General features: G+C 37.5%; 2 protein-coding genes and 2 pseudogenes across 2 annotated transcripts; 2 read left to right on the top strand and 2 right to left on the bottom strand.

The window, feature by feature from the left end:
- The first annotated feature begins 4,407 nt into the window (after positions 1-4,407).
- Positions 4,408-5,321, top strand: LOC148215872 (olfactory receptor 14A16-like; annotated as a pseudogene).
- Positions 5,322-5,728: 407 nt separating this feature from the next.
- Positions 5,729-6,787, top strand: LOC112542827 (olfactory receptor 14A2-like; annotated as a pseudogene).
- Positions 6,788-15,814: 9,027 nt separating this feature from the next.
- On the bottom strand, positions 15,815-20,443 carry LOC148215871 (vomeronasal type-2 receptor 26-like). Its single transcript, XM_088141954.1, has 5 exons — positions 20,360-20,443; positions 18,967-19,797; positions 17,365-17,592; positions 16,906-17,032; positions 15,815-16,716 (listed from the first exon to the last, which is right to left on the bottom strand). Exons 1-5 carry the CDS (start codon positions 20,441-20,443, stop codon positions 15,815-15,817), a joined length of 2,172 nt encoding a protein of 723 aa, XP_087998080.1.
- Positions 20,444-27,349: 6,906 nt separating this feature from the next.
- LOC148215870 (vomeronasal type-2 receptor 26-like) lies at positions 27,350-43,708 on the bottom strand. The gene is made up of 8 exons (XM_088141953.1): positions 43,056-43,708; positions 42,774-42,916; positions 39,245-39,416; positions 38,140-38,431; positions 36,488-37,345; positions 34,982-35,209; positions 34,239-34,365; positions 27,350-28,251 (listed from the first exon to the last, which is right to left on the bottom strand). Exons 1-8 carry the CDS (start codon positions 43,706-43,708, stop codon positions 27,350-27,352), a joined length of 3,375 nt encoding a protein of 1,124 aa, XP_087998079.1.
- Between the last annotated feature and the right edge of the window lie 21,213 nt (positions 43,709-64,921).

The raw sequence follows: 64,921 nt of genomic DNA, 5'->3' as shown, positions 1-64,921 counted from the left end.
ATTGTGTAAATAAAGAGGACAGAAAGCCTTCCTTAAGTCCTAGGAAGGGAGATAGCATTAAGAAGACATTCAGGATGACTCCTTTCCCTGATTCACTGAGGGCACTTCCCAGGGAAAGAAGGAAGGAGAAGCACAGTCAGACTTGCAGACTTGCAGAGTTTTTGTTACTATAGCTTTTATCTCAATAAGAGGTATACTGTAAATCTGGTCTTCCTGTGGAGGGTCTTTGCTGATCTGGTCTACCTCAAGAAGGCTGACAGTGATGGAACCTCTTAAAAGAGTAGATATAAAATAGAACCCCAGGCGATGAGATCTGCCTTCCTAGCACATGCTTCATGCATATCTTCCTTCCACTTAATCCATATCCTGAACGTTGGATAGCTTAGAAGTTACTAATTGCTAATTATATTAACCAGATCATAGATGCATGATGTCGTTTTAATATTTTGTCTGATTTTGACTCTAAGGTCTTATGCTGTGTAATTAAGTCTTGAGAGGAAACAACAAAATGATTAATACGCTTGCTGAATATAAATTCAACCTTGCCCACTGATGATACATATGTACATTACCCAACAAGATTTGGATAGTATTTATCCAATACTGCACTTATACTTAAGAGTCTAAAGAGGATACATCAGAAGACACAAATTCAATGAAGAAAAGTAGTAAGTGATTTGTATATAGAACATTTAACAAAAAAGCTATATCTTTTGCTTTCTGGAAAGGCAAAATGGCATTTAGTTAAATATGCATGACTCAACAATTTGTTAGCGTCTACTATATAATTCTGACATTGGGATGAGGATGTAAAGTAATGAAAACAAAAACTAATGCTCTGCTATAATAGAACAAGTTATAGGGCAGGAGAAAACAAAGAGGGATTATTCTGAGAAATTTAGACACATATTAAAGATATTATGAATCGCTGGCATTATTTTTAGATCTGTTTGCACTTAAGGGGACAATGGATGGTGACATTTCTGAAATTGTTTTTTCATTACTGATAAATGTTTGAGTCATATTACTCAATGGGGATGCTGATCTTTTAAAATATCATTGGTTATGGCAGGGTAAAATGTCCATCTAACATTTAGTTAAAATTTACTGGGAAAAAAAACCCCTTCTTTTGGTCTTATTTGATAGGAAGATTTAATTTTTTTTTAATGAGAGAGAGAGAGAGTGAACTATATCATGCCTGGGAATAAATTCAGGGAAAGCATACATCTAGTAGTCTAACACTTATCAATCAATGGTCTGGCAAGAAGGGGAATAACACTTTTAAAGACACCATTAAGGCAGCACATTATTATGCTACAATAAAATAGTATAAATAATAACCTTTGAGAAAAGTGTGAGCGGTATAGAACTGAAGAAGCATGTCCAAGAATGGAGGTAGTGATTTAGATTATTGAATCCAATTCCCTGCTCATGGTGCAGATCCAAATTAAAGTCCTCTTTTACAGACAGCTTTAAAACTACCAGTGAGGGCCAATCACCTTCTCTTCCATAATTATTGCCAATCCAAATAAACACAATTATTTGGTCAGTAAGTTTTGTCTCATAGATCAAAGAAATGTAGTAGTTAAATAGAACCAATGTAATAAAAAGTGATAAATAGGTATTCTGCTCTTAGATTCTTCATTTGACTCTTGGAAAGCTAGGACACAGAGATGGGAGAAAGCCAGCTTCTACCTAGTTCTACATTCCCTTAAAACTAAAGTTGGTTGGGAGAGAAGATGTATTAATGTATCTTCCTTCTTCCTCACATCTCCTGTTAGAAATGTACTTTAATCCCAAAATGTCAGCCCTTCAGGGTGGACCAGAAAAAGAAACAGATACTGCATAGCCCAAAAATGATTTTCATTAGAATGGTTATGGTAACAAAATCTTGCTAGTCTGAATGTGCTTCCCCTCCTCCCTCTGTTATCTTCAGTGTGAATTAGGGGGTTGCCTGTCTGAGGCTTTTCATAAACTCTTACTTCATATGGACTTAAGACATGTTTATCTCTTTGTCCCTTGGAAATGGATCTTCCCTCCCTCGATCAAGGCCATGGTCTCTATACCGTCTACACATAATTTGAAATAGCACCGGGTGAATATGGAGATACCAGTTATACTGTATTACCAACTAAGGCCTGCCAAAGCAGCTCCTCTGTTAGAATTTTTGTATCACAGATTACCGAACAGGCTTATGCATTCCAGAAGTCCAAAAATGAAGGTATGTTTTTATTTGGTATAGCCTAAAACTTATAGTAGCTATTATTTGAAAGAAATGATATAAAGGTAATCAAATAATTAGCAGTTGACAATTTATGGGAATACAGCACAAATAATACTTCAATGCACATGCATAGCAGTAATAATTTGCCAGAATGTAATACATTATTTAATTGAGTGAGAAAAGGTTTCTAAAGAATAATATATTAAATCTGCTCAGATATAAAACATGGAGTTCAGGGGGAAGCAAGGGAAATGGGAACTTCAAAGAAGCAATTCACTAAGTATTCATCTATAGAAGGCAAAAAAGAGAAACAGAGTCTTGCTGAAACAAAGGCAGAATTTTGGAAATTTCCTGATATTGCAAAGATCAAGATCAATTCGTAAGATCTAGCTTTCAGATGCACAACTTCGCAGAAGGTACCCCTTCTCTTGAGAATGGAGAATTAAATAAGGATCAAGCTTCTGCACTGAAGAGATGATGGGAGAATCACTTTTCTTTGGAACCTGTGGACAGAATTCTAGTCTTTGAAGCATTAGAAGTATCTTCCAACATTTGGAAGGCAAGGAAGATCAGGGCTTCCTATCCAACAACTGCTTTGCCAGTGCTCTTTGATTGGGTTTGCTCAGTGTGCTTCTTGGTTTTCTGAAACCGTGGTACCCTTGGACTAAGGCCAGTTCAAAGACTAAGTATTGGTATGCCACTCTTTCATCTTATTCTAGATCCAGCTGCTCAGATAAAGCTAGGTGGCTCTTTCAGACAATAAAATTCAACTTGGTGGCCCAGGAAAGTTATGCTTCCAAAGTGTAGAAAGGAAAATACTGGAAGATTTTTGCACAATTTCTATAAGACACAACCACTTCTTTGGGTTGATACTGTAAATCAAACATAGAAGAGGACCCTGACAGGGTCACACCGGTTGGGCTGAAGTTCAGTTGAGAGAGGGCTCTGGCTTCAGGGAGAAGTTCAGGCTTCTCTCTGGGAAAAGCAAAAGCTGGAATGTGAGTGGAAAAAGTCACAGCTGGGTATTCCTCTTTACATTTCTTTGAACAGCTTCAGCAATGAATAAAACAGAAAAGAAGAGAGCACTAGAGCAACAGCAAGTGACCTAATGAGATGGGGCTTTCCTGCTCATTTCCTAAGAGATTTCTGTCCTGGAGCAGAAGGATCACTAGTACAATTAATTCTTTCGGGGGGGCAGGGGAATGAGGGAAAAGAAGCAAACAGAAGATGAGAACTATTTCAGACTCCTTTTGATTAAGAAAGACATTTCATGGAAGAGCAGATGAGGCCTTGACAGGATGATGCACATTGTTCTGACTAACAGAAGTAATGACCGGGAAAGGTTTATGGCTCTGACAACCTTCTTTTTGCAAATATCTTTTTGCCACATCTGCCATACTTTTACCCTCAAAAGGTCAAACTGGGGTGCTTTTTAATATTATTTTTATTCCCTGTTGTTGTTTAGTCGTTAAGTCGTGTCCGACTCTTCGTGACCCCATGAACCATATTGCGCCAGGCCTTCCTGTCCTTCACTGCCTCCCTGAGTTTGCTCAGTTTCATGCTCATTTTATTTTATTTTATTTTATTTTATTTTATTCCCTGTAGCTACTGAAATTATAGTACACAGGGTCCCACTGAAGGGACTAGTGAAGGCACCCCACTGTCTTCAAACTTGGATCCGTTTCCCAGTTAGGTTTTCCTGCCAGGTTCCTTTTAGATCAGAAGGTTGTCAGTTCTAACTAAAAAAGTCTGACTACTGGGAATATCTTTTTTAACTCTTTGTTTAAATTTAATGTTACATTGAAGCAGATGAGTTAAAGTGGGGGTACAGTTTCAAGGAGGAAGTGTAAATCATGGAACAGATGTCCTAAGTAAAGCTCTATCTTCTCAGAAAATTATTCTGCCTCTCTCTCTCTCTCTCTCTCTCTCTCACACACACACACTCACACACAGTCTCCCTTCACATATGTGTCATGAGTGCAGGTGCATCTTACACACATTTATGCAATTAGGGAGTCTCCACCATCAAGCATCACTATAACCCTTTTTAGTATGAGTTTACTTTCCAGCTTTGTATCATGCCTTTTCTGCAGATCAAGGCACCACACATAGCATACCTAGATAGTTTTTCTCTAATAATGTGTCTCACCTGTGCTTACTTGCAGGTATGTCCTCAGTTAAACATGGAGAATCAAACCACCATGTCTTACTTTCTGCTCCTGGAATTCTCAGAAAATCAGCATCTGCAGCTTCTACATTTCTTCTTCTTCTTGATATTATACTTGGCAACTGCAACAGCAAATCTTCTCATCATCTCTGTAGTAGCTTTTGACCATCAACTGCACAGCCCCATGTACTTCTTTCTAATGAATTTGGCAGTGCAGGACCTGGGCATTGTTTCAGTCATTCTCCCCAAATCCATGGTGAATTCCCTCATGGGCACCAGACACATCTTTTACTTCGGTTGTGTTGCTCAAGTCCTTCTCTTTATTTCTTTTGAAGCATCAGATATCTCCCTCCTGACAGTCATGGCCTATGATCGGTATGTTGCAATTTGCAATCCACTACACTATGAGATGGTGATGAATTGGAAAGCCTGCACCAAAATAATGATTCTGGTGTGGGTCACAAGTCTTCTCTATGGAATGTTGCATACCAGTGGTATCTTTTCCATCCCTTTCTGTTCTAATGTTATCAACCAGTTTTTCTGTGAAATTCCAGAGTTGCTAAAGCTATCCTGCTCTGGCTTCAGTCTGGTTGAAGTTGGAGTTCTTGTGGCCAGTGCCATTGCAGGACTAGGTTGTTTTACTTTTATTATTGTATCTTATGCCATGATCTTCAAGGCAGTGCTAAGAATCCCTTCTGAACAAGGAAGGCAAAAGCCTTATCAACCTGTATTCCCCACCTTATAGTAGTGTCTCTGGTTTTATTAACTGGATTCTTTGCCTACCTGAGACCTCCCTCTAACACCCCATCTTACTTAGATTTTGGGTTGACTGTTATGTATTCCATTCTTCCACCCCTTTTCAATCCAATCATCTATAGCATGAGAAATAAGAAGATCAAACTTTTCCTGTTTAAACTGTGGAGATTCTGACATTTTCTTTTAATGTTGTTTTCTTTCTGTTCACCACAATTTTGCATGTTCTTGTCTTTTCCTTTACTTCTCTGAATAAAGGAATAAGTTAGAAAGTGAGACACAGCTGGAATGGAGGCAAATCTTACCTCTCAAACCAGAAGAAGGGTAGAAGTCCAGAAGTTGCTGAACAAAAATCTTGCTCCCTAATTACTGCCAATGCACTTTACCAGATGCACTTTACTTCCATGGCTAAAAATGGTGTTGGCAGACACTTCCAAATGCTAGGCAAGTGTTTTAACAATTGTAACAAGGAAAAGGACTGGGATGGAAGAAGGAAAACAAAAAGATATTTGTGATTGGTACTTTAGTAAATGATGGATTGAAATATATGAGAAGTGCTTGGATTGGACATAGACATTCTTTCAATGGCTGGTCCTCTTCTAATTGATGTCATGTTTGTCTTATATTTTTCCTTTTTGTTTCCAGTATGTATCAAAATGTAGGTTCATTGTTTTATTGAATAGTATCTCTCACCTCTGATTCCCAGATGTGGCATTTATCTCAGTGGCCAGTCAGATGTGGATAATGAAACCACCGTGTCTTACTTTCTGCTTCTGGAATTCTCAGAAAATCAGCATCATCAACTTCTACATTTCTTCTTATTCTTCATACTATACCTGGCAACAGCAACAGCTAGTCTTCTCAACATCTCTGTAGTAACTTTTGACTATCGACTGCACAGCCCCATGTACTTCTTTCTAATGAATTTGGCAGTGCAGGACCTGGGCATTGTTTCAGTCATTGTCCCCAAATCGATAATAAATTCTCTCATGGATACTAGAAATACCTCTTACTTTGGTTGCTTTGCACAAGTCTTTATCTTTGTCTCCTTTGAAGGTTCTGATTTCTCCCTCCTGACAGTCATGGCCTATGATCGGTATCTTGCCATTTGCAATCCACTGCTCTAGGAGATGGTGATGAATTGGAAACCCTGGACTAAAATAGTGATTCTAGTGGGGGTTACAGGTCTTCTCTGTGGAACATTGCATACCACTGGCACTTTTTCCATCCCTTTCTGTTCTAATGTTGTTAACCAGTTTTTCTGTGAAATTCCACAATTGCTAAAGCTACCTTGCTGTGGCTTCAATCTCTTTAAATTTGGAGCTCTTGTGGCCAGTTTCACTAGAGGATTAGGTTCTTTTATTTTGATAATTGTTTCTTATGCCATGATCTTTAAGGCAGTGTTGAGAATCCCTTCTGTGAAAGGAAGGAAGAAGGCCTTTTCTACTTGTCTTCCCCACCTTATAATCTTTTGTATGTTCTTGGTAACTTCATGCTTGGTTTACGTGAGACCTCCCTCTAACACCCCAACTTACTTAGATGTAGCATTCACTGTCCTATATTCCTTACTTCCAGCCCTGGTCAATCCAATCATTTATAGTATGAAAAATAAGAATATCAAACTCGTCCTGTGGAGATTCTGACATTTTCTTTCAGCTATATTTTCTGTTTGATTCTCTTGGCATTGAGCTTTCTACATTTTTTGCCCTCAGTTTTCTCAGGAAGGGAAAGCAATTCCAAAGGGAAACACAGCTGAGATACAGATAGAGTCTTATCATGTCCTTCCAGATTGTACTTTACCACTTGAGAAGTTGGTAAGCTACAATCCCCTATCCTGAGCTATTCCCATTCCTATCAGGTGGATTTCAGGAGGAATGAGAAGAGCGAGAAAAATCCTACTTCACTCCAATTTTGGTTAGGCAACTCCAATGTTCCAATGATCAGAGGTGATAAAATATTAATTATGACTGTAATCATGTACAAGATAATTAAAGATAAGTCCTGTTTCTACTCATATTCATCTCCAAGGACATTTATCCATTGAAAGTTTCTCTAGATCCAGCTTGAACTCTGGATGCAAATGCAAATAATGCAAATAATCATTATAATACAGACATATATTTGACAAACTAAAAAATCTCTATCACCTGTTAAAGTTTGCTTTTTAAAATACAGAAACTAAAAAAAGTATAACATTTCAGAAAATAGACCTGGAAACTATTGGCATAATCTGAGGTCCTACCAGCATTTCTGATCGCTCTCTCTTAGGTCTACTTTCTCTAGAACCAAAGCAGCATATAACAGTTGCTTTCAGTCTAAGCCTTGACTCAGTTAGGTTCCTGAATTGCCAGCCCAGACTTGTGATGAAGTAGTCTGCATGGAGACCGCAGATTCCCCTTTGTGATGTCATGCTGATGCATGAGAGACATCTCTTGGGCCTTTGTTTTCATGTCAGTTGCCTAGAGACAAAACACAGCCATGGTAACCTCAGGTTGATTTTACATAGCTGAAGAAGTAAGGCTTTGCAGAATAGGGTCATAAACCTCACTCTCACCTTTAAACTCTAAACATTCTTAATTTTTTTAAAATTTATTCTTCTACTAAGCTTATAAGATTTTCATTATCTACATTTATGCTTTTATGGTTAAGGAAGCCCTGATCTGTGACTGATAATTATTGTTGTTGTTATTCCATTTACAGCTATTATTGTTAAACTTAACAGCCTTGTCAGTGCCAATTATTTCCTGAAACCCAGTTTTCCAAGATCTTGTTAAGCAGTATAAATGCTTAATGTGCAATATAAATGGGGCAAATGCCTCTCAAAAGGGGGGGGATCATTAGTTGAAAAAGTTAAAAGAAGATGTCATTTGCCTAAAAGAAACAAGTTAGGAAAAAAATATTTAAGTCACAAAAATCTGGGAGAGAAATTTATTTCAGTAGGATTAAAATAAATGCAGTTTTTTGTTTTTTGTTTTTTTGTCTATAAAACCCCAACTGTATCCAAACTTATATTGACAGATCATTATGGCAGATATCTTGGGTTAGAAGCCAACACACAGAGGGCTCAGACTTTGATATTGGGAATTTATGTCCCAAATGAAGATGAAACAGCATTTTGCAAAGGTCTTATGGATAAATTATTGGATTTTACATATGAAAAATGGTATCTCCTAGGGGATTAGAATGGAATGGTTTCCCCACAAAAACAATTTTTAAGAAAAATATTAAAATAACTCAGGGTAAATGACCAAAGTTTTTTAAATTATTTTTAATGAATAATTTGGAGCTTGTTGATGCATGGAGACATAAAAATGGAGATTCAAAAGAATATACTTATTTTTCTGAAAGACATAGGTCTTTTTCTAAGAATAGATATGATTCAGATTTCTTTGACTAATAATGTCTATAAAGTGGAGATATTACCAAAGATTTTTTCACATCACAATCCTGTGACTTTAATTTTTAAAAGGAAAAAGGGATCTTTTAGGTGGAGACTGAATGAGTTGTTATTACAAAAGAAATGGTGGTGAAGGATTGTAAAGAGACGTTAAAGGATTTTTTTTAGAATACTCTCAATAAAGCTACAGAAGTAAGGATTGTTTGGGATGCAAGTAAAGCTTTTATAAGAGGATGTTTTATATAATGCAATAGTGAATTTAAGATTTAAAAAAGGAAGAATTTAAAACATCTCCAGGGATAGTAACTATAACTCACCAAATCAAACTTTTACAAAGGCAACTATCTATATTAACAGTGAGAGATGGAAATAAAGATGCATTATGCAAAACAAAGAAATGTTGAACTTGGAAATAAACCACAGAGATGGATGGCATACAAGTTGCAAGAAGAAAAAGAAAAGAAAGTGATAATAAAGTTACATGAAGGGAATAATGTAAGAACAGATAATGTGAATATGGGGAAAATGCATAACCAGTATTATACTACAGTACTTTATCCAAAGCTCAAGAAATTTCCTCAGAAAAAGTGTATAAATTCTTGCATAAACAGAATTTACCAAAGATTACACATAATTAGAGACAAATTTTGAATGGACCTATAACAATAAGGGAGCTGCATGAAGATATCAAAAAGACTCAAACAGGAAAGGTACCTGGTCCAGAAGGGTTCTGACCTCTTATTATTAATGTCTGAAGATGACCTTAACTTAAACTTTAATACCTAAAAAGGGATAAGGTTTGACTTTTACAAGAAAGTATTGAACAATATCATTACTGAATAATGACTATAAGCTGTTTACCATGATTTTGGCTGAAAAGTTGAAGATAATTTTACAGAATTTTAATCATGATGATGAATGTGGATTTTTACCTAAAAGACAATTACAAGAATAACATTAGAAATGTTTTGGATATTTTGGGTACCTTGGAGCAACATAATGAAAAAAGAAGCTGCATTGCATGTATTCTTAGATGCAGAGAAGGCTTTTGACAATTTGAATTGGACTTTTTGTTTAGAGTTATGGAACATGTGGACCTTGGAGATAATTTCATTAAATAGGTAAGATTGATTTACACTTCTCAGAAAGCGCAAATAATTGTTAGTGGAGAACTAATAAAACCTTGTGAGATTCAAAAATAGACTAAACAAGGATGTTTACACTTTGGTTCATTTTAGTTCTTGAGGTCCTGAATAGAGACATAAGAGAAGATGAGAGAATTAGGGGAGTTAAGAATAAAAAAGAAAATATGACAAATATGAATTGCATGCTATTTCAAAATAATTATGTTAAGACATGGAATGAGAAGGACATGTCAAGATGGGAGAAATTAAAATTGTCATTGTTGGGGAGGATCTCTGTTTTGCCAAGAATGATTTTTTTGGTTTTTGTTTCAGACAATAGCTGTTTTGACAACTGATTCATTATTCAAACAGTGGTAGAAAGATATATATAAATTTATATGGCAAGAGAAATAACCACAAGTTAAATATAAAATGTTACAAGATGCAAAGGAAAGAGGAAGATTGGGTTTACTGTGTTTGAAATTGTATTTCACTGCTTGTTGTTTGGTCTGAGTGAAAGAATGGATATTGCTGAGAAACAAGAGACTTTCAGAGCTAGATGATAATGACCTGAGGTTTGGATGGCATGGATATGATAAAGGTCCACTCATACGATGAAGGTCCACTCACCCAGTTGGTATTAGTTTCTCTGTTGCATCAAAAATCTCTATTCATTGTAAATACTTTTTCTCAAAAAAATTACTGTAGAAAGTAGACTCAATGAGCCCAGTCTCTGTTAACAGTCTCTGCCTGATGTTGTCTTCTGCAGATCCTGGTACTCTACTCAACAGTACCTGAAAATAACCTTCGGATCTTGCCAGTTTTCTCTCAAGGAGGAGCCCTCTGAAGCACAGATGGGAATATCACACTTTTCTCCCTGTCCTGGGAAGCTCCATTTGCTCAGGCATAAAGGCCAGCTACCAACCATTTCCTCAGCATCATCTCTGCCATTTAGCAGAGGTGTGTTAGCCTGCCATTGTTCTACCCAGAAGCCTCCTACATGCATATCTATCTCTATGGGTATATCTCCATGTCCATGTGTGGGTGTTTGTATGGTCATTTGTCATTTTTGAAATGTGTATATCACCAGAAGAAATACTATATAAGGCAGGTCTTCAGCTGTGGGCAAGTAAGAACTATGTCACTATTATGTTCACCAGAAACACATAGATAATAAAACAATGGTTGACCTATGATAATATCTTGCCCTGTATATTAAGCAAACCTATTTTCTCTTTCCAAGTATTTTCTATGAACCTGTGATGGAAGGCATGAGTGGGGAGGATTCTGGAATGGAGCTTCAAGGTTACAGGGAGGGGAGAGACATATTCCAAGGGAAGCACCTCCTCAGCCCCAAGATGGACTTTGTGAAAGTCAAGAGAAAGAGACTGGCCCCTCCCTAAGGGCATGGTGGTTATAGTTGCTGTCGTTGGGGGATTAGAGTTAGTCTGGCGAGATTCTGTCTATTAGGTGCAAGCTGATAAAGAAGCTGAGCTGATTTCTGGACTGTCTCTTGTGATTCTTTGGCTGAACCTGACAGAACACCCATAAAATAATTGTTCCCCACTGTTGTGTATACATCTACTACAAGTCACTATGTTCTGAGTTTTAGGAGTGATGTAACTTTAGAAGATAATGAGACATTGGGGAATATGCCTAAAGAGAACAAAGTATGTAAGTGTATTTTTGTATATACATACACATATTGTGATTTTAAGTGATTACATAACAAGCACATTTAAAATGAAAGAAAAATTGTTTGCTATTGACTGATGAACAGATTCTGATCCTTCCTTAGATGTCATTAAAAGAATTTCCAATATTAATTTTTCTAATAGAACAAAGTGTTCTTCCAAGTTCCAGTTACTGCAAGTTATTTAAAATAATCTGTGTTCAATTTAAAAATTCTTCTTTAAAATAATATACTTAGTTTGAAGCAGAATTAAAATAGATCTTTAATTTTCATTAACAAAAGATCTATATTTTATTGTGTTATTAAAGAAGATAACTTAATAGAACATAGAACACAGTAATAGCAAATGTGCATCAAGGAAATTAGTGCATTTCTTTTAATTGTACATTTTATTTCATATTATTTGTCATATTACTAAATTTGCTTATTATTACCTATTATCATTTATTTTATATGGAGCACACTGACATATATTGCTAACTCCACAAGGACAGAATTACAATGCCAATCTTCTTAAATTATTATAATGTCCCTATATCACTTAGAACAAACTGACATTTTCAAGTTGTTCAGTACATGACTGAGTTCATTTAGCAACATATGCTACTTTCATAGCATATGATAAAGGTCCACTCATATAATGAAGGTCCACTCACTCGGTTGGTATTAGTTTCTCTGTTGCATCAAAAGTCTCTATTCACTGTAAATACTTTTCCCCCAAAAACTGGGGGAATTGTCAGCATTTTAGACCAAGCTAAATCCAAATATCCAAGAGAATTCTTGGAAGCCTGGTATTCAGACAAGGCAGCAATTAACAGACACATAGAGATAAACATCATCTACATATTATTTAAAAGAGACAAAAGACCAAAAGATTGCCTCACCAGCAATCAATCACCAGCAAGCAACACCCGCAATCATCACCCAGATGAGCAAAGGTTACCACCAGGCACGCAATCAAGCAGCAAAAACATGCCAATCAAAGAACTACCAGAGGAGCAAAACAAAACCCCCACCCCCACAGCATTGGCAAAGCAGGCCACAGCACATAAATAGAGAGCAAACCCCATCCCATTTTAGCACTGAAGATGTTACCTAGATGGGTAATGAAACGTTTGGAAGAAAGGAACCAAGCTCAGAGAACCCGAAGGACTCCATATATTCCATTACACTATGCATTTTCTGGACCCAGCCAGTTCTTGGTAATACATGCCAGGTCGCCCCTCTCATCAATCATTAAAGAGGGAGGCCTTATTGCAGACTAACCTGGCTTTCAGTAGCAGCAGCTAGAGGCCAGGGCCACTGAAGATCTACAGAAAGGGTACCAGGGCTGAGATCAAGGAGCTAGAAAATGGAACCAGTATGAGACATTGGTCTCATGTGTCAGATTCAGCCTAGCACAGCAGCGCAGTACCATTGGTCAATTTCACCACTTCAGGCAAAAGATAATCAGGGCAAGTAAACAATGCAACCACAAGTTAACTACCAGCAGAGGGCAGGCAATTAAGAAGCGGCAACACTGTAGCGCAGCCGGCTTCCCAGGTGCCCCAGGCAACTCCAGCTTACAATACTCTGGAAGCATAGCAAACAGCGGGCAATTAAAACAACCACCACAAGAAAAGCCCCAGGAATGCAAGGGCAGGAGAGACAAAAGAAGCAGATCAGAACACAATAGAAACCATCTGAATCTGCCATCAAGGTGAGGGGAAGGAAGATCGCCATGAACAGATGGGCAGCTCAGGGCAAGGGCAAGGGGTGGAACTGAGGGGTACTGTGGGTCAAGGGGGGGGACCCTATAAAAAGACTGTAAGAAACCACTCCAAGCCTATCCTGGCTTTGTCTGTAACCATTACGTATTACACCTGAGTAGACTAACTTTCGTCTGAGCTTGTGTCTCACAAGGTGTTTGTTCAGTGCTGAACGCAGCGCTCCTTACATCACATTCCCCAAGAATGGCCTGATCCTTGTCTCCCCATACCCATCACCACCATTATACTATGGCTGGCCTCCGTCCCCAGTGGCATCCCCATCTCCACATTTAAGCCCCCCAAGACCCAAGACCAGAAACCTCCTGTTGTCCTCTCCATACATCCCTGGGAAAGGAAACCAGGCACCTCGGGGCACTTTAGCTTCATGAGCATTCAGTACCAGCAGGGTACCCAGCCACCACCTCCCCACTCACTACAGCACACTCACACACAACAACACATTCATACAACCTAACCATCACAAGAGCCACCCCTGCTGCTCTCACCAGCTGGGAGGGGCTTCCTTCCAATCACACCCTGCCAATTCCTATTCTGGCTCTAGAAGAAATCAACATCCAGTCACAACCAGGAGAGGGCACTGGGTTGTTTTCTTCCTTCCTTCCTCTATGCCATCCTATACTGGGTGAAGTCAGAGGGAAGCAATGTGGTCTCTACAGAGGAGATGGGGTCCATAGCAGCCTGTCACTCTACTGTAATCCCCCCTGCCCAACCACAGCACACACCTCCAAAGCCCCAACAACGAGCAAAGTAAATAATACAGGAAGGGACAAACAATAGCAAAAGTGCCCTGCAGCATCCAGCAGTGTCCAGCAGCAGCAGAAGCAAAAGATGTAAAAGGACCTGTCTCCACACAGCTGAATCAGGCGGCAAACACAAACCAAGTCCACAAATGCAGATAGCGGAGCAAGCAGCACAGCAAGCTAAGTCCAGCATGGTCTGTCCTCCAGCCTGCTCGTCACCCCAGTCCTTCAAAAAGCAGCCTAAAACCGCTGACAAATCTGAAAAGCCACCATCCAGTCCATCTATTCTGACAAGCCAAGAACAGGGACAGCTCAGCAAACGTGGCTAGTCAAATGCCACAAAATGCAGCAAAATGCTGTAAAAATACATAAAATCTGCAAACACAACAATGAATAGGTGGGCCATCCTCGATTCTGCTGCGCTCCACTCGATTTCCAACTGTTTGACTTCTGCTGCCATTCTCCAGCCCAAGCAGAACCAGGCAAGTGCTCCAGCAGCATCCTCACCACCATACCACAGCAAGCAAACAATCAAGAGGACAGCCCAACGATGGCTCCTTCTTTCTCCACCATCTTAACCAGAAACCTTCATGTCCTCCTTCTGAGTGACATTCCAAAGTCTTTTTCATTGCCATTAGCTCCAGCTTCTTTGATTAAACTGATAAATTTCATTCATAAGTGCCATTGAAGAGGAAATCTCATTGATTTCATTCAGAATTATTCCATCTACACAAGCCGATTTTTCTCTAAGTGAATTCTTTTTAATAACAATGAGAGAGGGAGAGGGAGAGAGGGAGAGAGAGAACAAGTACCACCTCTAATACACATGTGAAACAAAGTATGGATCCAGAAGACTAGTACTTGGTGACTTCATGAATATACCCAGGTTGTTCTGTTGGCAGCTATAAAATAAATTGAAGAGAGTGAACAGTTGGCCTCAGGAGTTTCAGTCAACTGCATTCTGTGAATATATTTCAGAGGCCACCCTGGATAAAAGGATCAGTATGAGATGGGATTCACATAAGATGCTAAGACATGATTTGCTTAAATGTTGATCATGCTGGCTGGGGAATTCTGGGATTTTAAGTCCACACATCTTAAAATTGCCAAGGTTGAGAGATACTGGTTTACTGAATAAGCTACAGCTGGCTTCTAAACCCATAATGCATGGTTTACAAAACACAAATTATACAGACCTTCTTTTAAATCTTCATTTGTTGTAGTGATGCCAATAAAACCAGGGAGGAGGGCAATAAGTCTCCAATCAATACAAATTTTAACTAGTATACTTCCCGTTGAGATACATTCAGTATATAGCAGATATAATAAATCTCTTTTATTTATTTATTTATTTATTAAATTTGTATGTGGCCCATCCCTCTCAACAGGTGACTCTGGGTAGCCCACAATTAAAACCAAAAACCCATGAACAATTAAAAAATATCACATAGATAATTAAAATTAATTAATACATTAAAAAGTCAAACTGTAAAACAAACCCTATACATAATTACTAGAAACATTCAAGATGACTGGGGGGGGGAGGGCAAAATCAATTTATAATTTATTATAAATTTATAATTTATTATAATTGATAATCAAAATCCATCACAATGAAAATAATAAAAAATCTCAACTTGCCAAAAAATAAACAGGTTGCCTTAATATTTATGAACAGATCAACCTTCAGGAGATTCAATGTTTATATATGATACTTTTTTCAGATTAGGGGATCATGTTGAAAAACATCCCTTTCTAAAAATTCATTCTGTTTTCTACCCCAAATCTGTTTTGTGCATGGACACAGAGTTTTTCTCAGATTCCTTTAAGGGAAAGTAATATGCAGTGAAATATTTTCATATAGAAGTACTCTAACAAACTTTAGGAAATGGAGGGATCTAAAGATGCTAAATGAATTATGCACTACAATAAAACACAAAAAGAAAATCATTTTTCTTTCCTTATTAAATGTTGCTTCTTGTTCATCTCAGGCCTCAATAAAATGATATAGCATTTAGGGGAAAATATGCATCCCAGTAAGCCAGCGCTGGAGGACAAGATGGAGAAGATCTCCACAGCTACCATGGATTTTCCTTTGGTGCTCAGGTAGGTTGGAACAAAGGACAGCCAAACGCTGCAAAAGACCACCATGCTGAAAGTGATGAATTTGGCCTGATTGAAACTGTTGGGCAACTTCCTGGCTTGGAAAGCCACATTAAAGCTGACACTAGCCAGGAAACCCATGTAACCCAGGACACAGTAAAACATGATCACTGAGCCCTCATTGCATTCCATTATGATTTCTCCCTTCAGTGAGTGCAGGTCTGCATCTGGGAAAGGAGGAGAGGTTCTCAGCCACACTATGCAAATTCCCACCTGGATGAAGGAACCCAAAAGGACAATAGAATTGGCCACTCCTTTCCTTAACCATTTCCTCATCCCAGAGCCTGGTTTGCTTGCCATGAAGGCCAGAATCACAGTCATGGTTTTTGCCAATACAGATGAAAGGGCCACTGAGAAGATAATGCCAAAAGTCATTTGCCGGAGAAGGCAAGTCACCTTTTCAGGCCTTCCAATGAAGAGGAAGGAGCAGAGGAAGCAGAGAAGAAGGGAGAGAAGGAGGATATAAGTGAGGCTTCGGTTGTTGGCTTTGACAATTGGAGTCTCTCGATGCATCCAAAAGATTCCGAGCATAAAAACTGTGATCATAGAGAAAACAATAGCCAATATAATAAAGAGGATTCCCAAAGGTTCTTCACAAGAAAGATAGGTCCATACTTTGGGAATACATTGATTGTGAATCTTGTTGGGATATTGATTTTCTGGACATTTCATGCAGGCATCTGTATCTGGAAAAAAGAAAAGTACTCTTTAAACATAGTATAAAGATTTCCATCAATGCATAAGGGTTAGGGTTAGGGTTAGGGTTCTCGATGCTGGTTATCTTTTGTTCATATTGTTGTAGTTAAATAAATAAGGGCTCTGGGCTAGATCTTTTCTGCTCAGTTAGCCACTGTTCTGTCAATTCTTTGTCTTACCTATTTTGTCAGAAATCTGCCCTTCTGGGCATGGCACACAATCGTAGCAACAAAATTGCTCTCCTTCCTTCTTCTTTCTGCTGAAGCCTGGATAGCAGTGGTCATTGCACACAAAGAGAGGCAGCACCTAAGCAGAAACATGTATGAAGAAATCAGGGTAATAAAATGCTAGATATCAGTACAGAACCAACAACTGGGATGGTAAAGGAGAAAGGGGTGATGTCGATTTGGCACTAGCTGCATTGGCAATCTGTATGTTTCAGGCACAATCAAATATATTAATCTTTAAACTTGTTTGGATAGGATCTTATTAATGCTGTCTAGAATATGTGAAATAAAATGTTGCAATGCAGCACCTGAAGAGGTCCAAAGCAGATTCTTTTTTCTTTTAACTACTGCCAGGTATTTGACAATTGCTTTATCTTTATTTTTAGTTGAGGGTTTGGAGCTTCTTCTCACCTGGTTAAACCTTCTGTGCCATACAATTTGATTGTCATTGAGTGTTAATTCTCTGCCTGGTGAAGCCCGAGGTTCCAATCTTCCAACCTTGACTCGCGCAAAAGAATTATTGGGGAAAGTGATCCAGTTTACAATGTCAAAACCCGTAATTAATTCTCTATTTTCATCAAAACTAAGAGTGTCTCCTATACTGTTATTGAATACAATGCTTTTCAAGAAAGAGTGGAACTATATTTTAAAAAAAGAAAAAAAAGTTATAGCAAGGCTTTGAAATCATGATAACTGCATAAAACTATTTCAAACTAGACAGTCTTGCTTTGAAAAATACAGTTGAGGATCTAGGGTATCATGGATAATAGATATTTCAAAAATCACAGCCTCTTCTTTCAGCTCATATCCATTGGATTCATGAATGAGCATTATCCTTAGAGATTTAGAGTGCAGGCTTCTCTCTACCACTCATTCACACGTTAGCCCCTTTTCTCAAAATACTGAATGTAGGTATTATCTTCGAGAAGGAGATATAATTCAGGTTTTGTACAAGGACCACCTCAAATATCTTTTACAGTTAGGTCTTATAATTTTATAAGCGAAAAGAAACAGTCATGTGGATTTTGCTTGTTCTGCTTTGCAACCACTCTTTGCCCTTCTCTAAGATATGCAAACCTCAACCTATTTTAACTTTTCCAAATGGAGAAAGACTCTAAGCTCAGCTACTAGTCAACTGGCACCTGGAAAGCCAGGAAAAGCCTAAAAGAACAGAAACCATAGGGATGCTTAAGGAAGGCAATCACATGGCCTCTTTTGACTTAGTGAAGACAATTGCCTGACCATCAAATGTATCAGCCAAAATATTAACCTCCCAGCTTTTCTGCTTCACTGTCAATCTCTACAACCCATGTTGAGTATATCCGATAACAATTATAAAAAGTGATGTGACAAGTATCTGTTACAAGAATTTTCAGCATTATGAGGGATATTGACTCATAAAGATTAGTCTAATTATGAGACCTGCAGTTTGTGGGATGCATAAAATCTGAACACACCACACAATGGACACTCAGTGCTGCTGAAATTTAATGACCAAGTGACCAATCCTCATTGGCATAGAAAGGTCATCTTCAGTTCCTAACCCAACCTGAACCTTGGAAGTCATGTTTTCTTTCTTTTTCTGCATTCTGAACCTCCAAAATAGCACCTAAATAAGGCTTAATATTTTACCCTCTCCCCCTTCCATAACATCACTACATCACCAATCATGTTCTTTATCGCTTTTAGAAGCCAAAACAAATTAATATCAAAAAGAAAAGCTTTTAGCAAAACCAACAATGGCCATTTTTGAATTAAGACTGTGGACCCTTTGAATTCTCTAGAATACAGGAGCACTTCCTCATACACCACAGAAAAGCTTCACCACCATTTAAAGCAGTAGTTATATTCTTTGAGTGCGTTTTCTTCTAACTAGGGAAACAAGGTCGTTGTAAATAACATTACAGTGTTAGGTAGCACCATTCCCAGTAGCATTCTTGGGAGTCAGAGAAATACAGTATGGTGGCCCTGTTGAACACACAAGGTTTGTGAACTAGAAAGAGAATAAAGTACCTGCCATGGCTCTGCTTCCATTAATCTTCTACCTCTGGATCTGGATTTGAGTAACTCATGCAAGGAATGTGCAATGATATTGACTGCATTGTAGATGTTGTAATTGTAACCATTCATGTTCATTTCAAAAAATGTACTGGGTAGACTCTCTAACTTCTCATTCCCAGTGCATAGTACTTGGTTATCTTCATTTACACTTGAAATATGTAATGGGCAGTCAAATGCCTGCTCCCAGAAATTCTGAATGAAATTGTCTTCTTTTGCCCAGGATGGCTTTACAGTGTAAGCAAATTCTTGGAATCCGGGTGGTTCTTTTGAGCGAGCTGTGAACGATAGGGCACCATGAAAACTCTGTATATCCCAAAGTCTCTGAATGGACAATGATTCAAAATTCCAATGCGATGTAACAATCCACACTTTTCCCAAAGGTGGCAATGAAGTCAATGATAGAAGGATTATCACTCTCAGATTTTGCATAGATGGAGGTGATCCATATACAAAGCACACTTGGACTTTTTGATCCATGAAAAGTTGATCATATCTTAACTCCACTGAAAGCAAGTGGATATATTCATCCCAATAAGTCCGCTTTGGTGTTCTAAGTATGAAAGCAAAGCAAATGTTGTTTTGGGAAAGCAATGGTACAATTTTCTGCAAAAACATGTCTCCATAGTCATCATCCACAGCCAAGGCCCCAATCCATGTCCACCCAAAATGCTGAAGTAATCGGATAACCCCAGTATATTGATGGAGTTCATTTGGGAGCATCTGGTACAAGAATGAAAATATATTTTTGTCACCATGTAGTGGTGTAAATGTTCCATAAGCAAGCTGAAAGGAAATATATAGCAAATAATCAGAAGTATTAAGAGAGAATACTAAATGGGATCCGTCTTCTTCATAGCTGCATGTACAATGTGGACACTCAAGTGTTGCTGGATATTATGCAGTCAGCTCACATGGGTTCCTTGTGTGTTTCTATGTGTCCATTTTAACTGGTTGGGGAAACAATTAAAACATGACACTAGACCGAAAGTGAGGCATTTATGATCTGCAAAAGAGTTTTCTCTTTGACCACCTGAAGGGAGTCAAGCAGCAGTTAGAAGAGACCGAATATTTTGTATAGTGGCACAACATGTTTGGAATTCAATGCCAACAGATGTTTGACAATCTTCAATTCTTTTGGGGGGGACTGCAAAGAATCCTCAGTTTTTAAATATGTAATCATCCCTACAGTTTATTCATATTTATATTTATGTAATGTCCTGCATAGTTTTCTCCTACTTTCTTCCTTGTGCAGTTCTTAACTGTGAAAAATAATTTAAAGACACTTTTCAGAATGGAAGGATTTAAAGAAATTTGTGACTTCTAGGGATCCATCTCAAGAGCCTACCTGTGGAATCTTGTAGTTGGCAAGAACGGTTGCCATGATGGATGAGGCTTCTGTGAAACGTCCTCCAATGGCAGCAATAAACATTTTCTTTGAGCCACATGTAAAGTTTGGGACAAACCTCTGGTATGTACAAAGGAGGCTCAAGACTGCCTTATATGTTATCCTTGCAATTAAGTAATTGTTCAGAATGTGGAAACCCAAAGTGATGTTCGGTAAGAGTTCAGGATGCTTGTTGATTTCTTTGACAGCAAACACCAAAGCAAGGATTTGCTGATACTCCTTTGTCTCAGATCTGCAATAAAAACTACCAACTGAATTAAATAACATAAAAAGTGTCTTTTGATTCTCCTATCATTTTTCAGATCTTGGGACTCTAAGCTATAAAGCAGTAGGCCTTGAAGTCCAAAGGAGAACACAGTGATAAATTTGGCCTCATTGAAACTGTTGGGCAACTTCCTGGCTTGGAAAGCCACATTAAAGCTGACACTAGCCAGGAAACCCATGTAACCCAGGACACAGTAAAACATGATCACTGAGCCCTCATTGCATTCCATTATGATTTCCCCCTTCAGTGAGTGCAAGTCTATATCTGGGAAAGGAGGAGAGGTACTCAGCCACACTATGCAAATTCCCACCTGGATGAAGGAACATCATCCCAGAGCCTGGTTTGCTTGCCATGAAGGACAGAGAACAAAGGACCAGCCCTACCATTCTCTGAGAGGCAGCCACTTCAGGCTGCAAATGCTGAAAGCCAGCAGACAGGGTGGAGGAGACCCCAAAACACACATATTCTCCATCATTCATATAGCCTAACCAAAAGGATTGCTACTTCTTGTGTCCTTGCTAGTGTTTGAGGAAGATTGACATAATTTCAACAATATTAAATTCCCCTGGAAGAGACCTGTAGTGTGCTTTGATTCCATTTCTTCAGGCTACTCTTCTTCTGTAATATCTAGCCTTATTATAGAACCTCCTTTCCCTGTTTCAGAGAATATTAAGTATTTGACAGTAACTTACTTGACGCACTGTGTTAAGATGTGGTGTACTTTAGCTATGATATGCTCAGTCTCCTATAATTGGCAGACTGACAAATTGTCCTAAACTATTACAAATGGTTTATAAATCACAAAGGCTGCAGTCAGAAAACATCTAGGTGAAAATCAGCAGAATCATATATGGATTGAGTGCAGTGTGAGAAACCAGATGGAGTTCTCTAATAAGTAGCCATACTTAAAAGAGAGAGCAAACAAATTAACAGAAAATTCCCAATGACACTGGGATTATGAAAATTTTCAAATACTTATCACTTTATAACCCTGTTGCTTAATTTTTTCCCCCAACTATTTTGCACTCAGTGGTCTAAAAAAAAAAAAGTATTCCTTACATCACTTCATAGATCACCGTCTGAGCAGGGTCTTCTGTGAAGGAAGGGCTGCTGTGAAAGAAGAAGGCTTGACTGACAATTGCCCCAATGAGAACATTTCCTGGCTGAGAGAATTGATGGGCTATAGGGAATGGGTCATCAGGTATGGAACAATTGATGGCATCTGTCTTGCATATAGTACAGAATAGGAAGAAAAAGAGGAACACTGCTATCACCCCCATCCTATTATTGACAATTCCCATCCAAAAAAAGATAGATGTTCCTACACAGAACAATATCCTTTCTCCACAACATCAAACTGTGTGGCATCATTTTTGATTATCCTTACATATAGACTGTTGCCACAGTACTGGAATATTTTCTCCAAACAGATTCCATTTTTTTTTTCATTGTTACTTTTCAGTTCATTTGTATACATGCATGGTTTGTCTGTGCTTTCAGCTTCTTTCAGTTATTTAATGTTCTCTGAACAACTGCCATTAAATATCTATCCATCTATCCATCTATCTATCTGAGGAACTACTGTGAGATTCTCACTTTTTTGCTTGGAGGAGAAAACTGGGATAATTTTTCTCATTGTTGTTAAATTAAATTAGTAAAACTTTGTCTTGTTGGTAATTTCTTAATGTTAATAAAGCTTCCATTTGTTCACTTTCTCTTCTGTGATCTCTCCACGTGAAAGATAAATTCCCTTATTTAAAAGGAATCTAACCAAACAGCACACACATAGTGAGAATATCTCTCAGTGTGTCTTACAAAATATATCTTCCCATTCACCAGAATTAGAATGAGATATGTGAGAGGGGAAAGGAGAAAAGAAAGAAAAGAAAGAAAAGAATTACAGAGACTATTGCAGAAAGAACTAGAGATAAGACAGTCTTGAATATATAAGTATTAAAATAGAAAGACTTCAAATGACAGCTCTCTGTACACTGTTCAACAGATATTTTAAAGATAGATAAAAACACTCCTATTATTAGACTGAGTTTCTAAACATGTGTAAAGTCTGATTGATGTCTTGTGTATATTTCCCAAAAATATCAGTAATGCTAAAGAAGGAACCTGTAATTTTGATAATGATTGGGAACATAATCATGCCCTCTCCAACTCAGTATTTTGCGCATCCCTCCTGAGAAAAGGGCTAGAAGTGTGTGTTTAATAATTGTGATTTCCTCTGACTTTTGACTCCATGAAAGTGCTGTGAACCTTTTTTTCATCTAATTCCCTGACAAATATACAAGTCAGCCTTGAGACACAATAAATAGAGAGTAGTGATTAAAACTGAAAGGTATACTATAGTAAGCACTATTTAAGGGGTCATTGTCCTGAGAATGAGATCACAATATTCTTTTCATTGGCTCTAAACTTTCTTGGTGATCCAAAAATGGTGCCATTGCCTTTGAGTCAAGCTGAACTCCTGGGGTTAAATGGATGTCCTCCTGGAGTCTTACCAGAGGTTTGAGATTGCCTACCTCCAGGATTGTTTTTTTTATTTCCCAGTCTACCCTACAGCCCTATGATCCCTGCTGCTGTCCTGTCCAAGAACTAACAAGGTCCAACCCTTCTTCGCTTCCAAGCCCAGGCAAAATCAGTCAGGGCAATGGAGTTCTCACTGCTCAGAAGTGAGCAGAGCTAAGCCATGGTAGCAGATGCTGCATAAGTGGAAGAGTGCATATAAAGCCTTCACATCAAGTTCCTTTGGCCCTGTAGCTCCATATTCACCTGCCTATGCAATGAGCTTCAATTAATAGGTAAACAGAAAAAAAAAATGTGGAAAAATTAGAACCTCTGCGTACCACAGCAACAAGAATTTATTAAAAGATATATTGCAAATGTAATGAACCAATATTGGGGTGGGGAATTAAAGACTTTATTAATTTATGAATCAATCAAACTGTATTGGAGTGATCAACCTGTAAAAGAATTTTGCAGATGGTATTTAATCCCTCGGTCACTGAACACAATAAACTTTAGCATAAGCCCCGTGTGTTGGAGAAAAAGTAGTTATCGTATGTGATGCTCTGAAAAGTTGTTACATCATTATTAAAACAGGAAAACTCACAACCCAGAGTATTATATTAGACCCCAAGCTGATCTTAATTTTGATAGCCCAAACAGCATTTTAAAATATAAATGTCCTGGGTTTTGTGAGCTGGCTGCAACCAGCTGAATTATGATGCCTGGTACAGGGATCAGCTGTTCTGCAGCTAGTGGCGGCCGCAGCAGGGTGTTTCTCTTATTTATTTTTTTAAATTCATTTTATTTACAGTACACAGCTGAGAGTGTAAAAGCAAAATAATATCACTTGATTTAATTAAATTATCTAGGAACTTAGAACTATTAGCAAACAATCATTGCACCTTTGCTGCTAATAAATTAAACCATGTAATATTAAAATGTTCTGGGGTTTTTTTTTGTTTGGTTATTTGGTGTTTGTTTTTGTCTCTGTCAGTTGTAGACTAACCAGTAGTGGCAGATCATAGAAAAGAGAGATGAACTGGAATACACTGGCAAAGTCAAAAGACTGTTCATATAGAAAAGTTGATTTCTTTAAAAAAATGCTGTCAATATTACATGATTTAATTTATTAGCAGCAAAGGTGCAATGAATAATCTGACTCCATGGCATGAAGGGCTTTAAAGGTTAAAACCAGCACCTTGAATTGGACCTGGAAGCAGACTGACAGCCAATGCAGCTCATGGAGCAGAGGTGTAATATGTGCTCTTCTAGGAGCACACATAACTGCCCCCGCCACTGCATTCTGCACCAGTTGAAACTTTCAGATACTCTTCAAGGGCAGCCCCATTTATAGCACATTACAGGGGGCCAATCTGGAGGTGTCTAGGGCATGACTGAGTATGAGAAGAGCCTCCCAATTCAGGAAAGGGTGCCACTAGCGTACAACATGAAGCTGTGCAAAGGTCCTCCAAACCATGATTGCCACCTGCTGTTCAACCACGAGTCATGAATTTAGAAGGACCACCACATTGCACACTGGTTCTGCCTGGGGCAGTGCCATCCCAACCATCACCAAAGATGTACAGACCGCCACCCCTGCCCTGAAGTCTTGAATGATGCTACACCCAAAACCCCACTGGGCATATTTCCAAAATGGCTACCCCCAGGCCCGGCCAGTTCTCAGTAATAAATGCTGGGTCAGCCCTCTCATCAATGATTAAATCATGAATGAGGGAGGCCTTATTGCAAACTGAACTGTCATTCAGTAGCAGCAGTTGGTGGCCAGGGCCACTGAAGGTCTCCAGAAAGGGTACCGGGCTGAGATCAAGGAGCTGGAAAGCTGAACCAGTATGAGAAATTTGTCCCACATTCTGCAAGAATGGCCTTCTCCCTGTCTCCTGCCATATCTCCCCATGCCCATCACCACCATTATATTATGGACTGCCTCCACCCCCACCCACCCCACAGCAGCCCTTCATCCACATCCAAGCCAAGACCAGAAAACTCCTGTTGTCCTCTCCATTCATCCCTGGGAAAGGAAACCAGGCACCTCGGGGCACTTTAGCTTCATGAGCACTCAGTACCAGCAGGGTACCCAGCCACCACCACCCCACTCACTACAACACACTCACACACAACACATTCATACAACCTAACCATCACAAGAGCCATCCCCTGATGCTCTCACCAGCTGGGAGGGGCTCCCTTCCAATCACTCACTGGAAATTCTTATTCTGGCTCTAGAAGGAATCAACATCCAGTCACAACCAGGAGAGAGCGCTGGGTTGTTTTCTTCCTTCCTTCCTCTATGCTGTCCTATACTGGGTGAATTCTGAGGAAAGCAGTGGCCTCTGCAGAGGAGACGGGGTCGATAGCAGCCTGCCACTCTACTGTAATCCCCCCTGCCTGACCACAGCACACACCTCCAAAGCCCCAACAACAAGAAAAGTAAATAATACAGGAAGGGACAAACAATAGCAAAAGTGCCCTCTGGGATCTGGCAGTGTTCAGCAGCAGCAGAAGCAAAAGATCAAAAAGCTGAATCAGGCACCAGACACAAACCAAGTCCACAAATGCAGACAGCACAGCAAGCAGCACAGCAAGCTAAGTCCTCCATGGCCTGTCTACCAGCCTGCTCATCACCCCAGTCCTTCAGGAAGCAGCCCAAAAACACTGCCAAGTTCAAAAAGCAGCCCAAAACTGCTGACAAATCTGAAAAGCCACATCCAGTCCATCTATTCTGACAAGCCAAGAACACGGACAGCTCGGCAAACGTGGCTAGTCAAATGCCAGAAAATGCAGCAAAATGCTGTAAAAATACATAAATCTGCAAATGGAGCAAAGAATAGGTGGGCCATCCTCTGTTCTGCTGCACTCCACTCGATTCCCAACTGTTTGACCTCTGCCTCCTTTCTCCAGCCCAAGCGGAACCAGGCAAGTGCCCCAGCAGCATCCTCACCACCATACCACAGCAAACAAACAAACAATCAAGAGGATAGACCAACAATGGCTCCCTCTTTCTCCACCATCTTAACCAGAAGCCTTCTTGTCCTCTGAGTGGCAAAGCTTACTGTAAAAGCTTTTTCATCGCCATTAGCTCCAGCTTCTTTGATACTTTTAAAGTGATAAATTTCATTTTTCCATTAAAGAGGACATCTCATTGATTTCCCTTTGCACAAGAGGATTTTTCTCTAATGAATTCTTTTAATGGAACATGAAAACAATCCATTAAGGAAAGAAAAAAAAGGAGAGACTTAAAAAACAAACAAACTACCCCCTCTATTAGAAAAATGAAACATAAAGTGTTGATCAAGATGACGAGAACTTGGGGACTTTGTGAACATGGATTGTTCTGTTGGCAGCTATAAAATAAACTGAAAAGGGTAAACAGTTGGTCTGAGTACTTTCAATCAACTGCATTCTGTGAATGTATTTCAGAGGCCACCTTGGATAAAAGGATCAGTATGAGATGGCATTCACATAGCATGCTAAGACATGATTTGCTTAAATGTTGTTCATGCTGGCTGGGGAATCCTGGGTGTTGAAGTCCACACATCTTAAAATTGCCAAGGTTGAGAGACACTGGTTAACTGAGTAAACTACAGTTGGCTTATGAAGTCATAATGCCTGATTTATAGAACCCAAATTATACAGAACTGTATCTAAATCTGCATTTATTGTACTGACCCCAATAAAACGAGGGAGAAGGCAACAATTCTTCATCAATCCAAACTTTTCACTACTATATTTCCCACTGAGATGCATTCAATATATAACACATATAATAAATCACTTTCACAATTAAAATTCATCAAAATGAAAATAATAAAAAATTCAAATTGCCAAAAAATCAAAAGTTTGCTTTAATATTCATGAGCAGATGGACCCTAAGGAGATTCCATGTTTATATATGATACTTCTTTCAGGGTAGGGAATTATGTTGAACAATATCCCTTTCTAAAAATTCCTTTTCATTTCTATCCCAAATCTGTTTGGTGTATGGCCACAGATTTTCCCCAGATTCCTTAAAGGAAATCAATTAGGAGTGGAATATTGTCATATAGAAGTAACTCTAAGAAATTTTAGGAAGTGGAGTGACCTAAAGATGTTAATGAATTATGCATTACAACAAAACACAAAAAATAAAGTTACTTTTCTTTCCTTATTAAATGTTCTTTCTTGTTCATTTCAGGCCTCAATAAAATGATATAGCATTTGGGGGAAAATATGCATCCCAGTAGGCCTGCACTGGAGGACAAGATGGAGAAGATCTCCATGGCTACCATGGATTTTCCTTTGGTGCTCAGGTAGGTTGGAACAAAGGACAGCCAAACGCTGCAAAAGACCACCATGCTGAATGTGATGAATTTGGCCTCATTGAAACTGTTGGGCAACTTCCTGGCTTGGAAAGCCACATTAAAGCTGACAGTAGCCAGGAAACCCATGTAACCCAGGACACAGTAAAACATGATCACTGAGCCCTCATTGCATTCCATTATGATTTCCCCCTTCAGCGAGTGCAGGTCTGTATCTGGGAAAGAAGGAGAGGTACTCAGCCACACTATGCAAATTCCCACCTGGATGAAGGAACCCAAAAGGACAATAGAATTGGCCAATCCCTTCCCTACCCATTTTCTCATTCCAGAGCCTGGTTTAGTTGCCATGAACGCCAGCATCACAGTCATGGTTTTTGCCAATACAGATGAAAGGGCCACTGAGAAGATAATGCCAAAAGTAATTTGCCGGAGAAGACAAGTCACCTTTTCAGGCCTTCCAATGAAGAGGAAGGAGCAGAGGAAGCAGAGGAGAAGGGAGAGGAGGAGGATATAAGTGAGGCTCCGGTTGTTGGCTTTGACAATTGGAGTCTCTCGATGCATCCAAAAGATTCCAAGGACAAAAATTGTAATCAAAGAGAAAAAAATTGCCAGTATAATAAAGAGGATTCCCAAAGTTTCTTCATAAGAAAGATAGGTCAATTCTTTGGGAATACATTGATTGTGGACCCTGTTGGGATACTGATCTTCTTGACATTTCATGCAGGCATCCTTATCTGGAAAAAGAAAACTCTTTAAATATATCAAGAATTCTATCAATATATATGGTATCAGAGCAATTTTGGTCCATGTTGGATATTTAGTAAAAATAGGGTACAAATACTTACTTTTTAAATGCACAAATATCTAGCAATCTCATATATTACATTGACACCTGAGATCATTTATTTATTAATGTAATAAGACTACAATTATGTAGATATCTGTATGTTCCCCATACATTTCAAAGGCATTGAGGTACTTCTTTTTGGCTACCGAGAAAAGGCAGCAGTTTGTGAAACTTTTCAAATTGATATGCATAGTAAATATGGGCTTCTGCTGGAGGAAATATGGTGGAAGTTTCTTCCAGCTGAAGCTCTGCTGAGATGGAATGTTAAAGGCGGTTAATTTGGTGTCTCAAGAATTTTTTCTGAGACACAAAGCAATCTCCAGGCAAGGGGAAGCCATTGAATTGCAACTCCGGTCTTCCAGAAAGCTATAGCTTATCGATCGAATGTAGATCACAAACAAATGGTGAGTAATCGGCTGCGAAGCAGGTGGAGCAGCTCATCGATGCTGAGTTTAAAGCCTCTTCAAAGAGACATTACTTCCAACCACCCCACCTGTAAAAATCACTTTTACTGTATGTTATTTAAAGAATTTAAAGAGGCTATCTCCATTACAGAAATATCTGTTCTCTTGGTTGGCTTTTCATTATTTTTTGGGACTTCTAAAGTCTGTTTTATTGGATTTGAAGGATTGAAATATGAGCATGCAATCTGGAACCTTTAATGTTTTGTAAGACATTTTCTACATTTTTAGGAGACTATTTTTATTTATATTTTACTTTTGCCATTAAAAATGAAGATCTTTATATAAGTGTTTATATAAAGAAAGTTTTGGTCTGCTGATTTTTCTAAGCTGTGATTAGTTGCTGATTCCCACCCCCCACCCCCCGAATCTTGCTGTTTGTTGTGGCTGTTTAGCTACATTTGGATTTGGGAAATATTACCTTTGGCCACAAGAGGGAGTGAAAGAATTAAATTGGAAATCATCGAAAGGAAGAAACAGTTTTCTTTTTGTTTTTTTTAATATTTAAGTAAGGGGGGAAAGAAGAAGAAATAGAAATAATGGCCACTAGAAAGCATATAAGGTGTGGGTTTGGTGTACTTGACTGGATGAAAGGTATGTTTGAAGAATATACTCTAAAAATCACACAAACCATTATCCAAAGTGCTAATCAAATATTTGACTTAAGGTTTGCTGAACTTGACAAAAGGCTTGAGCAAAAATTGGACAAAATTGAAAAGGAACTGGAAGAAGAAAACAGAAAAGTTAATGACAGGGTTGATTCATTGGAAAGTGAAAGGCATCAAGAGCTGGACAAAGCTGCATTATTGGAACTGAGGGATAAAGAACTTTGCTTAAGGTCCAGGGAAATTTCTGAGATTAAAGAAGAAAACTTAATAAATATGATGGATGAAATAGAGAATTTTTTTGTATAAATTCTAAATGTGCAATTGTATATGGTAAGCCAAGAGATGTGTTGGTTTTCCAAGTACACTTTGACTTTAAATTTAACACTGTAAATGTGGATATAATTGTGCTTAAAGAAATCAGTAAGGATTTTAAGGAAGGGAAAGGATTATGTTGTCTTGACAGATGTTTTGAAAAAGAATAAAATTCCCCTTTTTTAGGAAAAATTAGAAGGGATAGGATGAACTAAGTTTTAAAATAAAAGAATAGCTAGAATTAGAAGGTTTTATGTGTTATTGGTTTACCTATATGCAACTGTTTGAATGTCTTAAGTTGGATGAAAAGAATTATAGATTTCCTAATGAAATAATTTACTTTGTATATAATGATGAATATGTTAAAATGTATAAGACGGTGTTATAGATGAACCTGGAAGATGAATAAGTCAAGAAAGATGGAAGGACCTACCAACACTCACAGTGGAAGAATGGATTATTACATTAATGGACCTGGCTCAAATGGTGAAATTAACAGCATTAATAAGAGATAATACCATTTCCAAATTTGTCTGCTTATGGCAATCCTTTTTAGATTACGTGCTTGTGGGAGAAAAAAATTAAAGCTTTGATTGCGGGTTTTAATAATTAGGGGTTTGTGTTGATAGAAATAATGTTAATTTTGATTAATTAATGATAAGTGATTAACTTTTTCTTAATTTGTATTTATATCTGTATGGGAGATAGTCAGAAGTCACTTTTCGTTCTATCTTTCTATCTTCACTGTTTTAGTTTTTGTCTTTTTTCTTTTAGTTCTATTTTCTACCTTTACTGTAATCTCTGTTTTGTTTTGTTTTTTTTAATAATGTTTTTTTTTATTTTTACAACAAACACAAAACAAACATGAACAAACAAAAACATAAAAAGGCATAAAAAAGCATCTTCCATTTTATACCGTGTGTCAACCAGTTAAACTCGTTGGTGCCCCTTTCATAATCTTAAATTCTCATATCATCTATTCAAAATATACTTGTATACTTATCAATTAACAATTATTAATCATTCATAGCTAATCTATAAAATCATATATTACAAAAAATTTTAACTTTCAATAGGATTAGTAATACATTTCCATCTATCTATTATATGTGTATATATATAATAATTAATATCAAATTTCTATTATAAAATTTCCTAATCTATTAGATTACTATATTTTCTCATCTAATCATTAATAAAAGCAAATCCCGTGTCAAATAAAATTACTTATCTTCTTACTCTAGTTTCAAATCTCAGTTTAACTCATCTCTGCACATTCCATAATTTTCAATAACTTCCTCCTGCATAGGTACTTTTTAATTTTTCCAGTTCTTAAGAGTTACAGTTCTAACCAATATCAGTTACAGTATCAATTACAGTTCTAACCAGGTTACAGTTCTAACCAGATTCTTCACTACATGTTATACAATTTTTAACTATATATCTCAGATTTATACTTTATTCTAGCGCTTGCATAATTTTGAGTTCACCCTTTTCATTCAATATGCCAAGATATCTAACTGTTCATTCCTTTTTCTATATTATTGGATAAGAGAAAGCAATAATAAATGTCCTTTTGAACATTCTGCTTTTGGAAGCTTCTATCAGTTCCATCATTGTTGTATTCCCCTGATTTTTCTTTAAACATCTCCAGTAGTTTCTTTCAATATTGTTTTACTTCTTCTTTTTGTGCATTCTCTTAGTACAATTTTCCATTATGATCTTGTATAATCTTTTTCTCACCCTCAGTGCCAAGAACAAATCTGTCTCTCTTCATTTATCAGTTGATTAACCCTTTTAATTCTCAGATTATAGGCCTCACAATAATTCTGTTTAATGTTTCTGATTTCTTGTACTATTTCTTCCTTTTCCAATGATCCCGGTTTATATTTAATTAAGTCCATTTTAGCTTTAATGTCTTTTTTTCTTTTTCTTTTTTTTTTTTTTTGAGAATTTCTGCAGCTCTTCTTCCAATTTTTTATAGTCATCCTCAATAGTTTAAAGATCTTTTTCTGCATTGTGTTTCTCATATAGTCTGTTATCTTGATAAACCTTCATTGAGTCAAAGGATTCTTTATCTTTGTTCTTGCCAAAAATAAGAGAAAAAAAGAAGCAAAAGGAGAAAAAAAAGAAAAATAAAAAGAAAAGGAAAAGAAGGGAAAGGCTAAGCCTCTTTAAAAAAAAAAAGGAAAATCCATCTGGGGGGGGAATAGAGAGCAAAGCAGAGCTTCTAGCAGAAAAAAGAGCTACTGCCACTAATCAAGGCTCTTGTGACTAGCTCAAACTTTCCATCTTAATATTTTCAAAATCGCTTTCAACTCACTTTCTTGTTTATAGTTACGGATGGCACCTGTATAAACATGCACATCCCACTATCTTTTTAGAAAGCACAGAGTCCTTGAGCGTGCGTCACAATGAAAAAAGAAAGCACTAAATCGAGCCTCTAGATGGCAGTGCAACTTTCTTTCATTTACTTTCTCTTAACTCCACTTTCCCCATTTCAAAGTCAAAAAAAAATATAAATTTCTTATAACAATAAAGAAATCTTAGTAAAAAAAAAAAAGGCTTAAAATAAAGAGTTATTGAATATTAAAAAGAGAAAGCCAATCCAGTTAAAAATATTTTTTTTTAAAAGAAAAACATCTTATCAATTCCACTAAAAAGGGAAAGTTGAAAAGAAAAATTTTCTCCCCCTTCTTTTTTTTTAATAGGGCTCAATCTCGCCGCTTAATCCACTTTTCTTCACTTTTAAAAATCTCTTTAAGTTACTTAAGGTGTTCTCTAAGCATAGTTGCATAGTAAAAGTCCATCTCACCCAGTTGACACCCCTCTCTTCCATCTTCCTTTGGAGCTGTCCCGGCTTTCGCAGCCATTTTTGGCTGCCTCTCCTCCGTCGGCTTCAAGAGCTTCTCCTGGGATCGATCTGGGACTTGCGGCGTCCCTGAGATCCGCGGGACGCGCCCTTTGCATTCGCCATCTCTACGGGACGGCTTAGGTCCGTCGGGACCGTCCGGGGGAGGAGATATCAGCTGCGATCCTGGGAGCCCAGGATCGCCCGCCGTATCGCCGCGACGCCAGCTCCGCCCTCATTCTCTGTTTTGTTTTTAACTGCATTTTGTAATATAATATAATATAATAACGTTCTTAAAAAAGGAAATCTGAAGTATGTGTTTTTAAAAATTTGCTATGTGTTCATATTACAATCAGTAGCATCTCCCCCCCCCCCCAAGGAAAATAAGCAGTGATAAAACCTAATGCCTGGATAAGACTCTAGCCCATTTCTGTAGAAATTTATATATCTGGTGGGTGGGGGTGGGGAGAGGAAAGGGTGCTGACTGAAAATAAGAAAAGAAAGTCTCTGATCCTCTTACCCATCTATTCAATTTTTTCTTACAATTTGTCACCAACACGCCCCCATTGCTACACAGGTTATTATTTATAAATGTGTGGCTTATTACCTTAAAGTTTAGTATGAATTCAAAAGCAGCTTAACTAGGATGTCAGGAAGGGGAAAGTCAGCCCTAACCAAAAAGGTGTCATCCTTGGGCCAAACTGATATTAAATCTTAGTAACAATACGATTCATATTAGTGCTTTGTGTCCTGTTTGTTTAGGTGTGAAATGAGGTGATGGAACATCTCCTCATCAGCCATTTCAATTTGAAACAGTAGCATTTTAAACTTCAGAGACCTAAAATATTAGAAGTGATCATTAAAGACAAAAATTCTATTTTCGATATTAAAAGCCCACAATTTGATAAATCATTTTGATATGCAGTTTTTAAATAATGAATGGAAGAAGGAATCCCCATTGCATCTGAACAATAAAAATAACCTTAACATCTCTGTCCAAAATTTGAATAGATATCAGACTATTATTACTGATCATCAATGTATTTGGATCAAAAAAGAATTAGTAAATTATCAGGTTGTTAGCAATGCAATAAGAATTATCAAAATTAAAAGACAAGGCTTTGGGATGCCGTATATACTAAACTGATACTAAGACAAGGTTTAATATTTTCAGATGTCAGTATTCTTTTGAACTGTTACATGGAAATTGACACCCAGACGGTGGAAATAGATTCTCCATGCCTTTCCTATTGCCTAGAAACTAGTCTTTCAACATTGGAAGTGTAAATATGTGGTCCAGATTACCTCGGTCTATGGATGAATTACTTTAAAAATCCTTCATGTATGGAGGGTTACAGTAAAATATGGTCAAATGTGGATATTGTTTATTGAAACTTATATTTATAACTTTATTTACATACAGTATATAAATGCATGAGATGACAAAGAGAGAGAGAGAGAGATTGGTAGATATTTCCATTCTCTCTCTCTCTCTCTCTCTCTCTCTCTCTCTCTCTCTCTCATTTCTTTTCTTTCTATTGTTTTATTTTCGTTATTGTTCAACTTGTTGTACTTAAATAAATAAGGGCACTGGGCTGGGTTTTTTTCTGGTCAGTTAGCAAAAGCCATTTCTTTCTCCTACCTATTTTGTCAGAAATCAGCCCTTCTGTGCAAGGCACGCAATCATAGCAGCAAAATTTCTCTCCTTCTTTCTTCTTTCTGCTGTAGCCTGGATAGCAGTGGTCATTGCACACAGAGAGAGGCAGCACCTGAACAGAAACCCATATGAAAGAAACAGGAAATAAAATGCCATATATTGTTGAGGGGAGGGAATTGGGATGGATTGAGTAATATTATCAAACTAATCCTGTATACATTTCTCACGCCCCTGAAAATGGGCAGCTTTAAGGGCTGTTAAAATTTTACTACCTAGACATTAAGAATGGGAGAAGCTCATGTATTTACACAATCTGACTTTATTTTGATTGGCCATAACTGATTTTTCTTTTATAATGTTGTTTCTAAAGATGGTTTGAAAGATGATTAAAAACCTGGCTGCCCATATTCTGTTGAGGATGGAATATTTCAACAGATAAAATCAATTTGGCACTAGCTACATTGGCAATCTGTATATTTCAGATACCATTGACAATACAAATCTTTTAATCTGCCCTGGATAAGGTCTTATTAATGCAGCATATACATTTATTATTTTATACTGTATAAAATATCATATGGAGGGTTCAAGAACATTTAAAGATCACAACATAGTCTTTTTCAATTACTGTCAAGTATTTGAGAATTGCTTCAAAGGACACTTTGGCCTTGTATTAGTTTAGACTCTGCAGTTTCTTCTTTAGTTTAGACTCTGCACCTTCTTCTCACCTGGTTAAAACTTCTGTGCCATACAATTTGATTGTCATTAAGAGCTAATTCTCTGCCTGCTGGAGCCCGAGGTTCCAACGTTCCAACCTTGACCCGAGCAAAGGAATTATTGGGGAAAGTGACCCAGTTGATAATATCAAAATCTATAATCAGTTCTCTGTTTTCATCAAAACTAAGAGCATCTCCCATACTGTTGTTGAATAAAATGTTTTTTAAGAAATGATGAAGCTAGGTAAAAAAAAGAACATGCAAGAAAGGGATAGTAACGTTTTGAAATCACACCCAGTGAAAAAACTACTTCAAACACCAACACACTGCTTTGAAAAGTACAGCTGGGATTTTGAGGTGTCATAGACAAAATGGCTGCATGTTCCAAAATTACACCTCCCCTTTTCAGCTTATTCCCAGTGGATAAATTAGTATGTTTTGGAAGGACATTATCCCTACCAGCTTAGAGTGGAGGTTTCCTTGTACCTTAGCATTGTATGTTAACACTTTCTTTCAAAACAGTGAATGTAGGCATTATGCTGTGCAAATCTTTAAAAAGCAGATATCCTTCAACAAAGGTTTAAGCAGGGATCGCCTCAAAGCTTCCTCACAAAGCAAATTTACCCCTCAATTCTAAGGGTGAAAAGAAACAGCCGTTATAATTCTCCATGCTTTGTTTTGTAACCTTTGCTCGGACTTCTCTAGGACTGTGAAAATTCAGCCTTTGCTTGTTTTTTTTTTTTAGCTTTTTTGTTTGTTTGTTTTGTTTTTTGCAAATGATGAAAGACACTAAGTTGGACTGCTAGTCCTCTAGCATTTGGAAAACTGGGAGAAGCTAAAAGGAGTCAATAAGAGACCACCAAGTAACTTCAAGGCAATGTAAACATCTTCTTCAAGCAAATGACATGGTCTCCTCTTTATTAATGAAGACTTTTTTATCAGCATTATAGGCAAAATGCTAACCTCCACCCTTTTATGTTTCAAGTTCAACCTGTACAAACCATGCCATACATGTCCTATAGCGTGGATAAAATGTGTCAGGGCAAAGAATTTGGTACAAGAATTTTTAGGAACAGAAGGGAAATTGGCTCAAAAAGATTAGTCTAAACCAGGATTGGATAATCTTCAGTTTATGATTTAGCCCTCAGCCAAATTTTGTGACACCCAAGATATTGAGACTGAAATTATTTGGCAAAGCTAGCAATCTTCAGTGATATAGATATAATCCAATGTAACTGTTAGGTCAAAGTGAAGGTTGGAAGACTCCTTTCTACTCATTTCACCTTCTAGGTCTCCCCAATATCACATCAATAAGGTTTGTTATGCTAATATCTCCCATGTCTACAACATCAGTGCATATCCAGTCATATTTCCTATTCCTCTTGGAAGCCAAAATAAATTAATATCTGAAAGTACAGCTCTTAGCCAAAACAACAGTGCCTGTCATGATTTTATATTATGATATACCAATTGCCTTCAAACTGTTGCTGTGGTTATTGTTGTGGTTATTTTAAGTACCTGCCATGGTTTTACATTATGAAATGCCAATCTCTCTGCTTCTAGAAATCTTCTACTCCTGGGTCTGGACATGTATAAAACATGCAAGGAATGTGCCACAATATGGACAGCATTGTAGATGTTGTAGCTATGACCACTCATGTTCATTTCAAAAAATATACTAGGCAGATTCTCTAACTTCTCATCCGCAGTGCATAATACTTTGTTATCTTCATTTACACTGGAAATGTGTAATGGGCAATCAAATGCCTGTTCCCAAAAATTCTGAAGGAAATTATCTTCTTTTGTCCAGGATGGCCTCACAGTGTAAAGAAATTCTTGGAATCCGGGTGGTTCTTTTGAGCGAGGTGTGAATGATAGGGCACCATGGAAACTCTGAATATCCCAAAGTCTCTGAATGGACAGCGATTCAAAATTCCAATGGGACGTAACAATCCACACTTTACCCAGAGTTGGTAATGAAGTAAAACTCGCTAGTAAGATTATCACTCTCAGATTTTGCATAGATGGTTTAGCTCCATATACAAAGCATACCCTTACTTTTTGATCCATGAAAAGTTGATCATATCTTAACTCCACTGAAATCAAGTGTATATATTCATCCAAATATGTCCTCTGTGGTGTTCTAAGTATGAAAGCATAACAAATGTTGTTTTGGGAAAGCAATGGTATAATTTTCCTCAAAAACATATCCCCATAATCATCATCCACAGCCAACAGCCCAATCCATGTCCATCCAAAATGCTGAAGTAATCGGATCACTCCAGTGTATTGATAGACTTCATTTGGGACCATCTGGTACAAGAGTGGAAATATATTTTTGCTACCATACACTGGTGTAAATGTTCCATAAGTGAGCTTAAAAAAAATACAGCACATTATCAGAAGGATTAAGAGAGAATTATAACTATAGTTCATCTTTAAATTAAAACTAAATTTTTATCTCTTTTTATGGATTTTTTTTTTTTTAGTTTTAGTTTTAGTTCAGACTCCATGAGAGTTGTGTGGCTATAATACATTTAAATAAATAAATAAATCTGATGCAGAATAAGGCTACTTAACATTGCTGAGAATTAGGTAGTGCACATAACTTATATCAGCTACAAAGACAGTGCAGTGTTTAAATGAAACAAAACTAAATGTCAGCACTTCGAGATCATCTTTGAACTTATACTTTGTGTAAAAATAGCAAAATACAACCCCACCACCACCACCAGAGAGGGAAATAGAAGTCATATAAACTCCCACACACAGGGAATGACATTATGGAACACATGTATCTCTCTGGTCTGAGAGCTTGAAGGAAGGTAGACTCTACATCTCATTCTGATAGATTCCAAGATCAAGTCTCACCACCTGAGAGCTGATGGATTAGAAGGAAAGAGACAGTGTCTTTTTTTCTGTGGTCCAACCTTTCTGGAACAAACAGGCATTTGCCATCCTTCATCACCTTTGAGGGGACTGCAAAGAATCCTCAGGTTTTAAATAATTAATTATCATATAGTTGATTCATATTTATATTTATTGCATGTACTTTACAGCATTCTCCTTATCTTGTGAAACTTTTACTCCGAAAACAGCCTCAAGTCATTTTAAGGAATTAAATAATATAAACCATTTGGGATTTCTAGGAAGCCATCTCAAGGGCCTACCTGTGGAATCTTATAGTTGGCAAGAATAGTGGCCATAATGGATGAAGCTTCTGTCAAACGTCCTCCTATGGCAGCAATAATTTTTTTCTTTGGATCACAGGTGAAGTTGGGGACAAACCTATGATGTGTACAAAGCAGGCTCACGGTGGCCTTATAGGTTATCCTTGCAGTGAAGTAGTTATTCACAATGTGGAAACCCAAAGTGATGTTCGGTAAGAGTTCGAGGTTCTTGCTGATCTCTTTTACAGCAAACACCAAAGCAAGGATTTGCTGATATACCTTTGACACAGAACTGCAACAAAACTTCCAACAATGAAATGATATGAACAGTACATTTCTATCCTCTATACTCCTATGCTGGATGTCTCAAGTAATTAGGAGAAAGCAACACTTTGGCTTTGCCTAAGTTGGCAAATAGTTTGGGTCAGTCCATGAGAAAGCATGGTTGGTTTGCTTCATTTCCTGGAATAACTATCTTTGAAAAGAAACAGGATACAACCCAAAACTGACAAATCAATTAATTAATGAAAACACATTTTAAATTCTTATGAAACTTTTAAGGGTTGTTAAGTTTGCCATGAATCCATTTCCCAAGTTTTCTCTTCTTATATATTATAAAGCCTTATTATTTCTTTTGAAAATATACACCTTAAATATTTGAATCTTGAAGTATTTATATGCAATAAAATGAAGCAAATCAGAAGATTGTAATACATAGCTAATACTGCATTTAACAGTGACCTATTCTAGACGTTGTGGTAAGACATGTTTTGCTGCTACAGTTGGCAAATTTACAAATTATCCTAAATGATTAATCGCAGTTTATAAATCACAAAGCCTGCATTGAAAAAACATCTAAGTGAACCTCAGAGGAATCACATAAGAGTTTACTGAAGTGTGCGAAGCCAGATGGAGTTTTCTGCTCAGTGGCCATACTTAAAAGAGAGAGCCAACTATCTAACAGAAAATTCCTAACAACTTTGGGGTTATGAACATTTTCAAAGACTTATCACTTTATAATCCTGTTGCTTAATTTTCCCATAATTATTTCATACTCAGTGGTCTAAATACACACACACACAGATATTTATATAGAATTCCTTACACCACTTCATTGATCACCATCCGAGAGGGCTCTTCTGTGAAGGAAGGGCTGTTGTGAAAGAAGAAGGCTTGACTGACAATTGCCCCAATGATAACATTTCCTGGCTGAGCAAATTGATGGGGTATAGGAAGGGGGTCATCTGGTATGCTACAATGGATGGCATCTGTCTTGCCTATAATACAGAATAGAAACACAAGGGGCAATGTTGTTATCACCCCCATCCTATTTCTGACAATTCCCATCCAGAGGCAGATTCTTCTTCTGTTTCTGTCCCCACAGCATTAAAGTGACTGGTTCCATTTTCTTTCTCCTTTACATGTATGGCTTTCCAAGACTTTTTTCACAGCAACAGAATACTTCCAGGATAAAAGTATTACCATTTTTATAGTCCCATGTCTCTCTTTAGTTTCCAGATTTCAGGCTCAATGGGCACATATGGGGGTTTGGCTGTATTTCTACTGAGACTGTGAGTTTTACTTCCACCTTAGGCATGAAGCCCGATGGGTGACCTTATGCCAGTCACTCTCCCTCAGCACTAGGAAGAATGCAGTGGCAAATCACTTCTGAAAAACCTTGCCAAGGAACTGCAGGGAGTAGTCCAGTAGTCACCAGGAGTAAAAAAAAACTGACTCAGAAAAAGAAATTGATTACCCGCTTTGAAGGATAAAAGTGGGATAAAGATTTTCCCATCATTGTTAAATTAAATCAATAAAACACTGCTGTGCTGACCTGGTTTTACAAGTAATAAAGGTTCTGTTTGTTCAGTCAGTGTGGCAAAGAGAAAGTCCATTGTCTAAAGCAATCTAAGCTGACAGCACATACATACATAGTTTGTCTCTCAGTCTCTCAAAAAGTATATTTTCCCATTTATCAGAATTAGAATAAGAACAATAAGGAGAATAGGGACGAAAGAAAAAAAATGCATCTAAAGACTGTAAGGGAATGAATTAGAGATAAGAGCTCCTGAAATGTGAGGGTCAGAATGGGAAGGCTTCACCTGACAGCTCTGCACAAATACTTCAGTAATTAATCTTTTAAACATGTGCGTATCATTAGACTATTTATAAGAATCTCAAGAGTTTCTGTTAGGCCTTGTATGCATTTTCCAGGAATGATAAAACAGAACCTATAATTTTGAGAATGGTTGGGGAAAAACCCTAGTCCTCCTCCAATCTCTCCTGAGAAAATGGCTAGAAATGTGTATTTAATTGCTGTGATTTACTTTGACTTTTATCACATAACAGTAGCATGAAACCTTTCTGCAAACTTCAGAGAAATATTCAATTCAGCCTTAACCACAAAATATATAATTAGTATACATCAGATACAAAAACAATGGGATAAGCAATGAAAAGTTATTTTAAAGGTACACTTTTGCCATTGCCTTGTCCAAGCTGTGTGTGTGTGTGTTTACTTTCCAGTCTAGCCTATAGCCCTGTGATTCTCTGGTTCTCTTTCCTGTAAACACTAATCCCAGGATGGTCAAAAAGTCAATATGGCAGCTGTGATCAAAGCCCTGCTCCTTTCTCTAGCCTTCTCTCTCTATAGGTGCATTAGATCTAGGGTATGTACAGTGGTTTGGAGGGTTAATAACTTGTGGCAGAGGAGTAGTCAGAGTGAAATTCATAAAAAAATAATCATGATCTTCCTGTTTTTTTTTAAACTTTATTACAGTCAATTAGACCAGTACAATATTAAAAAGAAGGGAAAGACATGAAATATGTCCAATCCAAATAAGGGATTATATAACCGAAGTATACTAGTCAAGGTACTTGTCGATTATAATTAAAAGTCATTTACAATAATTTGTACACCTGGCTTCAATTGTCCTAAAATTACACATTATAAACCATTAAAATTAAGAGTTAATATCAGTTTTTGAATACATAAATATAGAAACACAGAATGCTTATATCAATTGTTCACAATAATACGTCGGCTCTTAAGAGCTGCTGCACAAAATCTTGCCACCTGCACTGTAACATTACTCTACTCATCTTTGAGGAGAATTTGAAGATATTCAGCATCCGGTCTGCCAGGATATCTGCTGATCATTGGAGAAATAAATTTTGTCCGTATTTCTCTATAAAATGGACACCGTAAGAGGACATGCCCAGTGGTTTCCACTTCCCCAGAACCACATGGACACAGCCTTTTAACCAGTGGGACTCCCTTATATTTACTGCCCAGCACAGCTGAAGGGGGTACATGGCATCGGGTGAGTGAAAAGGCCTCTGGTAGTTCACTACCTCTAGCTCCCTGAGATATCTGGCGGCGGCTACAGTATATCTAGTGGATTCTGGGGCCATAAATGATGGAACTTTTTCTAGATCGGCTTGCCTCTCCATGTCTTCCACCCTTTGTCTCAGGTTCAGTTTTGCCTTGTCAAAGCCCAGATGAAGTAACGAAGGTGGGGAGACGCCTAGCCTTGCAAAATTACACTTGACAGATGAAGAAACAAATTTATCTTGAAGAATTAATGGAGCAAGGCCTTGAGGGAGAAGGTTAAGTTTTAACCATAGATTTAAAGATGACAAACAAATTCTTGATTCAATCTTTAAAAGGCCAGTCTCCAAGCGCAAGCAGGCATTTGACACACAGCGAGGCAATTGTAGTGTATGGCACTTTTATTTCCCAAGTTTCAATAAAATGCCAATAAGAAGACTTGAGGTGAGACTTCTGATGAATAGCAGATGTATTTTGATCAAGACACAGCTGGGTGACCCCAATCAACACATTAACAAGAGATGTTGATGGAATCACACCTCACAAAACAAACACCAGAGGCTTTATAGACATTTAAATCTGTAATCAGATAGTACATCCCCTCATACCCATACAAGGGATTTTTGGGACGGTCTGAGCAAGTGAAAGGTGGTTCTTACGAAGGTAAACTTAAATGTAACTTTTTCTTCTGGTTACCAAGGGAATGGCATACCAGATTCTTCTTATCTTTCTCTAGAATGTAGGGCCTCACAACTGTTGCAAAAAGCTTGGTACAACAAACAGCTTGTACTCGGCTAATTGCTTACTCGAAGACAATCGGGCATTCAGCAAAGAGATGGGGGTGGGGGGGAAGAAACCAGTGCTCTTTACAAAACAAAAGCAGGTTAACCCTTTAGAAATAAAATAGAGTGCACTGTTACAGGTATGGTTATACATTATGTGAAGCATATATATATATATATAAAATATAAAATTGTGTATATATAGAATATAAAATTGTGTATCAAAATAATGCCCTTCAGTAGGATTGCTCTTAAAAATTTGGACTGGACTCTCCCCAGGGGTAAGAAGGAGGAGGAGGAGGGCCCAAGGTGTGTCCCGTACAGCATCTGAGCAAGCGATTTCGCCTGGAAAAGTTTAATTGCAGCGGGGACGTAATGTCCTCCTTTTAAATGTAACAGTTTGAGGATGGCGTTAGCTGACCTCTGTGCAACCGCAGCTGCATATTCGCAATGCGCAGTCCTTGAGCCAGTGGCATGTATGACCACACCCAGATATTTAAAAGTAGTCACCTGTTCTATACTGTGTCCGTTGAGGTACCAAGGTTGTGTTCTTGGTCTTTTGGCAAATGCCATAACCTTGGTTTTCTGCAAATTGATTTCCAGTTTATCTTTATTACAGTACTGGAAGAAGACTCGCAGGGCTCTTTTTAGGCCCACTGATGTCCTGGAAAGGATTACAGCGTCATCAGCATAAAGCAATAGGGCAATACTGCGATATTTTAGGGAGGTGATGGTTTGGATTATTTATCCATTTAGTCATATCATTAATGTAGAAATTAAAGAGCAAGGGAGCCAAAGTGTACCCCTGTTTAACCCCCTTTTTAACTTGTATCGATTCTGTGAGAGCCCCTTGCATATTACACCTGACCTTGAGGGTCATGTTAGAATGTAAGACACGTAATAAATAGAGAAGCCTACGATCAATAGAGGCAGCTTCTAGCTTCTCCCATAGCTTGAATCTGGTGACAGAATCAAAGGCTGCCTTTAAGTCTATAAAGGCAGCATATAGTGAAGCCACTCTGCTGGACACATATTTTTCAATCAAGTGCTGGAGTACCAAGCATCGGTCAATTGTGCCTCTCCCCTCTCTAAAGCCTGCTTGTTCTTCAGCAATCAAATTGTTGGAGTTCAACCAGTCCTTAAGTTTGTCTTGCAGGTGTTTAGCATAAAGTTTGCTAATTAAGTTTAGCAAACTTATTGGTCTATAATTTGCAGGGTCATCTCTATTTCCCTTCTTAAAAATTGGGACCACAATCGCTAAGCCCCAGTCCACTGGAATATTTCCTGTGGAGTCGATATAGGTAAATAGTGATGCCAGGACTGAGGTCCACCACTCCCTATTATTCTTCAGTAGTTCTGCCGGGATGAAGTCAGCAACCAGGGGCCTTCCGTATCTTAAGTTGATCAATAAGAGATTTAATTTCAGACATTGAGACTGGCTGCCATTTGGGTACATCCTTCAAGTTGTACATTTTTTCCTCACTGGGGGCGTCTTCATACAGACTCCGAAAGTGAAACTCCCAAACAGCATGTGATATATGAAAATCTGTTGGAGTATATGTTCTAGTAGTTTGGGAAGCTATTACATGCCAAAATAAGGAAGAGTTCTTACTCTTTACTGCCTCTGTAAGCCTTTCCCAGGTGGACCTGATGTCTTGCCTCTTCTTGTCTGCCACTAGTCACTTGTATTGTTTTTTGAGAATAAGAAGATGTTTAAGTGCCATTAAATTCCTGACTCCAGTCTCAGTTTTGTATATTTTATATGCTGAGGTAGGGGCTTTCTTTGCTTCCACACAATCCTTATCGAACCATGGCTTTGATGCAAGGACAGGCCTCTTAACTGAGAGGTCAGGATCTTGTGCCAAGAACAATTGTAACTTTTGCACTAAGTTGTTATATAATTCCAGTGGGTTTCGAGAAGGGTTGACTATTATAAGGTCCGATCGCAATGTTTGAATATTTCCCTCTGCTAAAGCTCTCCTTACCTTCTGATCAAGGGATTGGGACCAGACGACTCGACATCTTGTTAAGCCAGCAGAAGAAATTGCAGGCCTGAAATAAGCCTCAGGAGGCGTTTGCCAAAAAGAGGTTTTCAATTGTATAGAGAGCGGTAGATGGTCACTTTCCAATGTTGGTAAAACTTCAGAGAGTTCTATATCTTGTATTAGGTCCATAGATGTTAGAATATAATCAATGGTGCTGGTTCTGGCTCCTGCCATAAATGTCACTTCTCCAGGATAATCTCCTATATGCGAGCCATTTGTTATAAAGAAGTTGAGCCTATTTGCCATTTTTGCGAGGCAAAGGCCAGCGTAATTTATTCCTTTATCTTTACAGAGTCGATTTTGGGGGATGTTAATTGAATCGAAGTCCTCCGCTGGGGGATGTTGCTGATATTTAGCATACAATGCATAATCGTCCGTCCCCAATCTGGCGTTGAAATCTCCACCTACTAAGACTCTGGCATTTGCATGTTCCATGAGGAGATTACTAACATAGTGTTCCAGTTCCATCCATAACGCAGTTACTTCAGATTTTCTTTGTGTTGGCGGGAGATAGACATTGATTATTAAAAGTGAGTCTAGCTCCACCTTGAACAGAACGGCCATAGCCAAGTGCTTTAGAGGGGAAATAGATACTGTCTCTACTCTCAGGGAGGTTGATATCAGTATACCCAGCCCTCCTTTCAGTCTCCCTGGTCCTTTACCTGACCTTCCCTTTAATTTAAATGAGTAGTAGCCATTAAGCAAAAGGTCATTATCAGTCCATGTCTCTTGCACCAATATTATGTCCTTGCTTATCAATGGATCAAAGTAATTTAAGCCTCTAAATCGGTGCCATCCGGCTACATTCTGCGATAGGATGTTTAGGGTGTTTATCATGCACTGGTCTGCATAATGTCAATTTTCATTCTCAGTGGTAAACACGGTTGTGGAATAATTATTACAGGCAGGGGGAGCACAAGTTGGTTTTATAGCTCTTTGTAGCTCTTTTCCTTGTTGCAAGCTATCAGATAATAAGTTGGTCATTGCAGTTTCCTCACTATCATCCCGTATATTTAAACATTTCTTCATTGTAGAGATGTTGATGTTTTGCTGAGGAAATGTATTGTCACGAGTCTGGGAGCCTGGTGGTGCCAGGTTTATTAGTGACTTTGCTATAGAAAATGTTGCTGTCAGTGTCTCTCTTAAATCATCCAATCTTTGTATAACATCTACTTGCTCCGAGTTTGGGAGCTCTCCGAATAAATCAATCAGCATTCCTTCAGGCATTTCCTCCACAGACTCCCTGTCAGTATCACGCACAGTCTGTTGATTATTACTCTGCTTACTCAGAGCTGTTGCTGTTACACCTGCTTCGCATTTACCTGTAGATGAATTACGGCAATTGGTTTTTAAAGCAATGGTGTTCTCTGTGTCAGGCCGATCCAAAAGTGGGCTCACTTTCTCTGAGGAGAAGATACGTATTGGAAATATCTCAAAGATACTCAGAAAGGACTTCATTCTGAAAAGCATGTTGGGGACTATGGACTGCTTAAAAGTTAACAAAACTCGAGAGCAATTTCTTCTGGGTGGCAGCCATTTGGCATGCATTAGATCTATCAGGGAACATTCACAATGTAACAGCTGACTCAAGGATATCATCACAGCTCTTCTAATGACCCATCTCCCTCTATTCACTCTGTTGTCATATATCTGCAAGGAGATCTGGTTAGTTTGTAGGGAGTAGTTAAAATTCTCCCCACTCAGACCTTTCCCCCGTTGAGGGCATCCTTTCTTACGTATAATCACATTGGGGGTGGGGCTGTCTTTAGTTTCTGTATAATTCCCTTGAGGGCCATCCATGAGGGCAGTAGTAGATATCCTCCTGTTTTCTTCAATTCTATTTGAGTTACTTTTAATAAACTCCACAAGGGACTCCGTCAGCAAGTTGATTTTGTCCTTAACTGTTGTTAAAAGTTCAAAGATTGAGATAACTGTATGTGCTGTAAGCAAGCATTGTCTAGATATAAAGTCTGTTACATTCTCCCTCTTTAAGTCTGCAACATCCTCCTCCTGCATGCTTTCAGCCGCTGCCGACCCGGCCACCACAAACTGGGGTGGGGAGGCATCCCCCACCCAAGGGGAGGAAATCTCCTAAAGCTGCCAACTTCCCAGCTCAGCCCGTAAGTCCCATTCCAATGAACTCTGTGTGTTAACTCCATCTGAGAAGGAAGTTAGAGTCGAATTACTTACTTGAACAGCTTCCTTATTAGATGTATATTCATCCAGTTTCTGTTGCTTCAATGGTTTCGGTAGGCTCTGTGTTATAGAGTGTGCAGATTGTCGCTTTTTCCTTTTTCCCATTCTAGAAAGTTTGTTTCAAGAGATGCCCAGAGGAGCCCCGATCATGGTATTAGCAATCCTGAACTTGGATGAAGCTAAAAAGCTCTGAATCTTCCTGTTAGATATTTGAGATTAATTCATTTACTATCAACTTGACAGAATATCTTCAAAAGCAGAGTATGGGCTGGTCTTTTAAGTGATCAGTATCAGTGCCTTCTCTGGTCAGGGAAAAATGATAAAGACTTTTTTAAAAGATTGAAAGCCTTAAATGGGCATTTTGCTGAAAGGAAAAAAGACTGAACTTTATGGATTTGGGGATTAAAAAGGGTTAGACAGGGAGGGGAAAGATTTTTCTGCCCACATAGCACTAGTTTTCAGTCTTTATTCAACTCCAGAAAACATCAGAAACAGCTATTAGTCTGCCATATGCTCATTGCCCTATTAAGAGTGCTTCCTTTATTCTTTGCTGTTCATGGAACACTTTTACAATCTTTATGAAGAACAATTTTGCCATTTTTTTCCTCAGCGGCAGTTTCTTCAGCAGTGGCAAAATCCATACTTGTGGCTTTTGCTGAGAAGAGAAGAGAAGAGAAGAGAAGAGAAGAGAAGAGAAGAGAAGAGAAGAGAAGAGAAGAGAAGAGAAGAGAAGAGAAGAGAAGAGAAGAGACTGATGAAAGTTGTGCTCCTTAGATGAAATCTGATTCAAGCCAGCATTTTGGATAACATTCATTCTGTTACCATTTTGTATCTGATGTATACTAATTACATATTTTGTGGTTAAGGCTGAATTGAATATTACCTCTGAAGTTTACAGAAAATTATGGACCTGAGCGTGGATCCTAAACTTTAATCAAGGCGTTATATTCAAACTCATGCCTTTGGGTACACATAGGAGCACATAGTTCCCTAACAGGGTTATTTAGTACCAATTAAGGGTCAGGCAAGGATGTACAATGGCTCCCATCTTGTCTAATCTCTACATTAACAATATCCCAAAATCCCCTCATTCAACAGATATGCATATGCCTAAAGACAAAAGTAAGGGGGGACGCGGTGGCGCAGCGGCTTAACGATGCTGAAAGTTGCCGGCCAGAAATGGTTGATGCTTCAGCGGTTCGAGTCCAGCCTTCGTGTTAGCAGGGTGAGCTCCAGTTTCCTCCCCAGTTCCTGTCAACCCAACAGTTCGAAAACTCACGTGAGTAGATAAATGGGTACTCTCACTCTGGTGGGAGGAAAAATGCTGGCGGCGCCTTGCAAAAAAGGAGTCGGGAGCAGTTGCCGATAAAGCGCAAAAAACTGTGCACGCCCGAAAAGGGCGCGAAGCAATGGAAACCCCACCTCCTGTGCTCGCCAGCTGGGCTCTGCTTTAGGAAGGAGGCTCTGGCAAACCAGTTCTGAAACAATTGCCTTGAAAACTGCAAGGACTCGTCCAAGCAGTCACTGCAGAGTCGGTAACGACTGAGTGCCGATTAAAAAAAAAAAAAAGTCAAAAGTAAACATGTAAATATTCTGCTTTATGCAGATGATATGGTATTGATGTCGTACACCAGGTAGGGATGAGAAGACTGCTATGCAGGTTTAGTTCCTACTGTGCACTCAACTACCGGAACATCAAGAAGTCCAAGACCACAGTAGCTGTTTTTGGGAAGAGGTGGACTGGATTGGAGCCTAGATAGGGAACATATTGATCAGGTTAAGTCCTGTATCTACTTAGGACTTGTTTTTACAGAAACCGATTCCTGGTTCCCCCATTTTAAGAGGAATTCTTTAAGGGATACAGCCTATGCCATAAGGCAGCTCATCTTGCAGAGCTACCCAGATATCCAAATTCCAATCATAAAGGTACGTATATAACAGCAAAATACTCCCAATGATTCTGTGAGGAACATGAGTTTCTAGAAGCTTCAGATGAATGGGATCGCCTTAATAAAACCGAAACAAAAAAGTGAAAGAAATTCATTTCTTGGCATGCAACTCCACTGCATCCCATCCAGGCTCACCCCTAAAAGGTTATGCCTTTAAGGCTCTGAGAATCCCATAAATGTAGTGAAGGAAATAGTCTTGTCCTGCAGTTGCTCTCAATGGGGCTCATCCAAACAGCCACATTATCACATATTCCTCCAATCCTTGAGTCAGCTAAAAGAATGCATTGAAAAAGGGAGCAATACTTTGGGAAAGGAGCCTACAACTTTATGCCCGTATACATTGGAGGGATACATTGGAGGATGGCAGGAGAAGCATCATGATGCAAGCCATGCCTTACATCATAATGCCACTCGTCTCATCCTGAATTTTTTGACACCCCCCATACCTCCGCCCTGATATTTTAAACTAGGATAACAGTTTTAGAAGCCTGCTTGGAAGAACACAAGCAGTAGGTTCTCTGGAGAGTGGGTGAAGAGGTAGCCTAATCCTTGTCCACCAGCTCTTCACTGAAAAACAGAGTAAGAAAGCCTGCACATATGGACAGCTGTATTGATGTAGTTTCCAGGTGTATCAATTGACACTTTGGTTTCTCCAAGTGCTCCCTTTATCGTGCTTTGTTGTCATAATAATAAATAGAAATTAGTTGTCCCAGTGATTACCATGATAGTCCCTATGATTCTAACTATGGATATAACTGAATCCAAATCAACTATGATTAGTCATAATTAAAGTCCTATTGATTTTGATAGAGTTACTCAAACTATAACCACATGTTATTATACTGTACAACCTTTTTGAACTTCTTGTTTAGCCATCATTAATACTCAAATGATCAGCAGAGGTAGTCTATGCATTCTGAATCACATATTAAATGCTGCAGTCTCTGAATAATTGTAATTATCTTAGAATTACCAGATTTCTGCAGCCAAGAACTGGTAGTCCTAATTATATTGCTGCATATTACTTTTTAGCATACTTTTTAAATAAGGATTTTGCCTACAATAGTTAAAACTAATACAAACAAAAGTTAAAGGAAGAAAAAAGAATAAGAATAAAAAGGGCAAGAAAAAAGAGAAAAGAGAAAAAAATATGATAAAGAAAAAGAAAAGAAATATATAAAGAAGTGATTTCCAACCTTCATTACAACAAGTATAGACAAATTTAGTAACTCTTCATCCCCTATAAGGTTATAGACAGATATCTTTTCATTCCATCTCTCATCCTTTATCTATAATCAGATCCATAAAACATCAATTTTTCCACCCTGGTGTCAGCACAATGTCCACAAAGTGTTGCCAGAACTTAGCAAATAAGTGTCTTATTTTAACCTTGATCAAATAAACCTACTTTATATTCTTTACATACTTTATATATGTATTTTATATATATTTATATTATAAATGTAACTTATATTTATATTTATATTATGTGTTGGCAGGCACTTCCAAATTCTAGGCAAGCATTTTAACAATTGTGACAAGAAAAAGAACTGGGATGCAAGAAGGAAAGGCGCCAGACATATCTCTTACTTTGGTTTTGTTGCTCAACTCTTTCTCTTTAACTCCTTTGAAGCTTCAGATTTCTCCCTCCTGACAGTCTGGCATATGATCGGTATGCTGCCATTTGCAATCCACTGCACTATGAGACGGTGATGAATTGGAAAGCCTGCATTGAAATAATGATTCTGGTTTGGGTTACTAGTCTCCTCTATGGAATGCTGCATACCACTGGGACCTTTTCCATCCCTTTCTGTTCTAATGTTGTCAACCAGTTTTTCTGTGAAATTCCACAACTGCTAAAGCTACCTTGCTCTGGCTTCAATCTCATTGAAGTAGGAGTTCTTGTGGCCAGTTTCACTGGAGGATTAGGTTTTTTTATTTTGATAATTGTATCTTATGCCATGATCTTCAAGGCAGTGTTGAGAATCCCTTCTGTGAAAGGAAGGCAGAAGGCCTTTTCCACTTGTCTTCCCCACCTTATAGTCTTTTCTGTGTTTATGGTAACTTCACACTTGGCCTATGTAAGACCTCCCTCTAACACCCCAACTTACTTAGATGTAGCATTCACTGTCCTATATTCCTTACTTCCACCCCTGGTCAATCCAATCATCTATAGCATGAGAAATAAGAATATTAAATTTGTCATGTCTAAACTGTGGAGATTCTGACAATTTCTTTCAGCTGTGTTTTCTATTTGATTCTCTTGTCATTGAACTTTCTATGTCTTTTGCCTTCAGTTTTCTCAGGAAGGGAAAGCAATTCCAAAGGGAAACACAGCTGAGATACAGATCATATCCTTCCAGATTGTACTTTACCACTTGAGAAGTTGGTAAGCTACAATCCCATATCCTCGGTTTTTGCCATTCCAATCAGGTGGAGTTCAGGAGGGGAAGATGACTGAGAAGAGCTAGAAAGATCCTACTTCACTCCAATTTTGTTTAGGCAACTCCAAAGTTCAAGTGATCAGAGGTGATAAAATATAAATTGTGATTTTAATTATGGAGAGTTAATTATGGGAAAGATAATTCTGTTTCTACACATCTTTGTCTCAAAGGACTTTTAACCACTGAAAACTTCTTTAGTTCCAACTCAAACTCTTTCTTTGCAGAGTTTGAGTTGGATCAAGTCAAATAAATGCAAATAATCATTATAATACAAGAATTTAGATATATTTGACAAACTAAAAAAATCACTTTCACCTTTTAAAGTTTGCTTTTTAAAATACCAAAACTGAATTAAATATAAAATTTCAGAAAAGAGACCTGGAAACTATGGGCATAATCTGAGGTCCTACCAGAATTCCTGATTGCCTTCTCTTACATCTATTTTATCTAGAACCAAAGCAGCATAAAGCAGTTCCTTTCAGTCTAAGCTTTGATTCACTCAGTTAGGTCCCTGAATTGCTAGCTCAGCTTGACTTGTGATGAAGCCTGGAGACCACAGACTCCTCTTTGTGATGTTATGCTGATGCTTGCTGCCTGAGTATGAAAGACATCTATTGACACTTTGTTCTCATGTCATTTCCCTGGAGATAAAATATAGTCATGGTATTCTCAGGTTGATGCTATATAGCTGAAGAAGGAAGGCTTTGCAGAATAAGGTTCTACCTCGCCCTCACTTTTAAACTCTAAACATTCTTAATTTTTAATTTATTCTTCTAATAAGTTTATGAGCTTTTGATTATGTACATTTATGCTTTATGTTTATGTAAGCTCTGATCTGATCTAACTGAAAATAATAATAATAATAATAATAATAATTATTATTATTATTATTATTCAGTTTACAGCTAGTTAGTTTTGCATTTTGAATAATGAAATTGCTATTAATGTCTCAGGACATTGTGATATGGTTCAAATAAAAAAATTAATAGTCAATGCCCTATTAATTCTTTTTACGCTATATAATTTAACACAAAATTTGTAATTTTCTATACTTTCTGGTCAGAAGTAATGATGCTGAAAGGATTAATTCTCTTCTAGACATGAATGGAGATTACATAAGCAGTGGGCTGGAGGTGAATAGAAAATGTTGTCCATTCCTGTCTTCCAGAAACATTTGCTGGCCTATACAGGGCAATCTGGAGGTACAAATATATCTTAGAGTAAAGCCAGTGGATTCAATAGGACTGAAATTAGAAATGAAGAAAATGTACCCCATTCTCATCCCTGTTATTATCGAAGGCTCTGTATGTTTTATAGTTTATTTAGTGGAAGTTTCTCTGAATTCATCCCAAAATATATAATTAAAATGACATATTCAAGGAAGTTGTCAAACATCATGTCCATGGCAAAAATTGTATCAGGAGAAGAGGAGAAACATTCCTTTAAAACTGGAGAGCTAAATACAGCTTTGAACTCTTTCCACATTTTGTTAGGGATGAAATGAAGGCAACATTATGAGAACATCTACTTCAAAAACCATGGGAACATTTCATGCTTCAGGTAGAGGAACATGTTCCTACTATGGTGGAAAGAGAATCAGAGTTGGTAAAGTTTATTTATTTTCATTAATCAGTCAGATATACATTTACAAGGTATCACAAAAACAACAAAGATATAGATCAGAAATGCCTTATTTTCTTCCAAGTTAATTTTGTGGATAGATCAAGATTATGTAATTGCCACCATTCTAAAATGATAAACTGAGCATTCTGAGAGTGAATGTAATCTCCTCTCTTATCAGTTCTTCTCCAGGTAGCATGGAGATGGCAGATTAATACATTCTGACATTTACTCATTCAGACATGATTATGAACAATTAAAACTTTATTCTCCAATAATATTCTATGAACAATTAGTATAGGGTATAATTTCAAGGTACATTGACAAAACTCATGCTTATTCTCACAGCATTAGTTTAGTTTTTATGGACTACCAATGCTCCTCTCCTCTCCTCTCCTCTCCTCTCCTCTCCTCTCCTCTCCGCTCCGCTCCGCTCCGCTCCGCTCAGCTCAGCTCAGCTCAGCTCAGCTCAGCTCAGCTCAGCTCAGCTCAGCTCAGCTGTTAGTGACTTGCAAAACTTGACACAGAACCACAAAAGGATCTACAAGACCCAAGAGGTCAAAAGAAGAGGTGAGGGATAATCTAGAGAGAAAAGTTTGGACTTGCTACCTATCTGGAGAAGAGAGAATGGCCATTGAGTCAAATGAATTCTACACACTGAACAAGAAATGCCAGCACTGTTAATCTCTCTGAAGGTGAGAACTGGATAGAGCAATTTTATTCTGACACCCTTTGCTTGAACAGGACAGTACAAACTCAGCTGATCTGGACTTGTGACTCCTGCTCAAGGAGCAGGTGGTAGCCATAGCTAGGGGTCCTTCACAGATTCATCTTATACACCAACTGCACTCCTGGACTGAGAGGCCTTGCTTACATTCACTCGTACCCTGGACACTTCCCATCTTGTTTATTGCAATCTTCTTTGCACAAGCTGCCCTTGAAAACCATCCAGAAATTACAAGTTGTCCAGAATGCAGTGCTGTGTGCAATTTTGAGTGCACCAAAGTTGTTCATGTTACACACTGCTGTGGTGAGCTGCACTGGCTTCCAGTTTCTTTCCCAGTGCAGTTCAAGGTGCTGGTTATCATCTTTAATCCCCTGAATAGCGCAGGACTAAGTTATTTGCAGGTTGCCAGTCCCTGAGGGAATCTGCTTGCTTTGCCAGGTCTGATACAGTGTGTGTGTCAGGCCTAGCCCAAGGAACTCCAGGAGACCATGCAGATTCAGTTCAGCAATGTTTATTAGCTACAACCTCTAGCAAGAATCTTCCCAGACTGAAACTAATTCCCAGGGTCAGCCAGTCAACACAGAGTGAATTCCTCAGGGAGGTGCCAGCCTCATCCTCTTATCTCTTCCCTGCCCTTCAGGAGACGAAAGAGGATGCTTCCCTCCCTGAGTCTGGCCTTCATAATTCCATTCCATCACAGTGTGTGCTCCATGTCCTTTCTCTTCAATGTTTCCATCTAGTGGGACCTAGGCAGCACACCTTCACTCTTAGTGCCCTTGTGCTTTGGAACACCCTTCCCTCTGAAATCTGGTAGGGCCCAACCTCTTGACCTTCTGAAATACCTTGAAGACCTTGTTTCTCCCACAACCATTTGGGTTGTGTGTGGCTGGAGCCCAGTATAGTTCTTTGTTCCATGTAAAGTGTGTGTTTCTTTTAGGGGTACTGGGAGATGTTATGCTGATTTTTATGCTTCTATTTGTTTTTATTATTATTTGTAAGCTGCCTAGGGTTATGATACATAAGATATGACTATATAAATTTTAAAATAACTAAATTAGCACACTCTTCCAACAAAGTAAATAGCAGGCTAAAGACAAAGTGAAAGAGAGTCATCTGAGAACAAATTTCAGGTATAGGCTACAATGACAAATACATAAATAAAAACACTATTAAAGTTGTGTGCTGCCCAACTCCCAAAGACTCTGTGTGGGTCAAAACAATTGAAAAAAATTGCAATAAAATCAATAAAAGTTAAAAAGATGGCAAGTACAATAGTCCAGATGGAATGAAGCAAAGGGCCTCAATCACCCTCACCAAAGGCCTGGGTGAAGAGAATATACTTATTTTTCTGAAAGACATAGATCTTTTTTAAGAATAGATATGATTTGGATTTCTAAGACTTTGGCTAATAATGTATATAAAGTGGAGATATGTAATGGATGGCATGAGCGGGGAAGATTCTGGAATGAAATTCAAGGTTGTTAGGAGGGAGGAGAGACATTGCAGAGCAAGCACCTTCTGAGTCCTCAGCAAGAGCATGGGAAGACAAAGAGAAGGCTGGCCCCTTCCTAGAGTCCCACAGGGTATATCCACTAGTTGCTTTAGCATAGGTTTAGTCTGGCAAGATTCTGTCTATAAGGTGCAAGCTAATAAAGGAACTGAACTGTATTGGATTGCCTCGTTGTTGTTCTTGGGCTGAACCTGACAAGATATTACCAAAGACACTTTCAGATCGTAATCCAGTGACTTTAACTTTTAAAAGGAAAAATGGATCTTTTAGATGGAGACTGAATGAGATGTTTTTACAAAAAGAAATTGTAGTGGAGGATTATAAAAAGAAGTTAAAGGAAGTTTTTGAGAATAATCTTAATAATGGTACAGAAGTAACTATAGATTGGGATATAAGTAAAGCTTTTGTAAGAGTGTATTTAAAAAGAAAAGGCAAGATAAAATGCAAATGATCTTAGATGAGATTTAAGAAAAGAAGAATTTAAAATATCTCCAGGGATGATAGCTATTACTTAGCAAATCAAGCTTTTACAACAGATAATGTGAATATGCAAAAAATGTATCACAAGCATTATAAGGTATATATAAGATATAAGGTCAAGAAATTTCCTCAGAAAAAGTGGATAAATACTTGCATAAACAGAATTTACAGAATATTACAGGTAATTAGGGACAAATTTTGAATGGACCTATAACAATAAGGGAGCTGCGTGAAGCTATCAAAAAGACTCAAACAGGAAAGGTACCTGGTCCAGAAGGGTTCTGGCCTCTTACTATTAATGTCTGAAGATTACCTTAACTTAAATTTAATACCTAAAAAGGGATAAGATTTGACTTTAAGAAGAAACTATTGACCAATATCATTACTGAATAATGACTATAAGCTGTTTACCATGATTTTGGCTGAAAGGTTGAAGATGATTTTACAGGATTTTGATCATGAAGATGAATGTGGATTTTTACCTAAAAGACAATTACAAGAATAATATTAGAAGTGTTTTGGATACCTTGGAGCAACATAATGAAAAACAAGCTGCTTTGATATTCTTAGATGCAGAAAAGGCATTTGACAATTTGCATTAGACTTTTTTGTTTAGAGTTCTGGAACATGTGGACCTTGGAGAAAATGTTATTAAATGGGTAAGATTGATTTACTCTTCTCAGAAAGCACTAATAATCGTTAATGGAGAAATAATGAAACCTTGTATGATTCAAAAAGGGACAAGAAAAGGAAATCTACTGTCTACACTTTGGTTCATTTTAGTTCTTGTGGTACTGAATAGAGACATAAGAGAAGATGAGAGAATTAGGGGGCTTAAGATTTAAAAAGAAATTTATAAATTAAGGGGATTTGCAGATGATTTAGTGTTAGTTTTGGAATATGTACCAGACAGAGTAGAAAAATTAATGGGGAAATTAAAGGACTTTGGTATGTTAGTAGGTTTTAAGATTAATAATCAGAACAGAAAGATGTTAAAAAATATATGAAATTAGAAAATCAGATAGAACTGATGGAGAAAACTGGTTTTAAGATTGAGAAAAACTAAAATAGTTGGGTATTACTGTCACAAATACGAATTGCATACTATTTCAAAACAATTATGTTAAGACATGAAATGAAATTAAAAAGGACATGTTAAGATGGGAGAAATTAAAATTGTCACTGTTGCGGAGAATCTCTGTTTCATTAAGAATGATTTTGTTTGGACTTCCGGTGGAGGACTAATTGCAGAAGGTCCCTCCGGCTGAAGCTCTTCTGAAGCTGGAGCATTAAACGTGGTTAATTCGGTTTCTCAGGAATTTTTAGAGACATGAAGCATTCTCCAGGCAAGGGGAAGCTATCAAATCACATCACGTGTCTTCCGGACAGGTATAACTTATCAATCAAATGTGGATCAGGAATGAATGGTGAGCAATCAGCTGGGAAGCAGGCGGATCAGCTTGTCAGCACCATGTTTAAAGCCTTTTAAAGAGACACTACTTCCGACCACCCCACCTCTAAAATCAATTTTGTTGTAAGTTATTTAAAGAATTTAAAGAGGCTATCCCCACTACAGAAATATTTCTTCTCTTGGTTGGACTTTCATTATTTTCTGGGACTTTTAAAGTGCGTTGTACTGGATTTGAAGGATTGACATAAGAGCATGCAATCTGGAAGTTTTAATATTTTTAAAGAAGTTTTCTACGCTTTTAGGAGACTACTTTTATCTATGTTTTGTTTTTGTTTTTAAAAAGGAAGAGTTTTATATAAGTTTTTTCTTTCCTCTCTCTTTTTCTTTGTGGAATTGAGAGAGATTTACTTTTAAATGCTGTGGGAAAGTTTTGGTTTGGTGATTTTCACAAGTTATGATTGGCTGCAGATTCAACCCTCTTTTGTTTTGTTGCTAGTTTGTGAGAAAGCAAAATCTGCTGATTTTTCTAAGCTGGGATTGGCTGCTGATCCCCCCTCCCCCCATCTTGCTGCTTGTTGTGGCTATCTAGTTACGTTTGCATTTGGGAATTATCACTTTTGGCCACAAGAGGGAGCACAAATATTAAATTGGACACTATCAAAAGGAAGAAACAGATATCCTTTTTTCCTTTCTTTAATTTTTAATTAAGGGTGGAAAGAAGAAGAAACAGAAATAATGGCCACCAAAAAGCATATAAGGCATGGATTTGGTGAACCTGACAGGATGAAAGGCATGTTTGGGGAATATACTCTCAAAATCACACAAACCATTACCCAAAGTGTTAACCAATTTTTGATTTAAGATTTGCTGATCTTGATAAAAAGCTTGACCTAAAACTGGACAAAATCGAAAAGGAATTGGAAGAAGGAAATTAAAAAATTAATGACACATTCAACTTGTTGAAAAGTGAGAGGGACAAAGAGTTGGATAAAGTTGTACCACTGGAATTGAGAGATAAAGAACTTTGTTTAAGGTCTAGGGAAATTTTTGAGATTAAAGGAGAAAAATTAATAAATATGATGGATGACATAGAGAAAATTCTTTGCATAAATTCTAAGTATGCAACTGTATCTGTTAAATCAAGAGATGTGTTGGTCTTTCAGGTACACTTTGATTTTAAATTTAATACTGAAAATGTGGATATAATTAGGCCTAAAGAAATATCAGTAGGGATTTCAAGAAGGAAAAGGATTATGGTATTTTGATAGATACTTTGAAAAAGAATAAAATCTTCTTTAGTTGGGAAAAATTAGAAGGGATAGGGTGAATTAAATTTTAAAATAAAAGAATAGAGTTAGAAGGCTTTATATCTTATTGATTTACTTATATGCAATTATTTAAATGTTTTTGTATAAATGATGAATATGTTATTGTTAAAATGTATAAGATATTGTTATAGATGAATCTGGAAGACGAACTAACCAAGAAAGATGGAAGGTCCCACAAATACTTACTGTATAGCAGAAAAATGGATTATCTAATGAACTTGGCTTAAACGGCAAAATTAATAGTATTAATAAGAGATTTTTTTTTAAATTCATCTCCTTATGGCAACCCTTCTTAGATTTCATGCTTGTGGGGGAGAAAAATGAAAGTGCTGTTTGTGAGTTTTAATAATTAGGTGGTTTGTGTTGATAGAAATAATGTGAATTTGGATTAACTAGTGGTAAGAAATTAACTTTCTTTTAATTTGGATTTGTATCTGTATGGGAGATAGTTGGAAGTGGCTTTCCATTCTATTCTATCTATCTTCACTATTTTAGCTTTTGTCTTTTGTCTTTTGTTTCTATTTCCTCTCTTTACTGTATTCTCTTTTTTTTAAATAGAATTCTTAATATAATGAAGTTCTTATAAAAAAAAAGAATGATTTTGTTTGTTTGTTTCAGATAATACCTGACTTGACAACTGATGCATCATTCAAACAGTGGCAGAAAGGTATATCTAAATTTATATGGTAAGAGAAATAATCACAAGTTAAATATAAAGTGTTACAAGGTACAAAGGAAAGAGGAAGATTGGGTTTACTGTGTTTGAAATTGTATTTCGCTGCTTGTTGTTTGGTCTGAGCGAGAGAATGGATGCTGCTAAGAAACAAGAGCTAGAAGATAATGACCTGAGGTTTGGATGGCATGGATACGATAAAGATCCACTCATATGATGAAGGTCCACTCACCCGGTTGGTATTAGTTTCTCTGTTGGGTCAAAAGTCTCTATTCACTGTAAATACTTTTTTCCAAAAAATTGCTTTAGAAAGTAGACTCAGTGAGCCCAGTGACTGTTAAAAGTCTCCATCTGAGGTTTTGAGCTTGGTGTTGTCTTCTGGGGCTCCTGGCACTCTACTCAACAGTAGCTAAAAACATCCTTTGGATCTTGCCAGTTTTCGCTCAAAGGGAAGCCCTCCAGAGTACAGATCGAAATTTCACACCTTGCTTCCTGTCCTGGGAAGCTCCATTTGCTCAGACATAAAGCCCAGATACCAGCAATCTCCTCAGTGTTATCTTTGCCATTTAGCAGAGTTGTGTTAGCCTGCCATTGTTCTACCCAGAAGCCTCCCACATGCACATCTATCTCTATGGGTATATCTCCATGTACATGTGTGGATGTTTGTATGGTCAGTTTGTCATTTTTGAAATGTGCATATCACCAAAAGAAATACCATATAAGACAGGCCTTCAGCTGTGGGAAAGTAAGAACTATGTCACCATTATGTTAATTGGAAACACATACATAATAAAACAATGCTTGACCTATAATAATATTTTGCCCCGTACATTAACCATACCTATTTTCCCTTTCCAAGTATTTTCTATGAACATCCATAAAATAATTCCTCCCCACTTTCATGTGTATACATTTACTGCAACTCACTATTTTCTAAGTTTTAGAAGTGGCATAACTTTAGAAGATAATGAGACATTGGGGAATATCCCTAAAGAGAACAAAGTATGTAAGTGTATTTCTGTATATACATACACATATTGTGATTTTAAGTGATTACATAAAAAGCACATTTAAAATGAAAGAAAAATTGTCTGCTATTGACTGATGAACAGATTCTGGTCCTTCCTTAGTTGTCATTAAAATAATTTCCAATATTAATTTTTCTAATAGAACATAAAGTGTTCCTCCAAGATCCAGTTACTAAGAGGTATTTAAAATATTCTGTGCTCAATTAAAAAATCTTCTTTAAAATAATATACTTAGTTTGAGGCAGAATTAAAATAGGTCTTTATTTTTCATTAAAAATAGATGTATATTTTATTGTTTTGTTCTTAAAGAAGAAAACTTGATAGAACATAGAACACAGTAATAGCAAATATACATCAAGGAAGTTAGTGCATTTATTTTAATTATACATTTTATTTCACCATATTACTTGAAATAATACTAAATTTGTTTATTATTATTTACCATAATTTAATTTATATGGAGCACACTGACATATATTGCTAACTCCACAAGGACAGAATTACAGTGCCAATCTTCTTAGATTATTATAATGTCCCAATATCGCTTAGAATATTTTTAAGTTGTTCAGTACATGACTGGGTTCATTTAACAACATATGCTACTTTCATGACAACTTCCTTAAACTTACAAATGTTACAAAGAAATATGGGATTTTTTTCATAAGTTATGTATTATAGAATATTTATTTGACTGAACTTGTCCACTGTAGGTAAAATATCAGTTTCTGAAATTCTGATTTAGGCTGCTGTTTCTTCTTTCATTGCTAGGAAATTGTATCTTATAACACTATTTTTATTTAAGTGTCTCTTAATATATTCTAAACTATAGAGAAATAATGTGAACATGAGAAATTTGCACAAGTAACTATATAACTATAAAATATATCCTTAAAACATAGAGAAGAAATAATGAGACATTTGGGAATATGCCTAAAGGGAACAAAATAGTATACTTTACCTTTTTAAAAAGTATAGATACTATTTTTAAGGAGAAAAAAATATTGACCATGAAACTACTGTTTCTTTTTCATTGCTATTAATATTAATGAGTTGGTTCTATCATAAGTTTTCTCTTTTGAACATTAATGAATCAGAAATGCCATTTTTTCAAACATGTCTTACTTCACTGATCAGATACAGAACTTGAATTGAAATATGCTTCTGTCTTCCAGGGATACCATTTTAATGTAGGAATTTGCATTTATTTCTTCAGTTTTTAACCTGTGGAGATTTTATTCATATTTCTGTTTTGAAAACAAAAAGAAATAAAAAAAAAATAACATTTTAGTTACTTGCTCCTTTAGTTTATAACAGCAGTATGAACAAGATACCATAATCAAGTATCTTCAGTGGGGAAGTGGTCTCTGCTGATTTGATAGGGTAAGATAAATTATTGCATTTTCTTACTAATTCCAGCAGCTAAGGAGGATCACCATTTTAAAAAATAGTTATTTTAAATTAATCATCAATAAATATTCATACATACAATTAATTAAACATCATTCCAAATTTCTTCCTTCCATCATATACCTATTTTGTATATAATATCCTGCTATATTAACTTTGGAAAATTTTCTCTCTCACTATTTGTCTCTCAGAAAAACCATATAAGGTTTAATAATTGTGTGTATGCATGTAATTTAGATTCCCAGCTCCCACAACTGAATAATTTCCATGTAGATGAAACTGTTCAATTATTCCACATTATTTCATGCTCTTATGTTTAAAAGGTTTATTCATTTATTTAGATATCAAATTTATATCACCGCCCAACTTCCACACAAGGTTTGGACATCATCCAAAAAAGAATGCGTCATGATCCATCTGGCTGCAAACCTAGTTTTGCTCATCTTTAAAAACTAAAATAAATTTATGGGATGAAGTTGATAGGGTGAAGGAATTATTCAACTTTCTCATGAAATCAAAGGCACCACCATAATATGCAGGAGAATCAGGACAGAATTAAGACTAAGTTATCTAACGGGAATAAGGGATCACATCGCCATTATTCCACTTCAGTAATGGAAAGCTTTTGGTTTTTCTGCTGTTACTAAGTTCTAAATCCCAGCAGCCCAGCACTGGATACATCATAAATTTTTCAACCTTATTATATATGAATATGACCTATCAGATTTTGGATATCTATAATGTTTGCATTGATTTGAGAGAAAAGAGAGTAGAATTTCCATTAATTGGGGAGAAGCCAGATCGCTTAAGAGGAAAAGTTTCCTTATATACATACAGGTTTCTAAATAGGAAAGAAGAGAAATAATTTGAATTGTAGTCTACATGTTTATTCAGTGACTGCATCTTAGAAAACAGAAGTGGAGAACTTTGTTTATTGTGATCAAATGTCTTCAGAGTTATTATGTTGGAGGTCACTAAGTGGATGAGATTATGGGTCCAATGCTTGGGTCAAATACAAAAGTGAGTTTAGTCATTCTTTGGAAGAAAATTATGGACCTGAGTATGGATCCTAGACTTTAATCAAGGCGTTATATTCAAACTCATGCCTTTGGGTACACACAGGAGCACATAATTCCCTAACAGGGTTATTTAGTACCAATTAAGGGTCAGGCAAGGATGTATAATGGCTCCCATCTTGTTTAATCTGTACATTAACAATATCCCAAAATCCCCTCATTCAACAGATATGCATATGCCTAAAGTTAAAAGTAAACATGTAAATATTCTGCTTTATGCAGATGATATGGTATTGATGTCGTACACCCAGGTAGGGATGAGAAGAGTGCTGTGCAGGTTTAGTTCCTACTGTGCTCTCAACTACCTGAACATCAAGAAGTCTAAGACCACAGTAGCTGTTTTTGGGAAGAGGCGGACTGGATTGGAGCCTGGATAGGGAACATATTGATCAGGTTAAGTCCTGTATCTACTTAGGACTTGTTTTTACAGAAACTGGTTCCTGGTTCCCCCATTTTAAGAGGAATTCTTTAAGGGATACAGCCTATGCCATAAGGCAGCTCACCTTGCAGAGCTACCCAGGTACCCTAATTCCAATCATAAAGGTACGTATATAACAGCAAAATACTCCCAATGATTCTGTGAGGAATATGAGTTTCTAAAAGCTTCAGATGAACGGGATCGCCTTAATAAAACCGAAACAAAAAAGTGAAAGAAATTCATTTCTTGGCGTGCAACTCCACTGTATCCCATCCAGGCTCACCCCTAAAAGGTTATGCCTTTAAGGCTCTGAGAATCCCATAAATGTAGTGAAGGAAATAGTCTTGTCCTGCAGTTGCTCTCAATGGGGCTCATCCAAACAGCCACATTATCACATATTCCTCCAATCCTTGAGTCAGCTAAAAGAATGCATTGAAAAAGGGAGCAATACTTTGGGAAAGGAGCCTACAACTTTATGCCTGTATACATTGGAGGGATACATTGGAGGATGGCAGGAGAAGCATCATGATGCAAGCCATGCCTTACATCATAATGCCACTCGTCTCATCCTGAATTTTTTGACACTCCCCATTCCTCTGCCCTGATATTTTAAACTAGGATAACAGTTTTAGAAGCCTGCTTGGAAGAACACAAGCAGTAGGTTCTCTGGAGAGTGGGTGAAGAGGTAGCCTAATCCTTGTCCACCAGCTCTTCACTGAAAAACAGATTAAGAAAGCCTGCACATATGGACAGCTGTATTGATGTAGTTTCCAGGTGTATCAATTGACACTTTGGTTTCTCCAAGTGCTCCATTTATCGTGCTTTGTTGTCATAATAATAAATAGAAATTACTTGTCCCAGTGATTACCATGGTAGTCCCAATGATTCTAACTATGGATATAACTGAATCTAAACCAACTATGATAAGTCTTAACTAAAGTCCTATTGATTTTGATAGGGCTACTCCCACTATAATCACATGTTGTTATACTGTCTAACCTTTTTGTACTTCTTGTTTAGCCATCATTAATACTCAAATGATCAGCAAAGGTAGTCTATTCTTTCTGAATCATACAGTAAATGCTGCAGTCTTTGAATAATTACAATTATGCTAGAACTACCAGATTTCTGCAGTCAGAAATCTTCCTTTTTTTTTTTTTTTTTGGTCTTTCTGGCTTCGTCACTCCAATATTCTCTATTATATGTTCCACAATGCTGTACATGAATATCTCTGATTCCCACACACAACTACAGAAGAAGACTACTTTTTATCCACATGTTACTGCATGCCTTGGAAAGAGATTTCTACTCTACTCCTTTGATGCTAGACACAAAAGTACACATTGTGATTTTGTAGTAATGCCTGCTGTAGCTGACTGCCACTAAAAAGACACACTTTTATTTCCCAGTGAGGGTGAGGTGGTGCAGCAACACAATGGAGAGCTAGCCATTGAGAAAATTTGTGGTGCATGATGATAGAGTGAGCTAATTCCTTATTTTATTTATCAAATTTTCTATCTCACTGCAATCAAAAGACTCTTGCAGATTACACTTAATATAAAGCTGATAAAACACAATATAAAATGCCATAAAGACAATAAAAACAAATACCCACCTATCATAAAGATATAAACAATATAAATAGAAGTTGAAGATGGTGTGAATAATATCAACATTGTTCTCAAAACAACTAGTCTTCTAAAGCTTCTGATATATAAACTAGGGGGCCATCCTCCAATCTTGATTCCAACTGGTTCTTTATAAAGCAAAATGCACGACACAACTGCCCATCTTCTACCCCTATTTCCCAAGTTAATGAAAATAAATATTTTATATACCGATTCATTGGAGAGTTGATTGGGTCCCCCTCCTCCGGGACAGCACCTCTGAATGTGTCTGGATGCTTGAATAAGCTTAATATTATTAAGCAAAATACTCTGAAATGCTACTCGCAGAAACAGCTCTCTTTTATACAAAGATACCCTTATGTACTAGACGTGGAGTGCCAGATATGTCAGGGTGGTAAAGGACTGAGATGTAGCTGAAATCAAGCACAAACAGTAATATTATCAGAGCCAGGAACTCTTTGTGTACCATTCTGCTGTTAGTCAGAACAATAGGCATATGCTTTCCCATGAGTCACCTGGTCTTCCTGCTTTTATTTGATGACCCTATATGCCATTTTCCTTAAATACTAGTCATATAGATTAGCTCCTAAATATAGTTCATATTTATATTTCCATAACATCTTTGGGACACCAATTGTAAACTATCACCAATCAAAACAATTTATTAATCACATTTCCCAACAGAATTGGTGCTGTAAGAGGCCCAATATTTTAAAACATTTATTTTGG

The sequence above is a fragment of the Python bivittatus genome, unplaced genomic scaffold, assembly GCF_059951505.1.
Source record: "Python bivittatus isolate LINGU-HERP-01145 unplaced genomic scaffold, Pbiv_v1 ctg000460_np1212, whole genome shotgun sequence".
Taxonomy (NCBI): domain Eukaryota; kingdom Metazoa; phylum Chordata; class Lepidosauria; order Squamata; family Pythonidae; genus Python; species Python bivittatus.
The sequence above is the reverse complement of the archived record's forward strand: the minus strand, read 5'-3'. Positions and strand labels throughout refer to the sequence as shown.

What these genes read in the sequence shown, in the direction of transcription:
- LOC148215871 (XM_088141954.1), bottom strand. Translation starts at nt 20,443, where the DNA reads ATGTTTATTGCTGCCATTGGAGGACGTTTCACAGAAGCCTCATCCATC. An exon ending in TGGAAGCAGAGCCATGGCAG is followed by an intron (nt 17,593 to 18,966) that starts GTACTTTATTCT and finishes TTTAAAATATAG; the next exon opens with TTCCACTCTTTCTTGAAAAG. An exon ending in GCAGATTTCTGACAAAATAG is followed by an intron (nt 16,717 to 16,905) that starts GTAAGACAAAGA and finishes TCTTTTTTCCAG; the next exon opens with ATACAGATGCCTGCATGAAA.
- LOC148215870 (XM_088141953.1), bottom strand. Translation starts at nt 43,708, where the DNA reads ATGTACCCAAATGGCAGCCAGTCTCAATGTCTGAAATTAAATCTCTTA. An exon ending in TTGGTACCTCAACGGACACA is followed by an intron (nt 39,417 to 42,773) that starts GTATAGAACAGG and finishes TCTGTATTATAG; the next exon opens with GCAAGACAGATGCCATCCAT. An exon ending in ATAATGTAAAACCATGGCAG is followed by an intron (nt 35,210 to 36,487) that starts GTACTTAAAATA and finishes TTTTTTACCTAG; the next exon opens with CTTCATCATTTCTTAAAAAA.